Source organism: Cannabis sativa, chromosome 8, assembly GCF_029168945.1.
Source record: "Cannabis sativa cultivar Pink pepper isolate KNU-18-1 chromosome 8, ASM2916894v1, whole genome shotgun sequence".
In the NCBI taxonomy this organism is placed as follows: domain Eukaryota; kingdom Viridiplantae; phylum Streptophyta; class Magnoliopsida; order Rosales; family Cannabaceae; genus Cannabis; species Cannabis sativa.
The window spans coordinates 30,764,076-30,825,023 of record NC_083608.1 but is presented as its reverse complement, the minus strand read 5'-3'; the positions used below and the strand labels follow the sequence as shown (position 1 = coordinate 30,825,023).

The 60,948-nt window shown below is 33.6% G+C and overlaps 5 protein-coding genes across 7 annotated transcripts; 4 read left to right on the top strand and 1 right to left on the bottom strand.

The window, feature by feature from the left end:
* Positions 1–5,354: 5,354 nt before the first annotated feature.
* Positions 5,355–8,652, top strand: LOC115701398 (E3 ubiquitin-protein ligase SPL2). Its single transcript, XM_030629185.2, has 6 exons — positions 5,355–5,861; positions 6,625–6,726; positions 6,895–7,065; positions 7,198–7,319; positions 7,526–7,645; positions 7,949–8,652. Exons 1-6 carry the CDS (start codon positions 5,490–5,492, stop codon positions 8,238–8,240), a joined length of 1,179 nt encoding a protein of 392 aa, XP_030485045.2. The 5' UTR covers positions 5,355–5,489; the 3' UTR covers positions 8,241–8,652.
* A 6,623-nt stretch (positions 8,653–15,275) lies between these two features.
* On the bottom strand, positions 15,276–21,339 carry LOC115699410 (probable protein S-acyltransferase 22). Of its 3 annotated transcripts, none has more exons than XM_061102767.1 (10): positions 20,838–21,339; positions 20,205–20,271; positions 19,952–20,065; positions 18,862–19,266; positions 18,584–18,652; positions 18,423–18,494; positions 17,380–17,508; positions 17,139–17,219; positions 16,848–17,036; positions 15,276–16,638 (listed from the first exon to the last, which is right to left on the bottom strand). In XM_061102767.1, the coding sequence occupies exons 2-10, from the start codon at positions 20,244–20,246 to the stop codon at positions 15,859–15,861; spliced, it is 1,881 nt and encodes a 626-aa protein (XP_060958750.1). In that variant the 5' UTR covers positions 20,247–20,271; positions 20,838–21,339; the 3' UTR covers positions 15,276–15,858. The 3 variants fall into 3 exon arrangements, with proteins under 3 accessions (XP_060958750.1, XP_060958752.1, XP_060958751.1); XM_061102769.1 differs by having other exon boundaries at positions 20,848–21,339; XM_061102768.1 differs by having other exon boundaries at positions 20,890–21,156.
* Positions 21,340–27,349: 6,010 nt separating this feature from the next.
* Positions 27,350–28,114, top strand: LOC133030543 (uncharacterized). The gene is made up of 2 exons (XM_061103321.1): positions 27,350–27,778; positions 28,082–28,114. The coding sequence occupies exons 1-2, from the start codon at positions 27,350–27,352 to the stop codon at positions 28,112–28,114; spliced, it is 462 nt and encodes a 153-aa protein (XP_060959304.1).
* Positions 28,115–34,116: 6,002 nt separating this feature from the next.
* On the top strand, positions 34,117–35,706 carry LOC133030542 (uncharacterized). The gene is made up of 2 exons (XM_061103320.1): positions 34,117–34,846; positions 35,057–35,706. Exons 1-2 carry the CDS (start codon positions 34,117–34,119, stop codon positions 35,704–35,706), a joined length of 1,380 nt encoding a protein of 459 aa, XP_060959303.1.
* Positions 35,707–36,549: 843 nt separating this feature from the next.
* On the top strand, positions 36,550–38,609 carry LOC133030541 (uncharacterized). Its single transcript, XM_061103319.1, has 4 exons — positions 36,550–36,709; positions 36,910–37,043; positions 37,164–37,394; positions 37,539–38,609. Exons 1-4 carry the CDS (start codon positions 36,550–36,552, stop codon positions 38,607–38,609), a joined length of 1,596 nt encoding a protein of 531 aa, XP_060959302.1.
* The last annotated feature ends 22,339 nt before the right edge of the window (positions 38,610–60,948 follow it).

Genomic DNA, 60,948 nt, shown 5'->3' with positions numbered 1-60,948 from the left:
GGTAGATTGAATACGAAAGAAATAGTTAGTAAATATGATCTGAATGTAGATGCAACTTGTCTACTCTGTGAGAAAGAAAAAGAAACTATTGAGCACTTATTCTTTAACTGTGAGTATAGTAGAAAGTGCCTGATGGAAGTGAGAGGAAGCTGAACTGGGGGACAGCAGCAGTCGGCTTGCAGAAGCTGCTGCAAACTGCTAGCAAGATGAAAAATGTTTCAGCAAGTAGAAGAAGCATGATGAAGACAATACTGGCTGCCTTAGTATACCAGGTATGGGAGGCAAGGAATGATGTTCTGTGGAATCAAAAGCAATGGCAAATCATTGTCATTTGTAAATAAAGTAAAACAGGGGAGCAAAAGGAGATTAACAGGGTAATGCCAAGCAAAGCAAAAGAAGCAGATAAGAAATGGTTGAGTAATTTGTAATTTTTTGTAATATTCTGTAAGTAGATGCATATGGTATAGCAGTCGGATTTGTACATAAACTGAGAGTGTAATTGATAGTTTGAGCAATACAATTTCCTTATTCATCAAAAAAATTGTTGCTTAGCATGTGTCATTGAATGCATATAGCGAGACATCAAGTACGTTACGTCTAGGAAGACGAAAGTGATGCATGTCGACTGCGAAAACACTTAGTATATAACGTACAAACTCAGTATAACAGTCGGGTTGGCTCGAGACCCAATAAGTGAGATGCCAATCTCGCTATGGGAAGGCACATTCCTGTAACTTCCCCCAGTTAACTTCAAACATCTTCTCAGTGAGATTTACAATCCTAACGAGTTAAAAGCTAACATTCAAATGAGCTTTTGAGAAACTCTTTGTTAATGAGAACTTCGATTAAATCGATAAGCTTTTAAACAAATAAGCAACAAGGCGTACATTGTCGACCTCGGAAGGATAAGGAAAAAGGCTCCAAGTCGCTATTATGGTCACTGGAACTAAGCTCCTGTCGAGAGATACTCGGACGTAACAATTAAAGACGTGTTAAAACACACGATCATTTTGACCCAGTAAAAGCGAGAAAGTCACAGCTATATGATTTTCCAATAACAACCGCATTTACACTACGTGATATGTAATCAAACCCTATGATTTCAGGGGATAATCGTTGTAAAAAGATTACAGTCAACCTTGTAATTAACTGCCAACTATGTGATTATAAATAGTGGCAAGTAAGATCAAAAAAGGGACGGAAAAATCATACAAGAAAGGCCCTGAGAAAACTATCAGAAATCTAATAAGATTGACTCGTTGACTATGCAGAATTTTAACTGCAAAACCACGTAAAAAATCCCTTGTCTTCATATCTCTTCCTTTTCTGCTTTCATTTTTTTTTTGTGAGATTATCATTGTGAGGCTCAAATTTTGGTTAACGAAAATCTGCGTTAACAGAACTGATTATTATTAAATTTTATTTTGACAAAAAAAAAACAATTTAGGGTCCTATTTGCACCATTTTAGAAAATACAGGGTTCATTTTATCATTTAACAAAACAGAGGGTCCAATTGGTAACTTTTGTAAAACACAGGGTCTAAAATAGTATTTACCCTAAAAGTAAAAATAAGCATGTCATAGTATAAAAGTAAAAAAATATAAAACCATGTAAAAATCCAAAAAAAATTAAGTCATTTTGCTGCATATACCGTACAACCAAATGAATGTAACGGACCCAAAAAGTATATATATATACTTTTACTTCAGACGCACCATTGAAAACAAAAGAAGGACCGTAGGTCCTAGCAGCCATGCACATGCTGACTCGACGTCGCACTGTGGAGGAGGGGCACGGAACCCGAGACCAGCGGTGGTTGGTCATGCATAGCTGGAGAATAATTCTCGAGCTCACATGGATGTGATTTTGACGTGCATGGTCAGCTTCGAAGATTAGAAACTGAGCTTACATGATATGAATATTACATAGGTACAATTTTTACGTAAAATAATTTCATAAATAAATTACATAAAAATTTTATGCCCCAAATTGGCTTACATTATTTTTTAAAAAATAATATTAACAAAACCTACACCCAATTAATTAACGATTCATCACTTCTCATACATTCACAATAATATAACTATCCGTTCACATACATATCACATATATATAAATGCATAAAATCCACACAACATTTAATGTATACACATTCATGGAACTGCTCTTAACACTAATTATTGGTTTTATGGTACTAAATCAGGTACGCAATGAAAGAGTTTCATATTATTTGATTATCATTCTACCATATCCCAATGGATCTCTAGATGTGTGTACATTAAATCAAAACAATAAATAGTTAGTTTAGAATAAATACCTCTTGATAACTATCAGGGTATCCTCGAGACTTCATGCATGTTCTATCCCTTAATCTAGATGATGAGAAAATTGTAATTGGACTCACACAAGTGTCTTCCAAATTATTCCACCACACACAATGAATAGTGTGGGCTATTAGGATAAAATCTGTAGGCTTGTTCTTGTTGAGTTCTCAACACATAAGCAAGAACAAATGAGAGAAAAATTAATTTCCTTTTTCTCTATAAATTTCAAAAATTTAGGTTTAGATTAAGTGTTCAGGTTTCTCAAATCAAGCTACTATTTATAATAGTTAAAAACCTTTTAATTAAATCATATTTAATTAGTTAAATAAATAAATATTTATAGCTTTATTTGGTTACTAATATTTATGACAGATTCTCTCAACTACTTGAGAGAATATCACAATAACCTTAAAATATCTATAATCACTTTTCAAATTAGATATTTACCTAATTGAATTAATTAAATAATTAATTAACCCAAAAAGAAAAAAAAGGACAGGACATTAGCTAGGCGCCTACCGTGCTGTTTTGGATAAGGTTGATGTCTTTTGTCTTAACAATTTTTGTCTCAACAAATCTTGTCTTGACAAATTTTATCTTTTCCCTATTTAATTAATTTGAAAAAAATATTTATTTATTACAAAAATAAATAACTACTATTTTGCTAATTCAAAATAGATTATTTCAAACATCTTTATACAATTCTTTATCCCTACCCTTGACAGTGTTTCAAGGTGGCGATTTGGGGACCATGGACCTATAATTCTAAGCTCCAATAAACTAGATTATGTATTGAGTCTCATCAACCAAATAATCTTTGTTTATTAATTCTAGGATTACTCTACTATATATATAATTGAACTCTTAGTAATTATAAAATTATATTTACTGAGTTTAACTGCAGTGTCTATTAATATAATCGATTCCAGTGATTAGCCCTTCATGTGTTGGTTCGTAAATAGTTTTAGTCAAATTACCATTTTACCCTTCTAATTAATTTTTTATCCTTTAGTTTCGTTAATTCACTAGTGGAAGTATAATTCAAGATCTTATCTGAATTTGCGCGCAACTTTCCAGTAATCGAATTAACATATAGAGGAAACTAACTTTTGATTCGTTGAGAAAGTTAGGATTTCGTAATTGTAAATCATGTTCCCAACCATCTATATTATTAGATTCCCAAAAACAGAAGATGTAAGAATCATCCTCTCTGATAAATTTTAACGAGTGAATCAAAAAAACTAACGACATGAACTCGAACATGAGTTCATGATAACTCAAGATTTAAGATGATCTACTATTGATCATCGTTATGATATGAATTAGGTCTTTATGATAAAGGGTGTGTTAATAAAGAAAGCTTCATTCATATTGATCCTTGTCATATATAATCTCTATTATATACAACACATTTACTTTAATGTCATACTACATTCGTAATCCAAACTAAGATTACTTGCACCGAAGGACGGACATCAGTGAACCGTACTAGCAACCATTGAATAAAGATTCTTAAATTTTAATATGTTGCTGACTGTTTTATTCATAGCTAAGTGGTCTTAGTTCTCTGCACAACTACAAGCCACAATCTTATATATGAATAAGGAATTTTTGATATTTAATATAAATTATTCAATAATAAATATTAATAATTTAACATTCAAGCATATATTAAAATGTTCAACTCTTTATTAATAATCAAAAATGTCTTTAGAAGCTTTTTAGGGAATAAATCCCAACAGATTGATTTATGTCGTTTGACTATGTCAATATCTGTGACCATTAATGGATTTACTTGTGATTGATACAATGAAAACTGATTTGATCCTATGTTGATATAATTAATGGAAGAGATTACACATGCCTACAATTATGATGATAAAGTTATGAGCTCAATAAGATTAATACATTTATATGTATACATATGTGGCCCAGTTGGAGATTGTTAGAAATTTATTTATTTGGGACCACAAATGTGTATATAAATATATGTTGGGTCATCATGTAAATGAGTTTAATTTATGTGGTCTATTTCTGAATAAAATTTATGATTAAGAGCGTGATTGTTATGATTTTAATATGTGGATACCATAAGGATAATTTCTAATTTGATGAGGGGTCAAATAGAAATAGTCAATAAATATTACTAAGTATTTTGGTAGTTGGCAATATAACAGGTAATAGTCCCTAATTTGTATTATCGTATCTTTTTATTCTTTTGAAACCCCATCATCAAGAGATAGGTTACAAAAAAAAAAAAAAATCACTTCAAAATTGGAAGATCAAACTATTCCAAAGTCGATTTTATGGACTCCAGTACGCTTCTGCTAATCTTTGTTCTATTGTTTAGTTTTTTTTGAATAAATTAGGGTTTAGATCTAGATTACAATATTCTACATAGAAAAATTGATGTATCATATAATGTAAAAACTTGATGTAAATAAAGAAAATAGAATTTTAGTGATATAATTGAAAGAATAGAGAAAAAATGTTGATGTGATTGGCCTTAGTTTTGAGATTTAGGCTAAATATAATAATCTTCCGGGGAAATTGATAGAGGTGAGCAAAAATACCCTCTATCTATTATTTATAATTATTTTTTTTCGTTAATTAGGATTTTCATCTCTTAAACTTTAACATGTACTAAATTATGCATCCTAAACTTTTCTGGTCGTTAAAAATTCCCCCTGAACTATTGAGATTGTTAGATTTAAGAACTTTTGTTTAATTTTATTTAATTTTACTATTTCAGTGATTGTTTATGTACTAAATTATGCTCCCCAGACAAATTATGCCCATCGAACTTTAATATATATTAAATCATGTCCCCTAAATTTTCAACCATGTTAGACTTTTTTACTAAAATTAGAAAAAAATTCTTAAATTTAATAATCTCAATAGTTCACAGAGCATTTTTAACAATCTTAAAAGTTTAAGATACATAATTTTTTACGTAAAAATCCTAATTATTATTATTATTATTATTATTATTATTATTATTATTATTTGGAAAAAAAACCCTCCATACGGAAACTATTTCCAAACATCGGCGAGACAGATAGGAATTTTGTTTCTTTCATTTGCGAGTCTTTGCTTCTCTTCCACTTCAGCTAGAAACCGCTGTCTCTCCTCTTTAATGTAAAGAGAGAACGACAACCAACCCAATGTCGTCGCAAGAGCAAGCCCTATTGTCCTTACTCTCCCACCTCGCCTTCTCCGGCGACGGTGCCGTTTTGGGCCTAGCCTTAGCCTACGCCGCCGTCCGTTCTATCCTCAAATACAGAACTACCTCCTCTGCTCTCAAAAAGCTCCGCAAAGCACCTTCGGTCAAAGTATCCGACCTTCGCTCCGTCATGGCCATCGACAATTCCGATACTTCCAACGAATCGCAATCATCTGATGGAAAAATCTTGATCGTCCGCGGTACTGTAGAGGCAAAATCGGTCATAGACGGAAGCTGGAAGAGTCTGAGACCAAGCGTCTTGGTTTCACAAGAATCTGGAGAAAAAGCCGTTATCATTCAGAGAACTCAAACTGTAAGTGGCTGAATTTGTCTTGAATTACACTTTCGCTGAACTTATTTTCCTTTTTCATATCTATGTAATTTCTTTGCTGAGAATGGAACTAGCACATATATTAGGATTTTTCTTTTATACCTTAAGGAAGTAAGAACAGGATAAGAGTAGGAGTGCCAAGTTAACTTTGACTATTCTTTCATGCTTATTGACAAGTCAACTAGGACATTTACTGATTCTTGTTGAATAGAGAAGTATTTGAATAGTTTCTGAAACGTAGCAAGAATGACGAGCAGTTTTCCTGAGTTTCATAATATCATAAAAGAGGAATAACATTCTATTTGAACTGGTGGTTTTAATCGTGTACTGCAAAATGGGTTGCCCTGAATATGTTTGTCAAATTGACAAAGTGAAATTAGCAATATTATTTTTCCGTTTTTACACTAAGCCACCCGCCCATTTTGTTGCGCTGTGAAAGTAACGCTTATGCAAACTGTTCAGCTTTAATGCTAGAATTTACTGGATTTAAATGCATATCAATCACATATACAAAATTAGAAGGACAAAGTTATCCCATAATTGCTGTTATGTACTATTTTCTAGCACTTTTTTTGTTTTAATTATTCCAAAACAAGGCTTAACAAGTTTATTTTGAGTTTACAAAGGAGGAAATGATCATTATCCCCCACTCTCTCGATGTACTTTGGCATTATGATTCGATCAATGAGCTAAAGATTTTCAACTCTATGTTGTATACTAAAATTATGTTTTTTATGCTGTGCAGTGCATATACAATGAATGGAAAGGTTTCTTTGGATGGACTTCAGATTTGCGTTCCATATTTGCGAGATCCTGGAGGGAACAAGAATCCACCTTATTACGAACGGTTTGTCAATATGTTTTACTTCTAGATTTTAGCTAGGTTGTTACCCAAGCCGGGGAAGTTTTATAGTTGTTGATATATTTAATCTAGTTTGTTCATTGAATTTAGCAGCATAAAATCTTGTTTATGAACTGTTAGGAGTTTTATCTGTTTTTAATTTTATCCCTGCAGGTTCCTTTCGTTCTTGTTGAAGGTGGAAAATGGCCAGCTTCAGACTTCATAGTAGTGAACATTGATAAATTAAAGCATCCCTTACCTCTCACAACAGTTTATCATCAATTGCAGCCTGTTAATGCATCTCCGTACACATTCCTACAGGCACTTTTTGGTCATGAATTCCCTGTGAGTTTGTTGCTAAACATAAATTTTGCTTGTAAATTCTCAAGTCTCCCCTTATATTTTTATTTTTTGTTTTGAAATTTCTTGATATATCTTGTTAATTTCTCATTAGAGTTATTTGTATATTTATTGAAGGTCGGGCTACTTGATGAAGAGAAAATTCTTCCATTGGGAAAAGATATCACTGCTGTTGGAGTGTGCAGTATTAAAGATGGAACTCCAGAAATCAATTCGTGCAAGGATCTTCCCTATTTTCTGTAAGAGGATTTGCTTCAAGACATTGGTTTGAAGATCCTTTGTAACATTCACTAACTCACTTATTCTCTTCATTTCTAGCAAACTGCTACTCCTTGCTGTAAAAGGATTGGAATTTGATTTTTCTAATTGGCCTCAATATACGATTTGTTTCGACTTGAGATGCATCCTGTATTTAGTGGAATAAGTGTTGTTGTTTCTTTTCCAGGACTGAAATGACCAAGGATGAGATGGTTGTGGATCTTGCTTTCCGTTCCAAAATTCTGTTGTTAAGTGGTGCTGTCCTTGGTTCTCTATCAGTTGGAATTCTTGGCTATGCTGTTGTGAGGTAATACCTTCCACTTGATAAGCATTGCCTCTTCTTACTCTTTTTAAACTTGGTAGATTTCACAATTTCTTTATTTGTTTCACTTACACACCTTTTTCTAATTTTTCTTCAATTACAAACTAACACGAGGTTTACCTTTCCCTTCTGATTAACTCCTTCCCATTTTTTACTTGCTAATTTGTAAGTTATTTGCTGGCTTGGTCTGTTAAAAAGGTTTGAAATGAAATATCAAGGGTCTTGATGATCTCGGTAACTATATTTGAGCTACAATATGTAATCCTACATGTTGGCCATCACTAACAGGAACTGGAATAAATTGAAAGAGTGGAGACAGCGAAGGCGGCATCAGCAATCAAACCCTCCTGCCAATGATGATAATGAATTTCACATCTCAGAAGAGGACGATACAACAGATGTTCCAGATGGACAGTTGTGTGTCATCTGCCTGACTAGGAGAAGGCGATCAGCATTTGTTCCGTGTGGGCATCTAGTATGTTGCCAAAGTTGTGCCATATCAGTTGAACATGCAGCCACACCAAAATGTCCCCTTTGTCGTCAGGAAATCCGCTCTTCAGTGCGTATCTATGATTCTTAGAAAGAAATCGACATGGCAATGGATGCCTCAGCAGGCTGTAAATAAGAAGAGTGAGCTGCCATGTCATTTGCCCTTCAGCTTTTGTGAATGGTACCTATTTAGTCAATAGAAATACTTGAAGCCAATTGTTGCCATTGATTTCAGTAATTTTTGTAAAAAATAGAAACTACATGTCATTGCTCATACTGTATAGCATCCTTTCTCACATTTCAAACAAAACTTTGCCAACTATTATACTTATGACATCTTAAGTCAGGTAAGGCCATCTCCAACCATATACCCCAAATTTGGTGATGTACTACTACTAACACTAAATATAGTGTTATAATCTCTTTCATTTCTACCACAACAAAAAAAATTACTCTATTATTATATTATTTTTTAAATAATATTATTTTTATTATTATATTAATTTACTAAAGCAACTTTTATTGTTTCAGTATCTATAATAATTTTTTAATCTATTTTTTTTATGGTGGTATATGTTGTAGTTATTTAAGGCATTTTATGAAATTTTAATTATTTTAGAAGAATTTACAATATAGAAATTAGTATTTAAGTGGTAAAATTCGGTTGGTTACAATAACATTTTAGTTCCTTTTAATCATTGAGTAAATTATTGTGAAGCTTAAACAACATTCAATATTATCAAATAATTTCATAAGTTACTAAAAAATACAATATAATAAAAAAAAATTACAATAATTTATGATATTTGGTTGATATGTTGAATATTATTAAGTTTAAAATTTTATTATTTTTTATTAAAAAAAAAAAAAAAAAAAAAAAAACAAAAAAGTTACTTTTAATATTAGTTGTCTTTTTTTCTTAGACAGAAAAATATATGTTCTTCTCATATTAAAATAATTATTTTATTATTTATGTGTGTAAAATTTTGAAATAATTTTTTAATAGAAAAGTAACCAATTGATATCTTATTCATATCAAAAGCAATTAAATGATTGCTTTTTTCAAAGCTCCCAAAAAGCAAAAAAAAAAAAAAATTGAAACGAGACTATTTTAGATTTTTCTATTTTCGATAATTATTTTGACTTTCGGTGCGTATGCTAACATGGCACATCGGTGTTTGTGCAAATAATTTTCTTAAAGCTATTTTTGTAAATAAAATTAATTTTAGGTATAATATTAAAAAAATCCCTTTTTTATGGTAGTTGATTTGAACTTTGAATTCAATCTATATATTTGTCTCTTTATTACAAACTAAAATATAACAATTAAATGTAAAAATAAAAAAAAAAAATAAGAAAAAATATTAGTGGTCGGTTTGGACGGGTTAACTTGACCAAACTGATCAATTTCATTGGACGGGTTACTATTTACTTTTTTTTTTTTAATTGGGCGAGTTGCACTTAGATTTTTATAACCCAATCTTTACATTGGGTTGAATCAAATGTAGCATAAATCGACTGACGTACACCCCTAACTTTTACATTGTATTGAGTCTTGAGTTTGATTCTTAAATACCAACATTTTTAATGTTGTAAATTTTTAAAATATATTAAGGTGTAGCATATGGAATTCGAACTTATGTTCTCTTACATACAAAGGAAGTGTCCCACCATTGAACTAAACAAATATTCTTGATGTATATTTATATAGTAAATATGCTCGGTTACGGTTAACCATTTTCTAAATTGTAAAACCAAAATCGACTGCCTTGATTTAGAAAACCAAAATCGACCACTGAATTTGGTGATGATATGGCACTGAATTTTCAGTTTTTTGATGGTCGATTACGATTTGATGATTTTACCTTTCACGCCTAACACATGCAACCGACAGTTTGAACCATATTTTTGGTGTGTTGAATTAATCTAAATTTATCAAAGTTTTACAGGATGTCTTAAATAACTACAACATACACAATCATAAAAAAATTGACTAAAATATTCTTTTAGATACCGAAAACGATATGGGTGTATTGTTGCATCCCTTTAAGGGATGTACCATACAATTTTCCTAATATATATTTAAAAATTGTTAAATATAATATTAAGTAGATTGGTTGTTTGTTAGAGTTAGTTAGGAATTAGACTATGTACATTTGTTAATTCTTACTGTTTTAGTTATAGGTTAGCAAAACTTACATTATTTTCATCTTGTATTTATAGAGTCGAAGCTCACAAATTTAGTAATGAGAATACACTTCATTCAATCTCTTCTTTCTCTCGTTTCAATATTTAACATGATATCAGAGCTATAAAAACAATTTTGCTCCTGCCATTCTTGTCTTCTCCAATCGCTTTCTCTATTTTTTTAGTTGTTGTTCTTCGACTTCTTTCATAGCTGCTCTGACGGCTCTAACATTCACTCATGTTGTATTTTCTCAAAAAGTTTTTATGAAACATGATGATAACAACTTCCTTCTATGGCGTCTTCAGATCCTCTCTACAATCAGAGGTCATCATTTTTAGGATTTTACCTCTAATTCCTTTTAACCTCCGTGCAAATTTCTCACTTAGAAATATGAAGTTTGTCGCCAAATCAATCCAAGATTCACTAATTGGGAGGTTCAGGATCAACTCCTAAACTCTTGGCTGCTATCCTCCATATCTGATGGCATCCTCACTCGCATTGTTTGTTGATAGGCTTATTTTAGTTGCATTTTATAAAGTGTTTTAGAGGAGTGTTTCAATTGATTATATTCATTTTGTGCAGAATTACGCTTGTTTTGCTATTTGTTTCAAGTTTAAATGGTTAAATTCATAATGTGAATTGAAAATGAGAAGAAGTGTATTAAATGAGATGAATATGACAAATTATCATGCAATTTGAGTTTCTAGGATATAAGTGGTGAAAAATTCTAAATTTTGGATACTCAACACGTTTTGTTTGTGATCGAAAATCAAGTCTGAACCTTCAAGAAATTTTTTTACTATGATGCGTTCACTTTGAGAAAAAATATTATGAATAAAGGTTCTAGATCTCTCTTTTTTCTTTCCAAAACATCTTGAATTATTCAATTTCGAGTAATATTGAAAGAGTTATGGCTAAAACATTGTCATTCATCGTACAAGGAAGCTCGTTGCCAAAAATTAAGCTTCAAGCATCGCGACACTACAAGGTAGTGTCGCAACCCGCCTATTTTAAATGGCAAAAATTAAGGTTTAAACCTTATATAATGGACCCTTTTGATACTTTTTAAATCAACAATCATTAGGGACAAAAATTGAGTAAAAAGTAGCTCTGGAGACTTTCATCAATATTTTTCGATGAGTTCTTTTCTTCTACTCTTTCCTTATGTTCTTAATTAATTATTGTCGACTATTTATGATGAAGATGAGTAGCTAGACTTTTTATTAGGGTGTTAGTGGATATTTTTTGATACTTTATTTTGGTTTTAATATGATTTAGTTCTTCCACAATTTTCTATGTGTAATCATTGCATTCGTACTTAATTTTTTTTGATTTCCTAATTACCAATAAACTTTTTTATAATTTCAATACAAAATCTAAGAAATAAGTATTGATTATGCTCTAGTGAACTAGACAGATTTTGATATAGGACGAGAGTACCTATATGGTTTATGTAGTTGTTATACCCAAATTTCGAGTATAACAATTGCCCCTTAAAAAGAACTTTTTAAAATGATTACAAGGGTGTTTTTGTCTTAACCTATTTTTGAAAAATTGCATGTTTTGGGTTTTTGGCGGTTCAGAACTTCGAGGCACATCATTAGCATTAAATGCTCTGACTGTTCTCTTTTGCAATGTTCCCATCCATTAGATCATATTTCTTTTGATCTAACGGTGGTCTATAACAGAGTGTGAAAATCAAAAGTATCAGTTTATTTTGCCATTTTCGCATTTCAGACCTTCTAATTTCTTCTACAAATAACGATTACTTCCCCTTTCAACTTGCATGCCCTCATTGTCATTGACTTATTTCTTGCGTATTTCATCAGACTTCATCTTCAGCCTCGGAGACTCTCAGGACCCATCGTTTCAGTCATCAAAATCTCAATCGTGAAGTTCTTTGCCCAGAAATCTTCATCAAAACAGTGAGTTGCTCATCCTCTTTTTTCTTATACTTTTCTTTTCGGTATTTGTAGTTTTGTCTTGGTGGTTGATTGTTCCCCTTATCTGTTTTGTTTGGTTATTTTTTAGGTAATTTTTGTTTTGTTTGTCTGGATAATTTCAGGGTTAAGGAAAATTTTTAGGTTATTAGATTCATAGATTCCTGGGTTAGGTTCTATTTAATCCAGTAATTACAATCCTAGAAGTCTTAAAAACTGACTTTCCTAAAAATTTAGCCCTTCCATTCGAGATCAAAACTTAGAGATCATCTAATAAAAACCAACCAAGATGAGATTTCAAGTCGCTATAGGTGATTTTTGCAAGAAGTCTATGAAGAATGTTCAAGGGAAGAATAAGGGTATGGTGATTCTGGTCCGATTTCTATAGCCCATTGAATGTTATTTTTATTTTTATTGTTTGTTGTTATAATGTTAGATGTTAAGACTTAGTGATTGATGTTATGATTCTAAATTATTTTTTCTTTTTGTTTAAGAACAAGATATCAGATTGTTATCTTCGTTTGAGACAATGTATTATTTTGGGTTTTAATGCATATATTTTTGTGCAAGTTTTTTATTTATGATGATATATAAAATATTTGATCCAACTGTAGAATAATTTTTATTCAACATCTCTAATTATTATATCTAGGAAAGTAGTTGGAGAAATCACTTGAATCTTTTTTAATCTATGTGTTATGTGTATCACCTTCTATACAAATATCATTCAACGGTTGGGAAACTATTGAATTATCAACGTGCTACTCAATGTAATAAGAAAAGGTTTTTGAACTTCTAAGTAATGTTTTAAATACGGTGTTGTTAATGCTTTACATTTTTTTATAACAATTTGGATATGGCATTTAACTATAAAACAATTGTTATGCAACTTTTTAAAAACTAATAATGTCTTAAAGTAATATTTCTGCCTATAAAAGTTCACAAAAAAAATTAAAGAATTCAAATTAATGTTCTCTCAATATCTAGTCGCTTTGTTATGGCATGTCTTCCAGTTGTGATCTTTTTGGCCACATTTGCTGCTCCTATTCTATTTTTTTGTTTCCCATGCACCTATAAATTTTCTTTTCCTTGGTCTTCTGTATCACACACAATGGATGCCTTGTAAAATCAGGTCCTTTCAATTTCAGTTTTATGTAAAAGAATTGGCTTGGACCGTCCTTTATCCTCAACAGTTGGTAACCTTGTTTTACTTGGTATTTCAGTTACAGTTGAGTATTTTTTTGGTTGCATTCCAGCACTTGTTTCAATTTATGTACTAGTTCTTCATATTTGCGATCCCTTGAGATAAATTCGCTACTAGATTCGTAATTTACAGAATTCAAGCCTCGATTAAACTACCCATTGTAAAATATAAAAAATAGAATTGGGTCCCCTTCCTGAAATTTTCAAAATGCAATTATGGTAAGTCAACTATACAAAAACTGATGAGAAACTAAAATGCAACAATTCATTAAAAGTAATGCATGTGTTGCTAGACTTCGACTTTAGAACTTTAACACATATATAAATAACCAATATGTAATATAAAAAACTTACCACAATGGAGATTTCTCAATACGAGTCGTGTATTGTCAATTTCGAGCCCTAATTTTTTATACAATAATATTTTCGTAGCACAACTATTATGCGACGAATTTAACACATAGGGGCAACTATATATGAACAATGCGACTGAACATCGTTAAAAAAAAGATTTAACAATTTTTTATATGAATAATTTTTTCTACGTTAAGAATATTCAGTGAAGAAACAACTGTAACAATACTTTAAACCAACGTTAACTAAACCAATATAAAAAGATAAAAATATTGACCATATTATAAATATTTTTTATGAGAATATTTTGATGAATTGTTAATATAAAATACCTGTTAATAAGATTAAAACTATTAATTTGTAATTATTGATACGTTTATTATTAAAGTAATCCTTAAACTGACGACCAACTATAATACAACTATATATATATATAAAAAAAAACAAATAATATTTTCAGATCTGTGGTGCAAAATGAATGATAAAGGTGATCGGAATAAATCTAGTGTTAAAATTTTAGAAAAAAATGTTAATGAAACAATCATAGTATTAACTATTATAGTGATATATATTTTGTCATTATACTTATTTTTGGATTGATTTGGAACTTGAGATTTATTTTTTACAGATCTACATTTTATGAATTTGTAAAATTTTTTTAGGAGTATTAGTTTTACGGAATTTGAATTATAAATCAGGGTTGAATTGATGTTTCATACCAGTTTTTCTGTAGATTTTTTCTCTGTCACTTATGGTTGCTTTTCGATTTGAGTTTGTTCTTCTTCTCAGGTGACATCGCTGGAATTAATGGTGCTTCCTCGTCTGTCGAAGTTTTTTTTATCGTTGTCGATCTCATTGCATCGCATGAAGGTTTCGATCTCAGGAAGTGTAGATCGTGTGGGTTGAAGGTGTATGTAAAAGATATTTGTGTAATTTTTTTCAAAGTAATTTGCGGTATAAATACCTAAATTTAACTCCCAATTGCAAATAAATATCTAAGTTTAATTTTTTGCGATAATAATACATAAGTTATAATTTTAGAACTAAGGTAAGTACCTTGTTAAATAAATTGTTATGTGGCAATTCCTGATTGGTCCAAGTCATTAAATTTTTATTATTTAAAAAAAAATAATTTAAATATACCAATAAAAAAAATGACACGTGGATATATCGACTTAACATTTAATGGGCCAAAAATTAAATTTAAGTATTTATTTGCATTAAACTTAGGTATTTATGCCGCACATTACTTTTTTTTTTATTTTTTTATTGGAATGTATAATTATTTATTTGGCTGGCCCACAATTTTTTTGTAATATTATAACACAATTTTAAAAAAATATTTATTTATTGATTCTGAATGCCAAAATCAACTGCATGCTTAGAGAAACATATTCTTCTTATTACAAGTATATTTATTCCTATTTTGTTTATTATAAGATTTGGGACAAGAAATTTGATTTTATAGAAGAGATTATCATTCCATACAACCTCCAACTCAAATAAATTGACATGTTCACCTTGACTCAAATCATCAACTCAAGTACCACACATCATCAAAGTATTGCCTAAATTGTTCGTTCCTACTTACGATTCAAATACATGTAATTTAGTTCCAACTTGCCATTGATTGGAAAAGTGTAAAACCATGGCCAGCACAAACGAATTGTCTTCCCAGATCTGAAAGAAAGGAAACCACACCAAGTCCTTTCTTCACAAAAGCCTGCAGAGAAGGCAATTTTAGCAATATACTGCAGCAAACTTTGCAGTTGGGTCAATCTGTGAAAACCCATATAATCAGAATGGCTGCAATGAAACTTAAACAAATTACAAAAGTATGTGTCACTTAGTTAAAATCCAACTCTTAAAACACTATACAGACCCCTTCTCCTGTCTTGTCCATCTCAAAACCTGTCTCACAACCAATTTACCTCGGCCCACAAATGAAAGAATACTGGAAGTGGAACAATTCCTCTTCGGATAAGAATCCAAATGACCTAAACCTTCACTAAAATCACAACTGATCATAGCTTTCTATGGTCAGACAGGCCAGAAGATGATGCTTGCAGTTTAAATAATCTTTCATCTGCATCAGAATTAAATAAAACATTACTCCAGTTTGTTGACCTTTGTACAAATCTAGTAGGAACCCGATCACTGTCTTCCCCGCCCGATGCTTCATAACCATCACTTGTGGATCTTGACAAAGGGAATCCATTCTGGGCTGCTATACCAGTAGCAGACAGTCCTGTGAGCTGCCTTGCCTCTTCTGGCCCTGATGAGGATACTCGAAAAGGGTGGATGTCAGGGGAATCTAAACTACTCTCAGGAGAAGAAGCAACAAGTCCTACTGAACTTGTCATAGCATGGCTTGTCTGGAAAGCACTTCGTGCTTCAAGCTGAAGAGGAGCCAAACTAGATGATGTGTCAGCGTAGCCTTTGGTAACAGGTATAGCTGAAATCTTAGTAAGCGGTTCCATAGGCAGCTCTGCTGGAAGTCGCACCCGCTTATTAATGCGCCTTCTGTTATTGTCAGGCCTTGGAACCATTCGACGACCACTGCTGCCAAAGCTACTGCCAGCTTCTAGGCCATAAGAAGCATCACTTCTCATCACAGGTTGCAAGATTTTGGACTTTTTCCTTGCTTCTGCTGCAGCCTTTGAAATCTCTTCTGCATTTAATCTGGCAAGAGTCCATGGACTGATCTTCACCGCTGCAGGATTTTTCTTTTTAATTGTTTCCTCTCCTGCAGCCTTTTTTCCTAACGAACTAACAGAGCCAGTCTCTGGTGGCACAACATCAAACTGATGGAAGGAAAACAAATAACAGATAGTAAACAAACAAAGCAATGTGGTTAAGCTCTTTCTATTATATGCTGAAAGGAACAAATTCAACAAAAGTAGGTAATTTTGAACTTAAAAAATACCAACTCTATCAGAAAAAGCGATGAATCACAAAAAGCTACCTTAACATATATCAGAAATTTGGAAAATCATTATTTTGTCAAGATTACCTGATCTTCAAGAAACAGACGTGGCGGGGTGCACCAGGCACCCCGGTGAAATGTAGTGAAAGAGCTTGCACTGCTTAATCCAGTAAGTGAGCTAGCAGGAGACATTTGGGGACTATGCTGCCCTCCGACTCCATTTTGCTCTTGCTCCTGCTCCCTCAAAGCTATGATGTAATCATACGTGCTTATTCCCTACATCAAATACCAGAACATAAAAAAAATTGAATATAATTGAACCTCTGCAGCAAGAAAATCAGCATATGATCAGGGATACGAAATAACTGTGGAGCTCACCTTCTTAATCAAAAGGATGTGGAAAAAGAAAAGTTGTGCAAGCGGTAGGGTTGCAATCATTGCCAAGAGGGTGCAGAGTGCCTGTACATTCAATTAAATGTATTAAAATTATGATGGAAGCTATGTGAAAAAACATTACATGAAATAGTCTAGAGTCCCACTGCTGAGTCAACAAGGTTGATCTGAACTAAACTAAATACTAACAGCTAAATTAGAATAAATTCATGCCAATAGTACTCACCACAACAATAACAAATGGCGCCATAGAGAAACTGCTTCCCAACTTGGTTGCGATTTCCACAGAGAATTGTTTCCTCTCAAGAAAGCAGCAGATAAGCACAAGGAGTCCAGTTGTCCATTGTAGAATAAGCTGCAATCTCAAGCCCAAGGTGCACAAACCATGTACAGACCTGTCAATAATCAATTAAAATGAAAATGAAAATGAAAATAAAATGCTTACTCTGAGGTGATCTCCAGATACTGGCTGAGAGCCTGAAGGACTTACGGCAGCAAAAAGGGAAAATGGCAAACCATAATAGATAAGGGACAAGTCTATACTTAGGTGTTCCGTGAAAGGCATTGACTAAGAAGTCAAGGAAGCCAAAATCTTAAAGGAAAAAGATTTGATTTCCTCAGAGAATCTTGTGAGAAAATATAGGTACAATTTCAGAATCTTTCACAAAGCCAAATAGGTATAGTGAAGTTCATCTAAGGATTATTTCTTAAGATGATGGGAAGGACGCCCCGTTATCAGAGAGAAAATGGATGGAGAACTTTTAAAAAAAGTTGGAGCACCACAAAATTTGTCCGCAATTCAGAATATCTGTCACAAACTTGTTATAACAATTAAATTGTGTATGGCCATCATTTAGCGAAGTACTCATTAAAAGTCACTTTTCACTTTTCTCCCTAGGCTGAAAATTGGGCTGGGTCAATGGAAAGGTCAAATCCATGTTACTAAAACAAACTAGTTGTGACAAACACTGAGTTGAGCACTGTACGTGAAATAAGCAGTGTAGGGAGTGCAACTGCAAGTCAAACTTTTCCTATTCACAAGGGTAGTGATGTTAAGCTCTACGAACAAGTTACCTAAGGGTAATTAAGCACTGCTATCAAATTGCGAATGACAAGACAAATAACTGAATACTGTATAGGCGGTGAGCAGTGGATTTAGTGCCTATCATTTAGTTTCCATAAGACTGAGATCTATGGGATTGGTAGACGGTCAAGGGTTTGAGTGACAATGTGAAGTTTAGCAAGACAAGAACAAAGGCTCATGCTTACCAATAGAAGAGCGGAAACCATGAGAGTGAAAAATTGCCTGTAGTTTTTCTTCCCTATGCAGTTGTTAAGCCACTACAAGAAGCACAGATGCATTTATGTCAGGAGAATTAGCACAGAAAAAACAATTTGAAGAAACTGAAAACAAAGAAATGGAATTATACCCTGCAGTGATGATCAAAGCGGTCAACACATTTGTCACAAACTCTGCAGTGTTTACTGTATTTGTACACCTACAATGAAGTGAAAATATGAGCTAATGAAATTGGACTCAATCTCTGCAGGTTACTGTCATTTCTTACTTATAAAGAAACAGATTGTTTCCTCGGAGACCCAAACATAGCATTACAAGGTTTATCGACATAACAAACCTTAGCGAGGTATCCAATTGACAATCAAATAAAAACAATAATGTTCATTTATTAATCTATGTCCAACACACCTCAACTTCACACAAGCTGCAATAGAACATGCCTTCTTCACTCATTTGTAGACTAGAAGACTCCTCACTGGAACCCGAGCAACCGCATATATAAGCACATGGAGAGCAAACCAACAAGAGACAAGATGAACGTTGTGGTGATGTATTATTCTTCTCGGTATCAATTGTTGAGACTTTGGAAGTTGCATCTTTGCCCATAGTATCTTCATCTAGAGGTTTGTCCCCAAGTTTTGTAGCATCGGCATCATGTAGTGATGGAGTTGAATCACCACCCAGTTTAGAGTCCTTTTGTCCAGATTGCTTAGCAGTGTCTGGAATCTTGAGATACTTTTTTGACTTAAATACTCCTGAGTCAGCAGGATCAGCTGCCGCGCACCAAATATACAGGCTGAAGACACATATAATCTGAAAACAGGAGTTTGCTAAATATTAAATACGAAATTTGCCATATGTAGTTCAGATTGCAATTAAACACATTAAAGAAAAAAAAAAAAAGATAGAGAACTGCATGCTAATCCAAATGATAAAAGATTGAAGTAATTGTGACTCCATTAAGTGCACTTTAGTAATAATTGAAAGGCCTACTTTAAGAGCTGTCATAATGGGCAAAAAACATAACCACATTCAACTTCTACGAAGATTTCTTCAGTATCAGATAGCATATCCTCTAATTGTCTAAAGCCACGCAACCAATTTGTTGAGCAATAAGCACTCTGAAGTTAATAAAAGTAGTTTATTTGTTCAAAACTTGAACCCAATTGCAACATTCCATTAAATTCCAATGAAACTCAAGCATTAATCCCTACATTACTGTTATCTGATACTAGGATCTGAGAAAGAAAGAAAAACAGAAAAGTAATTTATACGCTCTTATAAGCTAGAGTTAAAGGGTCATAACACGCTTGAATGGATCTACAGAAAAATCAGCGGAAAATAAGAAAACACAATACCCATGAAAAAGATAGAGAAATCTACTTAGCAGACACAAACAATCACCAAGAAAATAAACCGAAAAAAACAGAGAACTATCAGATCTCAGCTCCTCAACCCAACAAAAAGAAAATATACATAAACAAGAGAAATGACTTACAAGAGGAGTGTAAAGCCCCATCACAACATACTGAAACATCTTCTTCCCAACAAAGGGAGCAAAGAAGACATAGAAAGCAAAACCCAATGCTAGGAACACTGCAACAGCAACCACCTTCATAGACAAAAAATAAAATAAAATAACTACAGAAGTGAAATTAAGACAACAAAGGCTGCTTAAGCCACTATACTACTTGAGGAAGAAGAAGAAGAAGAAGAAGAAGAAGAAGAAGAAGAAATGTACTAAACCATACCTGGAGAGGGTGGTACGGGAGCTGCCATCCGTTCTTCCTCATCTTCTTGTTCAATGCTGAAGATTAGCTAGAGCAGATGACAAAGGCGTTATAACCAATTGAATGGGTCAAAAAAGAGAAGTGACGACTTTAGTGAATGTGTGTGCGTGTTTTCAACTATTTGTAAATTTATTTTGTTTCACTTTCCCTCATTTTCCGGGAAACATGAAAATGGTTGATTCACTGTGGAACCAACCCAAATGAAAAGTTGCAGGGGCATTTTGGAAGGAGAGGTCTAATCAAGGTAAGAAATGAAATGGGTTGGAGAGGAAAGAGGTTAAAGAAGGTAGCTTTTCTCTGGTATGAATAGATGATGATGATGATGATGATGATAGTGGTGGTGGTGATGATGGTGGTGGTGTTGATGATGGTGGTGTGAGGAAGCTTTGTCTGGTTCACTCAATGATAACACCCAGGTCAAGGAAGGTGGGAAAGAAAACAGGGTTTGTTGCAAAGTTTTTTTTTTTTTTTACTTGAGCAAAAATGCCAAATACAATGACTGTAATAAGAGAGAGAGAGAGAGAGAGAGAGAGAGAGAGAGAGAGAGAGAGAAAGAAAAAGAGAGAGGGGGCTGGCTTTGTTTGCTTTCCATACCTATAATTACCTCTTAAGTCACCTTTTACTTTTTCCTTGTTTCTAGCGTTACCTTTTTCTCCTGGGCAAATCATGTGTCACAGACCAGAGCAACAGACAGTTGTTTGGTTCTCCTTTATGTAATTGCCCATCAAAGCTTCAACCCACCTCCCATGAATTTTTTTAAAAAAACAAAAAACACAAAAAGAAAAATATCTCTATTTTCTTTTCTATATTTTTATTGATCTTTGTTTTTTTCCTTACAAAATCACAATTTATCCTTTTAGTTTTCTACTTGTCACTTTATTTTTGCAGAATTACAATGGTTTATTTATGCTTTGTTCCAAATGAATAATAAACTTCTTCTTTCAAATAATAATAATAATAATAATAAATTTCTTTCTTCAAAAAGGAATACAATGCATTAAGAACAATTTGTAAAGATTGTGACCCTTCAATTCAGTGGCATTTCTCCTTTTTGAGCTCCTGTATCTTTCATTTCTATATGAGAATGCTTATTTTGCTCTAAAAAACTCTATAAATTTGTAGACATATACCTGTCCCCTTATTAAATGTTGCAGCTGCCCCTTTTTTTAGTTGTGGTGGGTAGTTGCTATGCCTAGAAGAAGACCAATCTTTGGGCCTAGCTTCTTAGCCATGTGTTAAGGAATCTAATGCTTGTTTCAACACAGCAACCATCTTCATTTTTTTGAAAAAAAAAAAACACAAAACCCATCTTGTTATGTCTCTTTTCATTCTTTTAAATACCAATATATTGTTATCTTTGCGAAAAAAAATACCAATATTGTTAAGTTTGATTAATTATGTTTTAATATTTAGCATACGACTAATGATAGATACATTTCTAATTTGTACATCTAAATTATATATTATATGATACATAAATAAACATATCATGATCCCACTTAAAAATATATTTACAGTGAGATTAATTATAACTCATAATATATAATTTATGTAGAAATTAGAGGTACACACATATTATATTAGTAATGCCCTTAATTTGTCTCTTCTCGCTTCTTTTTCTTTTATTTATTTATTTATTTATTTATTTATTTATTTTTGAAAATGTTGTTGGTTGATAATTGCTTAATTTTTACTTTTTGCACACGTTTTTTTTTTCATAACTTTGAGTTTGTTAATTTTAATTTTTATGAGCAAATTTTAGCTATTTGTCATTCTCGTTCAGTTAAAAAGTCACAAGTTTTAAAGCAAACCATACCCTAATTACCCAAAAAGCCGTTAGAACAAACCCAAAACTGCAATGAGAGAACAAAGAAGAAAATAGTAAGCTCTCAATATTATTGTCACAAAGTGTTTGGACTCACTGTCCCAAACATCAACTGATTTCATTTTCAAATAACTTTTTTTTTTCTCTGTTTTGAGGAATGGGTATCATAAACATTTGAATAATTCAAAATTTATATCTTCAGTCAAGAGTATAGAGAAGTCTTCAAGTGGTATTTACTAAATTCCAATAGGAAATGGACAAAAACAGTTGTCGAAATCTGCAATTACAGTACTTGAGATAGGTTCCATGTGCTACATACAAGGCTATACATTAACGTAACAAAGAGCTATATCAGTTTTTAGTATGTGATTTAACAGCTAAATCACTTTAATAATCTTAAAACCCATACAAGATTATCAATTAAGTAACTTCAAGTGTTTTTTTTTTTTTTGAGTTAGTCTTTGTATTTTAGCTGGCAACATTTTTCATAAGAAAAGAGACAATAATTGGATGGAGTATGTTACAAGAAAGCAGATTAAGTGACCCAAATGGAAAGGTAAGGTTAGTGACTAATAAAGTTTTTAGTTAAATAATATTCAGAAAAATTACTACTTTTCAAGAAAACAAGCTAGAAAAATGCTGGGATTTACTTTTACTCATCAGGCTTTCTTTATTTTTCATTTCAAATTTAACTATTTTGCATGTGTATTGAGAGTTGAGTTGAGATGAGAGTGACACAACACGTAGGAAGAGGGCAAAAGAATGTAATGGGCCTCTTTTTGGTGTACATATATAGGCATGGACTGACGGGCAACTAGGGTTCTTAAAAGCTTTGTGAAACTTTACATTTGGCATTTTCTTGTCAGATTTTGAACTTGATGAAACCAAAAATAATATTAAAAGAGAAAAAAACACATTTCAACCAATTACAAAGCTAGAAATTAACACTATGAAGCACTAACCTCCATGAATTAAAGAGAAAGGACCACCAATATTTCTTGCATTTACATATGTCAAACATTTCTTAATTATTAGCAACACTAAATACTATCCCACTAGTTTTCAAAAAGAAAAATAGTAAAATAAAAGGTAAAAAAATAAAAAATGAATAAATGAATTTATTTGATAATATTTAATGCTATAGAGTCTGACAAGGGTAGATGAGCTGCATTAAATGTGTTTGGATCTATATCTGTCTGGTTCTCAAGAAAAGGATCGGTATTTTTGCCCTAATCCCATTCCACGCATTCCAATTTCCTAGCCCCACCATTTCCCTATACTCTCTACTATTATATATTTTTGGTTGACCCGATAGAGATAGATTCGTCCCGGCAATGGATTAATAATACCCTGTTTGTTTCTTATTCTTGTATCACTACCACACCCTTGCCAGACCTTTTTTTTTATGTCGTGGTAGAATTAGAATTCGAAATTTACAAGTTGGAACGTTATGACTGTAATTTGAATTTAGTATCACTATGAAGGGTAATTCTGATGGTAAATATTAAATGTAGTGTTAAATTAAGGGCAAAAATTATTTTGGACTCTATATTTTGTAAAAAATATTAATTAGATTATCTATATAACAAAATAAATTATGTATTTTTTTAAAATTGTACAAATAAGATCCCTGAGTTTAATTTTTAACAATTTTATTTTTTAATATAACTAACTTTAAGACAACTTTTAACACGAACAGATACAGAAAATGTAACCAGTTTTGTCATAACATCTCTAGATCGGATTATTATTAAATTTTATTTTGACTAAAAATCAGTTCAGGGTCTTATTAATACAATTTTAAAAAATACAGGGTCTATTTTATCATTTAACAAAGTAGAGGGTCCAATTAGTAACTTTTACAAACACAAGGTTTAAAATAGTATTTACCCCTATTTTGGACCCTATATTCGTTGTTAATATATTATTTTATTAAATTATAAATAAACAAAAATAATAAATATACAAAAAAAAAAAGTATAAATATAATATTTAAATATTAAAAACTAATACAAAAATATTTTGTGTAGTATAGTGTCACTCTAATAATAGTGGGGCAATATAGACAATATAATTAATAAGATAGGTTTTAAAGTGTGGTTAGAATGAATTTAATGTAAAATGTCATTAAATTTAGGCTAATTAGCAATCCCCCCCCCCCCGCGGGGGAACTTTGACATATACCAAATCATACCCCCTGAACTTTTTTGGCCGTTAAAAATTCCCACTAAACTATTGAGATTGTTAAATTTAAGGATTTTTGTCTAATTTCATTCAATTTTACTGTTTCAATGATTGTTTATGTACTAAAACATGCTCCCTAGACTTTGATATCTACCAAATTATGTCCCTCAAACTTTGATATGTACTAAATCATGCCCCCTGAACTTTCATCCATGTTAGAACTTTTTTACTTAAATTAGACAAAAGTCCTTAAATTTAACAATCTTAATAGTTTAGGGGGAATTTTTAACGACCAAAAAAATTCAGGGACATGATTTAGTACATGTCAAAGTTCGGGGGGAAAATTGCTAATTAGCCTTGAATTTAAGTTAGAATTTAGGATATTTAGGAGATTTGTTAGATTTCTAAATTTTTTCAAATATTCTCTAACAACCTAAATTTTAAATTCTAGTTAAGATATTTTTTTTAAAAAAATTTAATTTTTAAATTTCAAAATAGAGATATCTTAACCTACTTTCCAGATTATCTGTTACTTATTTTGATCTGTACTGTTTGATTATTTAATTATTTATTCAATTTTTTTTACAAACCTATTATTTTTTTTTATCTAATTTGCTATGATTAACTTGTTGACATATCCAACGATCTGATTTTAATCATAGTTCAATTGTCAATAGATCTTATAAATAATTTGTAACAGGTAAATTTTGCAATTTCTTTCATCTGTGTAAACCTAGTAACATGATAGGGCCCATCCAAATCTTTTGACATGTGTGAGCATATATGTTTGCTTTTGGGCTTAGATGCATATTGGAAGCCCATTTAAGTTTTATTAATTAAATGGACTAGGTTGCTAAAATAAAATTTCACTTAAGTAATTTTATTTGGGCCCAATTAGAACTGGGTTTATTCAATGAATAACAATTATTTATTTAAAGGTTAAATTCCTCTCCTTTGGGCCTTGTGTGAGAGTTAGGGGGCCTTTGTAGTGGGTACAACATACTGAACCCAGCCCTCCCTCACATGAACCACCCCAATTGTGAAGGCCCATATGCCTTATTTAAATAATTGTATTAGGTTAATTATATTAGTCTAACCTAATTAAAATTTAATTAGCAACATAATTAACTTTAAAATATATGAAATTTATTTTTCATTGAATATTTTAAAATTAATTTTAGAAAAACACTTCGTTAATGAGATATATTCTAGATAGTTATTTCTAATAGCTAATTATATTTTCTAATATTTAATTAGGAAAATATTTTAAGTTGAAAATTAATTATTTATTAATTAATTTTGGACCAACTTAATTTAGAATATTTTTTCTAGTATAAAATTAGAATTAATAATTAAGTTTTTTTTATACTTGATTATTTAATTCTTGTATTTAATACATTTAATTAAATTAAAAATTAAATATTTAAGTTGATTTCATTCTTGATACTTAAATATTATTATTTTCAAAATATTTAATTAAATAAAAAATTATTTTAAGTTGGAAATTTTAATTTCAGAACAACTTAAATTTGAATAATTTTCAAAATATATTTTACTTTATTTTATTAATCAATTTTTTTTTTTTTCGAAATTGCATTTTATCTAATGCAGAAAATTTTGAATTTTTTTTTGGAAAATAGATTAAAGTTGAAATTTATTTTTTTTTTAATTAATTTTAGACCAACTTAAATCAATAAATTTTTTATTTAATGATTAATTTAAATAAATGGACTAAAATATATTATAATTAGAAAAATAAAGTAATTAGTTTAGTGAAAGTCTAGATAGTTATTTTCTGTTTGCTTGAAGTATTTTTCTAGTTATATTTAATTAAATTATTAATTAATATTTAAGTTGATTTTAATCATGATACTTAAATATTTGATAATTTTCTTAATATTTAATTAAATAGGAAAATTATATTTGTGTTGAACATTAATTTTTAATTAATTTTGGACCAACATAAATTAGAATAATTTTTCAGGATTTATTTTATAGCATTTTCGAAAATTTAATTTATTTTAAATACATTAATTTTCAAATTATGCAATATATATTTATAGAAAATTAAATTTGAGTTAAAAATTAATTTGTTAAATTAATTTTGGATCAACTTAAATTGAATAATTTTTGAAATATTTATTGAAAATTATTACTAAGATGGAAAATAATTTTATTTATTTTCAGATCAATCTAAGTGTAATTTTATAAATATTAGATTAAAATTTATATTTAGAATTTTATTGTAAATTGGAAATTTTAATTAAATAAATATGTATTTAAAATAAATAGATTAAAAATAAATATTAAAAGAAAATACACTTTAAATAATGAGCTTTATTACTAGGATATTCGATCTCCATTGTTGGTTCTACATAGTTCTTGTTTTAGTGAGTAATCCTCCCTAATGGAGGAACGTTCATTAGCAATTTAACGCCGTAGAATCTCGAAAGATAAGTATTATTTGTAAGTGTTTTATTTTTAGTATGGATCACCCTGATTGTGGCGACTAGTAGTAAGACTTACAAAAGTATGAAATAATGGTAGAAGCTCATAAGATAGAATGACCTTGCCTCTCGCTTAAACGAGACAACGCTGGATTCTCATCTTGATCGAATAAAAGGTTACTAGAATGTTTATCATTTTAGATGAGCTGACAACTCTATTCAATGGATGGTATCTTTGACTCTCGCCTAAACGAGACACTGATATCAGTTTGTTGAAAATCTTGGCAATTATTTAGGATTGTATGTTTTAGTATTTTCGCTTGTCATTCCTGGTTCCTAAGTGCTAATAATTTCTGAATGTGATTTTGTGTTGAACCTTACTTGATTTCTATTTATTGTTATTTGTAGTATCCAACATGACAATGACCAACCCCATGGTGTCACTGTTGACTGATAATAAGCTAAATGAATCTAACTTTATCAAATGGAGAGAGAACATTCACATTGCTCTCATTGGTGAAAATGCCCTGTTTGTGTTGACTGAAGTGGATCCTGAGCAGCCTGGTGAGAATGCAACCAAGGCAGTAAAGGAGAAGTTCGAGCGTTGGCAGAATGCCAACAACAAAGCTCGATACTTCATGTTGTCTAGCATGCTTGACACCTTGAAGACAAGGTTCGCTAACACTCTCACGGCTGCAGAAATCATGAACCAGTTAACTGAACTATTCGGGATGGCATCAATTCAAGCTCGCTTTGAGGCGACTAAGAATTTCATCAACGCACGGATGAAACCTCATCAGAGCGTGCATGATCACCTTCTCCAGATGACTAGTTACTTCCAGGAAGCTGAGAATCATGGAGCTGTTATAGATCAAACAACTCAAGTGAGCTTGATCTTAAACATTCTGACTCCAGCCTTTCTGCCCTTCACTTCAAACTATGTCATGAACAAGTTGGAGCTTGACTTTCACGAGCTAATCAACAACCTTCAAACATTTGAAAATTTGATTGAAGGACCACATAAAGGAGGATCTAAAGCTCCTAGTTCTAGCAATGCTAATGGGGCAGCTAAGGCTGAGGCAAACATTGCCTCTACTTCCAAACCCAACAACAAGAAGAATTGGAAGAATAGCAAGAAGGCTGTTCAAGCTGTGAAAACAGTTAAAAAGAAAAAGGTTGTTAATCCCGAAGATAAGCCAAAAAGAAAATACTTCTATTGCAATGAAAAGGGCCACTGGAAACCCTAATGCCTTATAAGTTTCTAGCAAAGAAACAAGGCATTTCTTTCTATGCTATAAACTCATGTGTTTTAGAGAGTTATTATCCCATTGGGTTATTAATTCTGGAACTACTAACCATGTTTGTTTTTCTTCTTATTTCAGCTCCAGCTGCTTGAACTTGGATTGCTATCCTAGCGAGTTCAGTCAGATGGTTGGACAGATGGGTGGAGATAGTCCAAGATTGAAGATGAAGCTCGAAATCTTCTTTATTATAATTTTTGAATAAATTGTTTTAATTTAAGAACAATTTGAATTTCAATTATTGGTTTGGGATTTTATTCCCTATTTTTTATATATTGCAGACAATTCATTTTTTTTGGAGAATATTACAATAAAGTTTCTCTTTTGATAATGAATTGCATTTATGAATTGAGCTTCATACTTCTTTATCTTGTGTATGCCTATACTAATTATATTTATATGTTTATAATGTTTGTATGTGTTTGTGTTTACAAATTCTATGGTATATTAAACTCTACAAAGAGATGATACCACATAAACACTTGAGAATTTCAATTCTATGTTTATGAATAATTTTAATTCTGAAACAATTATTAAGATTTTGTTAAATAAAAAGATCTTTTAATCTGATAGGGGTGGAAAAAGTTAAGAATAATATGCAGTTCAACGATCTTTTATATCTATTGAACTCTGGATTATATTCATAACTCCACATGATCTCTATATCACTTAGAGGTGGATTAAACTATTGACATATGTAGTTCATTTTGTACTCTAGACTATACTCAATACACCACAGTACTATATGGCACACATATTTTTTGATTAAACATGGATGTAACATAATCAACAAAATTAGCAAATTATTTAGATTTTATTCTTGATCTTAATTTTTGTTCCAATTAATATGTTACTGCTGTAAAAGTAATTGATACCAATTAAGTTCTTGGACATAGCATCACAGTACCTTATTTGAGTGGGAGAATTTTAAAATTCTAAGCCCATCCTTCATTTGGATGACACTTGTGATATTACTATGTTATGTTCATGAAAGGAACTTTAGAATATAACTGAGAAAGTAAATCTAACCATTCATATGGATAGAAATAACTTATCAGAATTTTGAGGATAAGATAGGAGAATTTGCAAGTCTATTCGAATGGCTTAGGCTAAATTCCTAATCCTCATGAAATATTTCATGGTATCTCTAATGATTACTTAATCTTAAGGAAGTATTTGACATTAATGTTAATACTAGATTGCTATGTTGATGACTTAGTCTAGAAGGAACTTACAGTTTCAGACTAAGATAATATGTCACAACAAGATATCCCTTAGAAACAATAGTAAGAGGTTAAATGTACTTCTAAGTATGAATTTAACCAGACTCCTACTGTTGAGTGGGAGCCATCTAAGATGTAATCAAACAAGGAACATAAGGAGACAATCAACGAAATTTATGAAATTGACCTATATGATAGATGATAAGGTTATATATTAAAATCCCTATATCTACACCAACTCATAACCAATTTGAGATGGTGATTACTTTAGAGGTGGAGGAATTATTCTAGAAGAGTGTAAAAACCCATCTATAATAATTTAAGCTCCATCAGTGAAGACACATAACTTTGTAATTTTGAAAATACTGGAAAGTTATTCAACTGAAGAAAATTCTACACTGTGTTATCTCTATTTTTAAAAAAGAATGAGAGATATGTCTTCTGTTTATTCAGATGCACTTAATAAGCAGTAATGACTTCAGTATCCCTAGATGAGTAATGCATATAGTAAATAATGTTGCATAATGTTTTATGAACACAAAGGAAGTATTGGTGGAGGAAGCAGTACCTTACCACAGACTTACAGTTCCAGTAATTTGGGTTGAGTCAAATATACTACACTTGATCTGGATATCAAGACAATAGATTGATTGAAATGCACTACTTATTTTATGTTAGTGCAAGTGGGAGTTTGTTGGGATTTTATGCCCTAAATAAAATCCATTTCAATCTAATCTGATTTATTATCAATAAAAGATTAGAAGTCATTTATGTTTACATGTAGTTTTCATGTTTATGGTTTAATATATACAAAATCTGTTAAGTCCAGAACATATAGTTATTCACAATTACAGTGATGTCAACACAGTGGAATGTGATTGTGATTATATGCTTCAAAAGACAATGTCCCTGATTCATCAGTGCACTGCATTTACACTGATGTGATAATCAGCGATGGAGTGTACTTACACCTTGGATAAGTGTTATGTTCTTTCCAGAACATTGGCAAAGTATGCTAGTTTCGGATGTATGGAGTATACATTGGACTGGGACTGATATTGATCTTGGTAAAGATATTATAATCTTACCGTTGTATCTTTCTAAGTCAATATCACTGGTTGTTCTTAGATCAAAAGATCTTAATCCTGACATGCTTAGGTTCAATCTCAGGAGTGTTACTCATGTTCTTTGATTTGTTAGTTAAGCCTACTTTTTGGTCAGGGTGACACGTACACTTTGGGAACATGATAGTGCAATTGAGTGGGAGCGCTAAACATAGATGTTATAGTGAGATTTTTCTCACCTAGAAACTCGAGACCAGACTCCCGTTTGAAGGACACGTGTACTCATTTTTTCCAAGAAAAGCTGAGATGTCAATGAGAGACTCCTCGAGTTTAAACCTCCCATGAGCTAGACTCGGCGAGATGATGCGAATATGACCAAGTCTAATCGCATTCGTGTGGCCAGCGTTATGTAGGACCAAGGAACGGATTCAACTCGCGTGTACCAGGATATGTGCGAGTATCCTCTCGATCCTCCTGCAAAAACATAGAGATCGACTCTCTATGATGCGAGTTGGTCTCGATGACCCAACAGCCTCGATAAACCAATATAGACTCGTGTGTCTAGGTCCTATCAGCTCGTTATACGATGTCCGTAAGTGCGACTATACAAGAACGCAGAGTCGCAGACATCCTAGACTTAACTAAATGTTAGGTATATCCTAAGCCCGCGAGCTCACACCAAAATATGAACAGCCAACTCGAACATTAGAAGTCGCATACGTTGCTGTATTTAGTGAATAGAAACTGTTATTAATTTATTTATGTTTATGTTTTTAGTTTAATTACCGTAAATCAACGTATAAACGGATTGATAATGAATGCAATCCTTGTGTAACTAACTGGACACTTGCTTTGTATATAAAGGAGTGATCCACCATGAAATGACAACTACGAAACTCTTGCAACAGTGGACTAAGCAGACCGTGATCTGACTGAACCACTATATTCCTTTGTCTTCTTGATATTTCCAATTTTTACCAAGTATTTACGTTCCCAGTTCGAGTACTCGCTGTTCTGGGTTGAATACTCGCAATTGTTCATCATACTGTTTCTCCTTATTATTATTATTCATTTTTGGTGTTGCAAAATTCGCTCGACAACATTTGGCGCCGTCTGTGGGAAACGAAGAAGTACACTCTTGCTAATACCAAAAGAAAATCATCATGGCTGGAAACCAAGCAAACGGAGGTTTTAACAACGAATCCATCAACATCGAAATGATGAACGTTCCGTTGTCGGGGGGTAGAGCACCACCTGTGGATGTCATCAATGGTGGAGTAGGTCGAGGTAATGTCAGGCCTCTCAACTTATTCCCTGAAACTACTGGCCCTCAAGCCGGGGAAACGTCTACACCCGCAGCTACAATGGGACACTTTCCACCCTTCACCTAGGAATGTCAATGGGGCGGGTCGGATCTGATCCGACTCTGATCCGACCTGATCCAGATCATATACGGATCTGCCCCGCCCCGCCTCGCTAGATCAGATACTCGGATCGGATCTGATCCGACCCGCCTCATACGGATCGGATCTGATCCGACCCAACTTTTTTTTCTAAATAAAAAAAATATATTTTATATCTAAATTTATATTTTTTTTCCCAAAATTTATTTGTTTAAGAACTAATAATGCATTATTTTTTTTCTTATATATTTTTATTTTATTTGTCAAAATCAATAAAAAAAAATATATCAAATTCTTATTACATAAAAATGTAATATTACTATTGAAAAATTAATTTACCAAATTTTAGAAATTCCACTAATATAATCATCAATAATAATGTAGTATGATGATTTCATGAAATAAATCTCCTCTAAAAAAATACATGAAATTAACTATAAAGTTCTTCTAGTCTTCAAGATTTACTGTGTACGGCTCTTACAAAAAAATAAATATGTTAATAATAAAAGTAAGATTTTTTATACTGAGTCACAACAAATTGTAATTTTTGTAACTAATACTTTTAGTGATGGACCTATTTTAGTCACAACATAAGAATGATGATTTATAATTAGTTACAATTTTTTTACTTTTAGTCAGAAATTTTGTTGTGATTAAAAATAAGATTTTTTGTAGTGATATTTTTCTTATCATTTTTTAAAATTAAAAAAAAAAACAAAAACAAAAATGGTTATAGAACACATATTTTTTAAAAACAAAAAATTACTTTTATTTTTATGATTAAAAAATTAAAAAAAAATAAAAATATTAGCAAATGCCCCTTAAATAATTAAATATTTAAGAGTCAAATAATAGTATTAATTACTCATTATTATAATATTTAATTAATTAGTATTTTTATTTGATAAACAAAAATTAAATATTATTCTTATTAATTAATAATATGTTTATATTAAATTTAAATTATTGTTGCATACATATATAAAAGTGATATAATATGAAAGTGTAAATTATTATACAAATTAATATATTTAATAGTGCCTATATATAAATCAATCTATTGTGTATAATATTTGTTACTTTACTTTCTTATTATAACCTTATATTTAAGATTTTCGAATAAGGTAAGGAATTTTGCAAATAATAATAATTATTATAATCAAATAATTAAAATATAGAATGGCCAGTATGCATATATATTTTTATTTTTATATATATATATGTACGCATATATATAAGAATTAAATTGAGAGAGTAATTAATTAAAATAATAACATATAGTGTGGTCTATGAGCAAATCATATATGTCTAATGGTGGTATTCCACTGGCCTTACACCTTAAAAAAATATATTAAAAAGTAAAAATCTTTTTTTTTTTGAAAAAAAAAATATATATTTAAAACGATCGGGTCAGATCCGATCCGTAAAAAAATTAAGCGGGGCGGGTCGGATCTGATCCAAGATCCAATAACTATCCGAATGTTTCGGATCAGTAATGATCCGTCGGATCGGATCACTGATCCGATCCGAATGAATGGATCTTTTTGCCATGCCTACCTTCACCCCAGCGGCGGTGTCCGAGGGTATCATCCAGCTAACCACCGATCAGTATACCGCAATCTAGGACCAGCTGCGCGCCCTGGAAGCCGAGGTGGATGGACAGAACAGGGCCCGACGTCCTCCTCGAGCACCCACTTCTCGCACAGATAACCCTCAGGTAACTAACTCTAGACGTCGTAATAACCGTACTCGCAGGGAACGAAGGACCAACCCAAAAGGACTCGACTTGAATCAACCAACCTCGAGGGACCAATCTGCGAGATATCCTAACCAGGAGGCACAGACCGAGGAAGACCCCGAACGACGCAATCCTCGCAGCAGACCTTTGCGAGATAATGACGTAGAATCTACCTCCTCATCCTCGCATGGTCGCACACCCTAGCAGGTACACGAGGTTCGGTTCTGTGGAGACATCGCAGGGAGGACAATATCAGGTTCACAGGGGTGATCTATGTGATCACCTTAACGCTATTTTCAGAGCACGCTCACACGCACTTCGTGACGTTGAAGAGCCCCGTGATCCCCAAGTGGGCGATCAGGGTGTAAATACTCGCACCAACCAGCGTAACGCACCAGCTGTGACCACTGGGGTTAATATCCCAACAAATCTTGCTGCAATAGCGATAACACCTGTAGCAGTACCAGTCGCTGCTCCCTTAGCCGGGAACATTGATCAAAGTATGCTTTTGTAGGCTTTGAAAATGCTCGAACAGCAGAGAAAGCCCATATACAAGCTGCATGGGACCTCTCCTTTCACTGCGGAAGTGCGACAAGCTCGGCCCCCTAAGGGATTTCGGTTATCCGAATCCCTAAAATATAAAGGTACCTCTAATCCCATTGACTATTTAGAAAAATTCAATACTATCATGGAAGTGGATCAGGCACCTCAGCTTGTAAAATGTCGCATTCTTGCGGCAACATTGGAAGAGAACGCCCACGATTGGTTCAGCCAATTGCCCGAGGCTTCTATCTCGACATGGGAGACCTTTGTCGACCTGTTCCTCACGCATTTCCAAGCCACAATGACCTATAAGCCGCCCTATACTACTCTGGCTAACATCAAACAGGAACCTGGTGAGTCTTTACAGGACTATTTTAAGCGTTTTAATGCTGAAGTAACAAAAGTTGAGAAGGCTCCTGAGTCTTCGCTAGTATGTATGTTAATAACAGGTGTCCTGCCAAGAACCGATTTTTGGAAGGAACTGCAAGCTCGAAGACCAGAATCGCTGGTCGAGTTCTGTGCCATGGCAGAACTGCATAACAGGATTGAGAATTTCCTGGAAGAGTTGGAGAAAGGCAAAGATAAGCGTAAATCACTAGTGTCGCGATCACGATCCTGCAGTCCTCGAGGGAAGAATTCCATAGGACGAAGCCCAAGAAGACGCAGTCCACAGAGACAGCGAAGTCCGAAACTGGCCAAGTCCCCTCCAAAGAAGGAATCCTTCCCGAAAAGGAAAGGTGGACCACGCTTCGTGAACTATACCGAGCTAGCAGTACCTCGAGACCATATCTACGCCATGGAAGAGAAGAATGGGGTCTTCAAGAAGCCTCCCACGATCAGGGGAAACCGCGACAAGAGAGATCCCAAAAAATTCTGTAAGTACCATAAAGATATTGGTCACACTACTTTGGAGTGTTGGTTTTTGTAGGACGAGATTGACGAGCTGATCAAGAGAGAAAAGTTCAGCAAATATAAAAAGAATGAGGAAAGTCATCCCCGGGCGGATGACAAAGAATAAAATCAGAATGCGAGTGGTTCGAGAACTCCTCACAACATCCTGACCATAGGCGGACCCCATATCGCAGGTGACTCCAGAAAGTCGCAGGAGCGATATGCCAAAGAAGCCAAAGAGAAGCCACTCACCAACGTGAACAACCTAAGCGAGCGACTGGAGAAGTTGTTCAAGAGAGAGTGTGACGACATCACGTTCATGGAAAGTGATGCGAGATGGGTCCACCACCCACATTTTGATGCATTAGTCATTGTTGCCAATATTGGCGAAGATAACGTCCACCGTATACTCGTGGACAACACAAGTTCTGTGAATCTCTTGAACATCCAAGCCTTCAAACAGATGGGGTTGCATGAGAAGGATCTGCGACCTGTAACGTCGAGTATATATGGTTTTACTGGCGACGTCATTGCATTGAAAGGGATGATCAAGCTCCCTATCACCTTGGGAACTGCTCCTGTAGTAGCCAAGTCGATGGCTGACTTTGCAGTAATCGACCAATACTCAGCATACAATGTTGTGATCGGTCGACCAATTCTAAAAGAGATGAAGATCGTGACGTCAATCTATCATCTCACAAGGAAGTTCCCTACTCCTACTGGAGTAGGTTCTGTGCGAGGAATCCAGTCAGACTCGCGAGAATGCTACAACACAGCAATTAAGCTCTCAGAAAAGAAGTTAGTCAATGTCATCTATCTGCTAGAGGCACCACCTCCTCGCTAGGAGGTCTTCAGAATAGAAGAAGTGCCGCATAAAGACGAACCAGATTTGGATCCTAGGATCCTCGATTATGCCGCAACCGCCCAAGCCGCGGAAGACACCATTTAGGTACCTATCGATCCATTAGATAATAATAAAGTTTTGAGAATTGGTTCTAAACTAACTTTTTAGCAGCGAGAAAAACTAATGACATTTCTCAAGCAAAACCTTGATGTTTTCGCCTGGAAACATTCAGATATGGTCGGAATATCTCTGCAGGTCATGTGTCATCGATTGAACATTGACCCTGAAGTGCGAGGTGTCCGACAGAAGCGCCGAAAAATGGACCCCGCGAGGTACCAAGCGCTGAAGGAAGAAGTCGACTGCCTCTTGTCATGCAGCTTTATACGGGAGTCGTTCTACCCAGATTGGTTAGCAAATCCCGTACTCGTGCCCAAGCCTAACAGCTCATGGCGCACATGCGTTGATTTCACTGATTTAAATAAAGCTTGTCCCAAAGACAGCTTCCCACTTCCTAGCATTGACCAACTTGTTGATGCCACTGCAGGTCATGAGCTTCTCAGCTTTATGGACGCATACTCGGGATATAATCAAATCCCGATGTATGAACCAGATCAGGAACATACCTCGTTCATTACAGATCGAGGTATGTATTGTTATAAAGTAATGCCCTTTGGTTTGATAAACGCAGGTACGACATATCAGAGGGTAGTAAATATGATGTTCGCAGATTTAATCGGAGACACCATGGAAGTATATGTTGACGATATGCTCGTAAAATCTCAACATGCAGGAGACCATGTCAACCATTTACAAGCAATTTTTGATATACTGCGACGATAGAAAATGCGGCTAAATCCTCTTAAGTGTGTCTTTGGAGTCGGTTCAAGGAAATTCCTCAGGTTTATGGTTAATCAGCGAGGAATAGAGGCAAACCCTGTGAAGATCAAAGCATTAGTAGAAATGCGATCACTGACTAAGCCAAAAGAAGTCCAAAGTCTCACAGGTAAAGTCGCCGCTCTAAACCGTTTATATCACGATCATCTGATAAATGCAAAGAGTTTTTTTAGATCTTAAAGGGCAACAAGAAGTTCCAATGGGCCGAGAAATGCGAAGAAGCTTTTCAGTCATTAAAAACGCATTTGGGGCAGCCCCCAATCCTGTCAAAAGCCATATCCGACGAAGTCTTATCCGTTTACTTGGCAGTGTCAGAATATGCGATTAGCTCGGTGCTAATCCGCAAAGACCAAGGTCAACAATACCCAGTGTACTATGTCTGTAAACGCTTGTTAGATGCTGAGACTCACTATCCTCAAATGGAAAAACTAGTGTTTGCAATGGTAATATCGTCAAGAAAACTGCGACCTTATTTTTAGGCCCATAACATTGAAGTTTTAACAAACTACCCTTTGAGGCAAGTCTTAGCAAAGCCAGAGGCATCGGGAAGATTGTTGAAATAGTTAGTAGAGTTAAGCCAGTTCGACATCAGGTACAAACCGAGATCTGCGATCAAGTGGCAGGCCTTGGCATATTTCATTCTTGAGTTTCCAAGTACTGAAGTGGCACTCATAGAAGACAAAATTGACACTGCTGTACCGAATGGAGAAGGATGGACGTTGTACGTCGATGGGGCTTCTAATAGCAAAGGTTCCGGTGGTGGAATCATACTTATCAGTCCTAACAATTTTAAGGTACACGCTGCTTTACGTTTTGAATTTTCTGCATCTAACAATGAAGCCGAGTATGAGGCTTTGATCGCAGGATTGAAGCTCGCCCTCGAGATGAAAATAGAATACTTACAGGCTTTTAGCGACTCCCAAATCGTCGTATGCCAGGTAAACGGAGAATATCTGGCCAGAGGCGGACGTCTGGCTAAGTACCTTGCCATAGTATGCGAGTTGTTGCAGAAATTCAAGAAAGTAGTCATATCCCAAGTAGCGTGTGCTCATAACTCACACGCAGACGCTTTGGCCCGCTTGGCCTCAACTAGAGAAGCTGAGTTGCTCGATGTGATTCCTGTTGATGTGTTAACACACCCGACAGTGAGTCGAGATGAAGTGATGGAGATAGATGTTGCCAAAAAAGTTACTTGGATGACTCCAATAGTCACTTACCTGGAAAAGGACATCTTACCCGATGACAAAATAGAAGCAAGAAAACTGCGACATCGGGCTGCCCGATATGTCATCTATGATGGTAAATTATATCGCAGAAGCTTCAGCCAGCCGCTACTTAAATGCATTGATGGAGAGGAATGCGACTATATACTCCGCGAGGTTCATGGGGGTATCAGCGGGAATCACACTGGTGGTAACTCTCTTGCCTTGAAAATCATGCGGCAAGGATATTACTGGCCTACCCTGCGGCAAGATGCTTCCAACTTCGCGAAGAAATGCGACAAGTGTCAGCGAATAGCCACGTATGTAAACCAACCTCCGAGTCATTTGCATTCTATCACGAGGCGTTGGCCCTTTGCGGTTTGGGGCATCGACCTGATAGGAGAATTACCAAAAGGAAAAGGCAGAGTCAAATACGCTGTAGTCGAGGTCGACTACTTCACAAAATGGGCCGAGGCAAAAGCACTAGCAACCATCACAGCAGCTAAACTGCGCGAGTTTGTCTATAACTCCATAATCTGGCGATTTGGCATCCCTTACAAGCTCATTTCAAATAACGAAAAGCAATTTGACTGTAAGGAAATGCGACAGCTATGCGATGAGTTAGGGATGCAGAGTAACGGGAAAACTGAAGCAGTCAACAAGATAATCAAGCACACCATCAAAGGAAAACTCGAAGAGCGTAAGGGGTATGGCCAGACGAGCTTTCACAAGTTTTATGGTCATACAACACGACCCCCCACTCCACGACTGGCGAGACTCCTCGCTCTCTTATGGATGCGAGGCTAATGATACCAGTCGAGATTGGGGCAGGCTCCCTACGAAGAGATGTTTTCAACATTGAACAGAACGAAGAAAAACAGTCGCTTTACCTCGACCTTCTAGAAGAAAAGCACGATCAGGCTCACCTGAAAAATGCGGCCTATTAGCAGCGAACCGCAAGGTATTTCAACTCTAAGGTCAAGGAAAGAGTTCTGCGAGTAGGAGATTTGGTTCTTCGAAAAGTAATGCCAAACACGAAAAACCCAGCACATGGGGTCTTCGGAGACAATTGGGAAGGACCTTATCTCATCGCAGAAAACATTGGTAACGCAACATACCGACTCGCAGAACTCGATGGTACTGTAATTCAAAGAGCGTGGAATGGCGAAAGCTTAAAATTTTATTATCAATAGTACTCGCATTGTATCGTTTGTACTCGTTGTGTATTTATACTTAGTCAATTTATTTACATAAATATTCTAAGTATAGGGGGTATATAACCCACTCACTTTGTACTATTGATCAATAAAGAGTCATGAAATTTTTCGAGATTTTGAATCTATAGCTTCTATCTGGACGAAGAAGCGAAATGATGATTTCCTTCGAGCTTGGCTTAATAGAGATAAATAGAAGAGCTCTTGTTTCAGTGATTATATTAGCTCACTGAAATATCATTTATAGGAAGCTAAGTGTTGAAAGGTTAAAATACATTGAGGGGTGTAACGGTAAATTTATCCGTACTCGGTGTAAATCATCTATAGAGGATCTTTGATTATTGAGATTAGAACGATGGTTAAATTTTTATAGTGTATCTATATCGTGGAACATATAGAGCGTTCTATATGACTGAGAGTGCAATTCCAAGTTCTATGGTGGATGCAATAAAGAATTAATATGTCAGGGAATTTACTTGGTAAATTCTAGTTCTGCTTATTGGAAGCTCGGTTCTATAGGCCCATGGTCCCCATACTAGTTGAGACCATACTGCTTGTAAGACTCAGATAATTAATTTTAATTGATCAATTATAATTCTAACGTTAGATTTTGTCTAATTTATAGCAAGGGCTTAAATGTGAAGAAAAGAGATTCTAGGGTTTATTTATTAATTAAGAGACTTTATTAAGTCTAACTGATAAATATTTTAAATGGCAATTTTTATTTGATAATTAATTTTAATTAGTAAATAAAGAGTTTTGGCATTTAAGTGGTTAGAATTGGAAAAATGGTATTTTTGAGAAAATAAGGAAAGATTGTTGCAAAATGGCAAAAATTCCAATGTGGGGGCACACATCCTATGGCCAGCCACTAGGGAAGGATTTTTTATTTAATTTCTTCAATATTTTAATGCCTAATTAATTCTAACCTAAACCTAGGTGGTTGCCTATAAATAGATAGTGATGGTTCACTCTTAAAGATGATGGAAATTCACTTTCATTCAAAATTTTCCTGAGCCTTCTCTTCTATTATTTTCGAACCAAACCTTCTCTTCCTCTCTTCATATTTTCATACCTTGAGTGATAGAGTAAGTGCCCACACACATCAAGTGGTAACTCAATCATAGTGAGTAAGGCTGTGAAGAATCCAGAATCAAGAGAAGGACATTCAGGCTCAGATCTTGGTGATACCCTGCAACAGACAAGATACAAGGGTTAGAGATCTTAGTAGAAGTAGCCATTAATATTCCGCTGCACCCACTGTAAGGTTTCTTAAACTTTATATGTGTTTAATTTATATTGTTTTAGAAATTCATATTTAGGATGGTAAAACATATTCCTACAGTTCTTCATTTATTACATTTACGTTTTTATTAATTTAAATGTTATGTTCAATGTACAAACGAATTGATAATGAATTCAATCTCTGTGTAATCAAAGGACACTTGCTTTGTACATAAAGAAGTGATCCAACATGAAATGGACAAGACAGAAAACCCTTGCAATAGTGGACTAAGCAAACTGTGATCTAATTGAACCACAATATTTCCTTGTGTTCTTTATATTTCAAATACGTTTGTATATCCATAGCTCGAATACTTGCCATTCTAGGTTGAGTACTCACATATTTTCTATTTATATTTTTGATATATTATTTAGTTTAGTGTTGTCTAAATTCCTCCAACAACAAACAAAAAGCTTTAAAACAAACAAAAGCCCAGAAAAATCAATGTATAAACCTAAAATTAAATCACAAGTTCTACTCTAAAAATCTAACAAAAATTCTAGATGCATATCTCACAAACCTACAAGCTTAATCAACATAAAAACCACCCATTTACGCTTCAATTCTAATTAACATGCTTCCAAAACCAACTCAAGAACATCAAGCATAAAACACAAGCTCAAAACTTCAAATATAATTCAAAATAACATAATTAAAAGAGATTAAAGGGGGTTACCAAAGTTCACAAGCTTCAACAAGCAAATTCCCCACAAATCCTCACCAAAATAATCTTTAACTTCCAAAAATGATCATGAAAGAAAATAAAAATGGAGAGAGAGAGAGAGAGAGAGAGAGAGAGAGAGAGAGAGAGAGAGAGAGAGAGAGGGGTCGGCTAGGGTAGAGGAAATCAAGAAAAATTAGCTCTCTAATTTCTCAGAAATTCATTTTGTTGAGAATATGGTTAAGTGGTCAAATGAGCAAAATGCCCTTAGGAACAATAAAACTACATACATACACACAAGGGCAAAATTGTCCAATCCCACACACAATATTTTTATGATTATTCATTTATCAAATCAATGCCAAAATAAAATCCCAAAAATATATTTCTGGCCCCAAACCTCACTCGGCCCAAAATACCACATTGTGACTATATCGCGCCGACTTGTCAAAAATACCTGCATATAGACAGAATAAATATACTATATAATATATAGTTCATAAGCATGATATATCATATAAATTACGATTTTACCCCTCTCGGGTCAAAATTACAAAAATACCCCTAGTACACCAACGAGATCTTAAAATGCAATTTATTGGTAAAGACCGCTTAATTTTAATTTGGAAATTAGCAGATAATTAGGGTTTAATTATGAAAATTATTTATTAATTCTAAATTGTTAATTTATAGTGATTTATTTGAATTCAGAATGCATTTTATATGTCATCTATAGAAATTTCATAATTTTACATGTTCAGTGCCCGGCAACATTGGAACGCGGTGTTTGGCTATTAGAATCACATCTTAGTATTTTTAGTATAGCGGGGCGATATAGTTAGACATTGGGAATGTCGAGAATATTCGGGATTTTAGAGTTTCCCAAAATACCCCCCTTAGTGCCATTTTATGACTCTTAGTGTGGAAGGGTAAAATGGTCTTTTGGCCCATTTGTATTTTTTGTCCTTTAGTGGACTTTATGTTGTTGAGTAATCTGATTTTTTTTTTAAGTTTATTTAGCTGAAATGATTTAATAAAACCATTCCTTTATTTCATTTTATCCATTTTCCAAAAATTAGAAAATTCTTAAGGAAGGAAGCTTTTTCTCTCAAAGCTCTCTCTCTCTCTCTCTCTCTCTCTCTCTCTCTCTCTCTCTCTCTCTCAAAATTCCTAGGGCTGCTAGGGTTGGAATTTCTCTTTGTAATTCTAGCAATTCTCAGCTATTTGAAGTGAATCCAAGCTAAGGTATAGTTCTTGCGACCTTCTCTTGGTTTTCTTGAAGTGTAAGAAAAGAAATTTATGCATGCTTTGTGGTTTGTGTTGCTGTAGTTGTTGTTAGTGTTTGGTTTTGTTTTCAGAAGCTTGTTTATGTTTATATATGTGGATTCAAGCAGGTTTTTATGGTTGTTAGTTAGTTTAACCAAGCTTCGAGTTTTAGAACTCAAACTTGGAGCTTTAATGGCATTTCTAGTTTCTGAGTTTGGGTACTGGTTTTGTTGCTTGGAAAATGTTCTCTAGGTTGTATAGAACATGTCTGGAAAGTTTGGTTTGAATTGAGGTTGATTTGGTTGAGTTATGGAATTTTTGGTCAATCCTGCACTGAACCGGAATTCCGATTCAGAGGGGCCTGTAGGAACCGAAATTTCGATTGGTCCCTAGGAAGCCCCACAGATTCGGAAGTCCGGTTGGGGAACCGGTCTACCGGTTGGGGCAATTTTGGGAACCCTAGTTTTTCCCATTTTTGAGATATTTAGGGTGTTTCCATGTTATTTATCGATAAGGAAACTTTTTGTTTCAAGTTTAAGTCCCCGAAAAGTGATTTAGCGTGTCACTTACCTATGCTACAATTGATGTGATTTAGGAGCCTATAATTCGCCGAGCAGTTGCTCCACTCAGGTTGGCCGACACACCTGAATTCGGAATCAAGGTAAGATTAGTATAATGTTATGCATATATTTATACATGTTTAGCGTACATGTTAGTTTCCGTCAGAATTACATATCAGATATATATTAGGCAAATCTATAGTCATTAGATTAGCATATCAGGGCAACAGTGAGGTGTACATAGAGTTGCACCGAGATGCCATCAGATATATGCTAGGCTATCAGATAGTATGAGTTAACTGCTACCACATCAGTACGATTAGAGTACTGAGTATAGGCTGGGTTTGCAGTTAGTCATACTTTGTCAAGAACGTTCCCGGTTTAGTTAGGGTTATAGTTAGGTGTATGGGCGCCTGATTATAACCCGGTGATATTAGTATGTTTATTGTGTTATGCTTTTCTTACTGAGTTTCGACTCACAGTGCTATTGCTATGTGTAGGTAAGGGCAAAGCTAAAGTTGAGGAGCCGTGAGAGCGCGCAGTTGAAGATTGTACATGTCGGGGCGGTTAGGCCTGGAGCGTACGATCCTCGGGACACGAGAGCTTTTGTTGTTTCATCGCTAGGCGACAAGTATTTTGTAAATATGTAGTAAACTTTTGTAACTGTAATTTTGTAAATGGGATCTCGAAAGTTTATAAAAGTTATATGTTATATTTTAATTAAATAAGCAAAATTTTAATTATTCACGTTTTCCAATAACCTCGTTGATTTGCAACGAGCTGCATAGTACGTTAAAAATCACGCTAACACGCCTATGCTAGTTAGGGTGTTACATTATTAGCATAATTCCATATATTAAATTATATAATAATGTAATTCTACATTAATACATAATCAAACTAGATAGGGTTGCTAATTTAGTTTCTTAATCTTAGGGTATTACATTTATAGTCCTACAGAATTACTGCTTCACCTCTAGAGTAATCACCATCTCATATGTAGACTTTCTAGTAGTAGTGAAAGTCTAGAAATCTAAGTTGATGTAGGCTAAAGAGGGGTTGAATCACCACCCCTATCAACTAGGGCTGGGAAAACGGGTCAGACACGATGACACGACTCGAAACCCGCACGAGAGTTAGCGGGTTTAGGTTTGCCTTAAATGGGTTTGGGTCGTGTTCGGGTTGACTCGTCTAACTCGTTTAATAAACGGGTCGTGTTTGGGTTGACACGGCTAACACAAGATTGACCTGTCAATGACCTATTTAAAGTTATTTTAGTACTTTAACGTGTCATAAATGGGTTAAAAACGTGTTGAATACTTAATAAACCTGTTATTGATTGACATGTTTAAACAAAACATACTTATAAACAGGTTACGTAGGTCGTGTCGTGTCAACCCGTTTATAAACGGGTCGTGTTCGGGTTTCATTTTTTTGACACAATTATTAAACGGGTCATGTTCGGGTCGAGTATGTACCTGTTAGTCTAAAGATTTATTTGATTATCTTCCAATGTTTCCTTCCTAGAGTATACTTATAATTATTTATAACTTTCACTCAACAACAGGTGTTTAATCTAATGTGTGTGGAAGTATGCATGAGACCTCTCACTGTTCATACTTGGGGATATACTTTCTTGACATTTACCTTTTCCTGAAATTATCAAAACTATTCCTTAGATGAATTAATTTTAATTCTAGAAATAAGTCTAATGATTTCCTTTAGAATAAGTCATTGAGATAGTGTTCTAGAATATTACTAATGTAAGATACTTGCTAAGAAGTAAGTAAATTACCACATATACCATAAGCCATTGTCTTTGTTGGTCTCAACAAACCCATGATACTAGGAATTAAAATTGTGCTTAAGTCTTTTGAATAGATCGAGCAAGTTTTCCTATTTCATCCTTGTATTTTGAAGACTTTGGACTGTCCATGTGAACGATTAGACCAAGTTATCATAACTTTGTTTTAGAGTTCCTTTCTCGAACATTCCATTGCTTGTTAAAATTAACAATGACTTATCGTCACTAGTGTCACCCTAGTCATAATGAGGTAGATTCCTAAAAACCCTCCTACTAATACTAGGTACCGTGATTATCTGTCTAGGAACTTCAATGGTATTGATCTCTTCAGCTGTCATTAATTGAGCTGATACAATGGATGTAGTAGGATTATCTGATATAGTTGTAAAAAACAATAGAACATTTTTAGGAACAAAATCAAATAGACAAATTTCACTAATTTGCTACTTTAGTATTGAAGTGTTTGTAAAATGATTTCGATAACCATAATAAGGTCAATCCTTAATCATTTTTGAAAAGCCAACTAAGCTTGAAAATAGTTGCAATCTTAGTATTCCTAATGATTTTGGTAGATTTAATTAGTTAAGCATATGTCTAATTATTTTCATCTATATGTGGTTTTGATATTTTGAGATAGTAAGTTTGAATACAAAGTGGAATTCATTTTAAATAATCTTTAAATTGCACATATCTAATATGTCTCAATCCCTATCAGATGAAAAGAGCTTTTAAAGTAGACATCATAAATAATATCATAGTAATTGTGTAAGGACTTGACAAAATATCCATAAGCACTTTTGGATTTAACAATAACACTTTGCATTGACCAAGTATTTATGTGGTATATGTTCTCTTTGTAGGGATTGATCTTGTCAAAACTACATGAACAAATTCTATACCATAGATAGCATATTATTAATATAGAACACATAAAACTGATAAATAGATAATAGGTAATACAAAATAAATGAATAAGTCACAAAATATAAATCTTAATTCCATAAAAGCAATTCATAATGAAATACTTTAAGAGAAAATTAAAATTAAATTAAAACTCCAAAATTTCAATATGATGTTGCAATTCATAACTAGAATTTGTAATTGAAGTTCCAAAATTAAAAAATATTTAAAATTTAAAATTGTGAACTTTGTTTTCTATCTTGGACTGACTCTACTTCACCGTCCTAACTATCAACCACAACTCTTTAGGGTACATATCTTAAGTTTCAAGTAGCTAAAGCTAAAACACGAATATACACATGGTTAGTAGATCCAGAATCAATAACCTAAAAGGATTAATAATTCTCTTGAACACATGAATCCTAAACAAAAGACTTAGAAATACCTTGATACTTTACCAAAAACATAAGACACTATAGTTTCCAGTGCCCCTTTTCACTACAATAGAAGCATTTTCCTTTTCCCTTTGCTTTAGTACTAGTAGCCTTCTTACCCTTATTATCTATGTTAACAGATTTAAGTAGTTTGGTCTTGGTATTATTCCACTTCTTTTTCTTGTTCGCCTTGGACGCAGTGGCAATGTTTGCATCAGCCTTGGCCGCACCATTGGTAGCAGGAGCAACAGTAGGAGCTTTGTTACCCCCTTTCTATGGACCTCCAATCAAACTCTCAAACATTTGAAAGTTGTTGATAAACTTGTGAAAGTCAAATTTTAACTTGTTCATGGCATACTTTGAAGTAAAGGGCAGAAAAGCTAGAGATAAACTGTTAAGGATCACACTAACTTGTGTTTCCTGATCGATAACAGCTCTATGGATTTCAGCATCCTAGAAGTAACCATCCATCTGGAGTAGGTGATCACAAACATGTTGATTTGGTTTCATCTGTGCATTTGTGAAATTCTTAGTTACATCAAACCAAGCTTGATTTGACCATTCTAAAATAATTTAGTTAACTTATTCATAGTCTTAGCCTTTGTGAGAGTTCCAACAAACCTTATTTTCAAGGTATCAATTGTTGGGTTTTATGCCCTAAATAAAACTCATTTCATATAATCAGATTTACTTATTAATAAAGATCAGAAATAACATTTTATGTTGCATGGTTCACATGATTTATTTCATGATTATATGTATATAATGTATGAATTCTTTTTAAGTCCAGAACATATGAGTTGATTAAAGATTATAGCGTTGTCAGCACAGTGGAATATAATCTTAATCATATGTTCAAAAATTTATTCCCTGATTTGTCAGAACACTGGATTTAGACTGACATGGTATAATCAGCGATAGGTATTCTTACACCTTGGAAAAGTGTTATGTCCTTTCCAGGACATTGGCAAAGTTTACCAGTATCGAATGTATGGAGTATACATCGGAAGGGACCGATATTGAACTTTGATTAGATATGTTAAAACTTACCGTAATATCTATTCAATTCAATATCACCTGTTGATCCTAGATCAAATGATCTCAATCCTGATATGGTTAGGTTCAATCTCAAGAGTGTTATTCGTGTTCTTTGATTTGTTAGTTAAGCCTAGTTTTGTGTCAGGGTGATACGTACATTTTGGGAACACGGTAATGCAATTGAGTGGGAGCGCTAACATAAATATGGAATCTATAGCTTCTATTTGGAAAATAGAAGTAAAGGATGATTTCCTTCGAGCTTAACCAAACGAAGATAAATGGTGGAGATCTCATTTCACTTAGGTGAAATATCATTTATACAGGGTTAAGTGTTTTAAGGATAAAATACATTGTAGGGTGTTACGGTAATTTAATCCCTTTACAGTGTAAATCATCTATATAGAGGATCATTGATCACATTAGGGTTATAATAATGGATAACTAATGACGTGTCTATATCGTGGAACATATAGAGCGTTTCTATATGACTGAGAGTGCAATTCCAAGTTCTAAGTGTGGATTCAATGAGGAATTAATAAGTTAGGGAATTTACTTGGTAAATTCGGTTCGACTTATTGGAAGCTCGGTTATATAAACCCATGGTCCCCATACTAGTTGAGACCATACTGCTTGTAAGACTCAGTTAATTGATTTTGATTAATCAATTATAATTCTAAAAGTTAGACTATGTCTACTTTATGAATTTTCACTAAGCAAGGGCGAAATTGTAAAGAAAAGAGATTTTAGGTTTATTTATTGATTAAGAGACTTTATATGTCTAAATTAATAAATACATTAAATGGCAATATTATTTAATAATTATTTTCAAGTTATTAAATAATTAGCATTGGCATTTAAATGGTTAAATTGGAGAATTGACATTTTTGAGAAAATGGGAATGGAAAATAACAAAATGGGAAAGTTGCAAAGTGAGGCCCAATACCCTTTGTATGACCGGCCCTATGCATAGGAAATTCCATTTGTAGTTTCCATTATTTTAATGCCATACAATTCTAACCTAAACCTAGAGGGTTTTCTATAAATAGACAGTGTTGGCTTGAGGAAACATACACATATCTTTGATCATTTTGTTTATCTCAGAAAAAGCCTCACACGCCACCTTCTCTCTCTCTCTTTTCTTCTTTGTATTTTCGAAAATCCTTGAGTGATGAGTAGTGCCCACACACATCAAGTGGTATCTCAATCATAGTATGTAAGACTATGGAATTTCTGCATCAAAGAAGGAGAAAAGACGATCCAGGTTCAGATCTTGGTGATGCTCTGCTACAGAAAGGAATCAAGGGCTAGAGATCTGAACGGAAGGAGTCATATTATTCCGCTGCACCCAATGTAAGGTTTTCTAACTTTATATGTGTTTATTTTCATTGTTTTAAAATTCATATTAGGTTGTTAATCCAACATACTTGTTAGTAAATCTAGATCCTGGTAAAATAATTTTCAACAACTGGCACCAGAGCCATGGTAATGATTTACTTTCATGTAATATGAATTAAAACGATGATTTGCATGCTTTTGTGTTGATTTGGATGGTTTCATGTTGGTTTATGTGCTTATGTGATGAATGTATGTGTTGTACGAAATTTTTCCATGAAATATATTTTTTCAATTTTTGAAAATATTTTATTTGTATTCCTTGTGAAAAATTGAGCAATTTTTGTTTTTACGGAACTCGATTCCGATAAAAATTGAGAAAGATATGAATTTTTGAAGATTGGAAATCATGGTTGTTGCATGCGGCCTATCCTGGCAGTTTCCCACAAATTGCGAATTTTTGAGGTTTTTTCCCCAAAAATCCAATTTTTTCATGGGATTGTTTCCCAAAATTTATTTTTCCAATTTTAAATATTTCTAAATTGAAATGTTTCCAATTTTAAATATTTTCAATTTGGAATTTTTCCAATTTTTAAATATTTCTATTTTGGAATGTTTCTAATTTTAAATATTTCCTATTATGGTCAGATTTAAAAATTTGTTAACTTCTTTAATATTTATTTGTAATTTAATTATAAGATTAGATATTTTGATATTTAAGATATTTTAAATTAAAAGATAACTTTGTCTTTTTTATTTAAAATATTATATTAAAATTATCTTATATGACAAATTGAATAATAAATAAATTTGAAATTAACATAGATATTTTTATAGATATACTTACCATAATGTTTTTCAAATTCAAAAATTTGTTATTTTGTTAAATATTTAATTATTTATAAATTATAAGTTTAAAAATGATATTTTTTCTATATATATCATTTTTTCCTTATTAGAAATTTATAAATCATATCTTAAATATTTAAATAATATAGATATTTTTGTAGAGATTTGAATATTGCTTAATTTGAGATATTTTGACATATAATTATGGTAATTATTATTCATTTATTATTTTATTCCTAAAATGATAATTATCTAACCAAATCTATTTTAAAATTGGTTTATTTTATTAAATTATAAGATCTGAAAGTGATATTGAAGATTCTTTCCTTTCAAATCATTGATCTTATTAGATATTTAATTTAATTTGATTCAAATAAACTTAGATATTTTAAAATTAGTTTCCTTTATTTGGTTAGTTTAAGAATAATAATTTAATTATATTAATATCTTGATTCACATCTGTTACATGGACAATGTTTGTTTATTTATATTGTTTATTCAAAATTTTTTAACAAACTTATTATTTATCTGATCTAAATTGCTATGATTAACTTGTTGACAGATCATGATCCAATGATCTGATTTTAATCATAGTCCAATTGACGATAGATCTTATAAATAATTTGTAACAGGTAAATTTTGTACTTCTTTCATCTGTGTAAACCTAGTGACATGATAGGGCCCATCCAAATCATTTGACCTGTGTGAGCCTATATGTTTGCTTTTGGGCTTAGATGCATATAGGAAGCCCATTTAAGTTTTTACTAATGGACTAGGTTGCTAAAATAAATTTTGACATAAGGAAATTTATTTAGGTCCAATTAGATTTGGGCTTATTCAATGAATAACAATTGTTTATTTTAAGGTTAAATTCCTCTCTTTTGGGCCTTGTGTGAGAGTTGGGGGCCAATAGAAGTGGGTACGACATACTGAACCCAGCTCCCCCTCACATGAACTACCCCAATTGTGAAGGCCCATTCGCCTTATTTAAATAATTGTATTAGGTTAATTATATTAGTCTAACCTAATTAAAATTGAATTAGCAACATAATTAACTTTTAAAATATATGAAGTTTATTTTTCATGTAATATTTTAAAGTTAATTTTAGAAAAACACTTAGTTAATGATATATTCTAGAGAGTTATTTCTAGTACTAGTTATTATTTCTAATATTAAATAGGAAAATATCATAGATTGTGAAATTAATTGTTTCCTAATTAATTTTGGTACAATCTAAGTTTAGTATATTTTTCTAGTATTAAACTAGAATTAATAATTAAGTTTCCTCTTTACTTAATTATTTATTTCTTGAATTTAATACATTTAATTCAATTAAAAATTCAATATCTAAGTTGATTTTCATCATGATACTTTAATATTGTTATTTTCATGTTATTTAATTAAAGTTGAAAATTATTTTAAGTTTGGAATTTTATTTCAGAATAACTTAAGTTTGAATAATTTTCAAAATATATTTTATTTTATTAATCATTTCCCAAAATTTCGAAATTGCATCACCTTGATGCAGAAATTTCGAATTTTATTTGAAAAATAGATTAAAGTTGAAAATTATTTATTTAATTTTGGACCAACTTAAATCAATGACTTTTTCATTTAATGGTTAATTAAAATAAATGAACTAAAATATATTATAATTAGAAATTGGATTATATCACTAGAGTAATAACTCTAGATTATTAACCGCTCATATTAGGGTAATAACCCTAATCCCGATTACAATTACTCACATATATCATTTTCAACATAAGCGCCACCACACATACTCTACGTGCTAACTATTGTCTTACTTGTTGTCGCGCAATAGCAGAGATTCCAAATCACTGGGTGCTCCAGACCAGGTGTCGGTAATCCTAGTCACACAATCCAAGATTTTCACAAATAGGATTAACCCCTGATTTCCCATTTATAAAATATTCACATGGCATTTAGAATTTAGATCATCACATAGAGCTCGGAACGAGCTATCCAACAGTATATAGAACTTCCATAATTAGAGTTCGAAATAAAAAGATATGCATTTTCAAAGTTGGAACCCCAAACTGCCCAAAAATTTGAGGGCGGGCCGCGGCATGCAAAAGCCATGCCGCGGCACCTAGGAAAAATCCCAGGTTCCACCAAAAGGGGCAGGCCGCGACATGCTCAGACCATGTTGCTGCACTTGAGTTTCAAATCAGAAATCAACCAGCTTCAAACAGATAAAAAGATATGCATTTTCAAAGTTGGAACCCCAAACTGCCCACAAATTCGAGGGCGGGCCGCGGCATGCAAAAGCCATGCCGCGGCACCTGGTACAAATCCCAGGTTCCACCAAAAGGGGCAGGCCGCGGCATGCTCAGACCATGTTGCTGCACTTGAGTTTCAAACCCAGAAATCAACCAGCTTCAAACACGATTTTCAGCAACAAAACACATGCAAATCCTCCCAAATCACATCCCAACTCTCAAAACATGTACACAAATTATCAAGCTCAAAGATAGGGCATTAAAGTACATAAAACATGCATCAAAAACCACTATATACCCTGAAAATTCAGATTGCAAATCCATGAAAGTTCAAAGCTTCAAACTAGTAAAATTCAAATTCATAACTAGAGCTTAAACACCATTCAATCCCAACAACTTTCAGCAGCAAAAATCAATACGTAAAATTAGATTCAAACATGTAAAACACTCTAGAATTACACTTAAAGCTCATCCAAACAAAAATTCTTACTCAAACAAGCATGAACTACCAACATTAAATCAATATCCAACTCATGTAACCTAAGCCCAACAACAACCCTTTTTCATGCTCTTTCAACCGAAAATTCAGCAAGAATTTCCAAATTAAATTAGTAGAAACACTACCTCAAATAAAGCAAGAACCTCCTTCAATTCCAAGTTCCAAAATCACCAAAACTCCAAGCTAAAACCAAACACTTTTCTTCTATTTTCAAGATTGAAAATCAAGAGGGTTTAGAGAGAGAGAGAGAGAGGGGTCGGGTGAGCGAAAGGAATAAACCAGAATTTTCATTTCATTTTCTCAAAATTTCATCTTTAATCAATTAACAAAATAAAGGTCAAAAGACCATTTTTCCCCTAGGGCCATTAACATGCCTTTGCGCTCACAAAGGCATAATTGTCATTCCATGCATAATTAAACCCAATTAAATGTCAGATTATCACCATTGAATAAAAATGCCAATTATTTCAATTCAAATTACATTTCGGGCCCGAACCCAGTTTGGCCCGAAATACCCGGTTGTGACTGTACCGCGCTAACCTGTCAAAACACACATGAAAAAGACAACACAGACATACTATATAATAATCTAGTTCCATAAGCACATTAGTAAATTAATTTTATTATTTTACCCTTCTCGGGTCAAAATTACTAAAATGTCCCTGGCTCACCAACGGGGTTTTATCATAGCATAAATCATATTAATTCACATATATTGAACTATATAATAATATAATTCCTCAATTATTCATAATTATCTAATTAAGGTTCTGCTAATCCATTTCTTAACTTAGGGTATTACAGTAAAGAAGAGTCAAAGACACCATTAGTTAAATGGAATTGTCAACTCATCTAAAATAAAAATATTTTAGCAACCTTATATTCAATCAAAATAAAAATCCAATGTTATCTTGGTAAGTGAGAGTCAAGGTTTTCTTATTTTATGAGCTTCCACCATTATTTTATCGATGTAACCTAAATCTAAGTAGTCATTTATGGAATGTAGCTCTTAAAAATTGAAACTACAAAATATTTATCCTTCAAGATCTAACAGTGTTAAATTTCCTAAAGGATAACCACTCTAGGTTTACGAGACTATTTGAGATACTATAAAGGATTAGGCAGGTAGCATACTCATTAGCTTTACCTCCAGCGTTGTTCAGAGTTCACAATGTAGTTCATATGTCAGTGTTAGAGCAATATGTTTCAGATCAACCCCATGTCCTAAGTTACAATAACAAAGAGCGACATTCAAATTTATCCTATGAGGAACAAGCATTCAGATCCTCGACAGAATGGATAATTTTTTAAGAGAAAACCATACCTTTGGTTAAAGTACTCTGAAAAACATCAAGGTGGAGGAGACCATCTGAGAATTAAAGTCTGGCATGAGGACACACTATCCAAAGTTATTCATGTTAGATTTTGAGGAAAAAATCCTTTCGTTAACGCAAGTTTTCGTTAACTAAATTTGAGCCTCACAGTTTGGATTTCACACAGAAAAAATAAAAGCTATAGGAATAAAAAAATATGAACACAGGGCTTTTTACGTGGTTTTGTAGTTAAAATTCTGCATAGTCCACGGGTCAATCTTATTTAGATTTCTGATTATTTTTTTTAGGGCCTCTCTTGTATGAGTTTTTTCATCCCTTTTTTGATCTTGTTTGCCACTATTTATAATTACATAGTGGACAATTATTTACAGAGTTGACCGAAATATGTTCACAACAATTATCCCTAAAATCATGGGATTTGATTACATATCATATAGTGTAAAAGCAGTTTATGATTTGAAAATCATATAGCTGTGATTTTCCCGCTTTCACTGGGTCAAAACAATCGTGTATTAAACACGTCTTTAGTTGTTGTATCTAGAGATGTCTCGATAGAAACTTGGTTTGAATGATCCCAATAGCGACTTGGGACAATTCTTCCTTCCGAGATCGACGATGTATGTCTGTTGTCGATCGCTGTTCTTATTTACAAAGACTTCTTCGAGGCTTACCTCACTTACTTGGTTTTGAGCCGAAATGACCGTTGCACTTAGTTTGTACCCTAAGGACTTTTGCGATTGATATATGTCGCTTTCGTCTTCCAATGTGTACTGTCCTTGATGTCTCGCAATTCGCATTCAGCGACATATGGTTTCTCGCTAATATGCTAAGTACCAGTTTGTATCTTAGTTCCTCGCTTGAGACTTTTGAGTCTACAAGTTACAAATATACTCTGATACTCACGTAATTAATGAGTTATTCCATAAAAGGCAATTGCATCGATTCATATTCCCCTTATCGTGACACGTGTCCTCCACTGAGATCGCAACCAAATTTTGGGTATAACAATTTCCCCTTAAAAAGTTCTTTTTTAGTAAAAAGAGCTTTTTAATAATTATAGAGGGCATTTTTGCCAAAAATCTTTCTTGGAAAAAATGCATCCTTTGATTCTGGCGGTTGTACAGTTTTAAGGGTCATCATGAATCGTCTTTTCATTTTCTGCCCAACTCCTAACCGTCAGATTTCCCAATCTTTAGCTTTCTTGTCATTGGACTTTATGTATAAAAGGGCAGCTCAAGCTTGTCATTTTTCACAAACCTCTGTCTTTTTAGTGAGATCCATTTTCAAAATGGATCATCTTTTTCTTGCTAGAATGTCCCTTCTGAGTTCGGAAGTTCGTCCTCTCAAACTCATAACACCAAGATGCACCAACCTTTTTCCATTTGTTCCCAAGGACTTCAAGCCTCAATTGGAGCCGGAAATGATGGATTCCAAGGCTGAGGAGCTTCCGACCAATCCAAACTAGGGGAACCCCATAACCCGTCATGGGCGATCCTCACAAGTGATCCTTGAAGGCATAGATCTTGTGAGCGATCTCAAAGGTCCTCCTCAGGCTGATAAAGAATTCTAGAGGAAAGTTGGTGTGTTTTCAGATGAATCTGGGAAGGAAGTTGGCGTGGTACCTATTAGAGAATCCAGCCAACCCAAGACCCAAACTTGCGCTAGAAAACCTTTGTGCCAACCTCTTTCTGGTATCGAGGAATTTTTTGAGGCTGGGAAATAGATCTCAGCTTCAAGAAATAGGATCTTCTGATGATGAGGGGAATGAGGTCTGTGCAGAGATCAAGGCTCTCTACATGTAGCCAGCCTTTCTCAAGCTATGTGTAGTCGGTCTTTCTCCGAGCTACGTGTAAACAGTCTTTCTCAGGCTATATGAAGATGGTCTCTCATCCTTTGTTTAGGAAGATGACTTAATGGTTTGCCCCTAGTGGCATTTTTGTAAAGACAAGTTTGTAACCAGTTTTAGGTTTTTTCTTATCTTAAATGCCTTGTACTATTGTCATTTGAACTTAATACAATTATGTTTGCTTGCATTTTTATTCACAATGTAAACAACTATATTTTGATCAAATGTACAGTACTTTTGGATTTTTCTATTGCTCATAATCTTCCTGTTTAAGTAGTTAGTGATTTTTAAAACTTTCTAATTTTTCGAGCAGTTGTTAATTTTGCCTCGCTATAGTAGTTATAATCTGCCTTAAGCAAACTTAAATATACTTTAATGATTTTATCACTTTGTATATTGTTAATTTGCTTGCACGAATAGTTATACTATCTATCCATTTTCTAGGTTCAAGTACTTTTATCAAGGTTTTTGTGATGCCTCGTTTAGTACTTTCCTAGCTCATGAGAACCGTTAGTATTCAGTTTTATACGCGACTTATAACTTTTAATTTTCCTTTCCCGTCGAATAGGTTTTAAATCAAAAATTCTAGTTGTTTGATCCCTTCTTCGTCAAAGTTTGATCACGATGTTATAACGATTCAACCCCTCTCTCGTCAAAAAGGTTTGGTTAGGGAGTTATAATTGTTTGACTCCACTTTCGTCAAAGAGGTTTAGTCGAGAACCTTTGAATTTCTAAAAAAAAATTGAAATGACGGGTTTGCATTATACAATGTATTTCCAGATGAATTCCTGTTAATCATATATAAATGCCCCTTAAGTTATTTTTAAAGAACAAAACTTTGTAATTACTTAATATAAATGATTCTTTTTATTCATAACTGAAGTTTAAAGTTTACATCAGTAATAAGAGTTACATCATTTATTTACTAGTTGTAGGGTCGCAAATGTTCTACATTCCAGTAGTTTTTTATTAGCGAGCCATTGAGTCGAGCCAATTTATAAACTCCAACTCCAACTACTGCTTCGATGACATATGAGCCCTCCCAATTTGGGTTGAACACTCATACAGATACATCTCCCATATTTGCAAAGACTCGTCTTAGCACCAAGTCTCCAACATTGAATAGTCTTTTCTTGACTTTTTTGTTGAAATATCTTGTAACTCGGTGTTGGTATGTTGCGTTGGTGATTTGTGACTCAGTTCGTTTTTCCTCAAGTAGATCCAAGGACAATTTTAAAAGTTCCTGGTTTTCTTCTTGATTATAAAACTCTCTTCTGTGAGTCGATATGCTCACTTCAACAGGCAGCATTGCTTCTGAGCCAAATGCTAACGAGAAAAGAGTGTGTCCCGTAGCTCTCTTCTCGGTAGTTTTTTGGGCCCAGAGTACCTGAGGTAGCTCGTCAACCCATCTGCCTTTGGCAGCATCTAGCTTCTTCGTAATAGTATCCTTTAGGGTTTTATTAACGGCTTCCACTTGTCCATTTGCCTGAGGCCTGGATATTGACGAGAAGCTTTTGATAATTTTATTCCTCTCGCAAAATTCAGTGAACAAGTCGCCATCAAATTGGGTTCCGTTATCGGATACTATCTTCATGGGGATTCCAAACCTATAGATGATGTTCTTGAACACAAAGGCAAGGACTTTCTTGCAGGTTATGGAAACAAAGGGCTCAGCCTCCGTCCATTTAGTGAAGCAATCGAGTGCTACTACCGCATACTTAGCTCCTCCTCGCCCAGTGGGTAATGCCCCAATTAGGTCAATACCCCACATAGAAAATGGGTAGAGTGAGGTCATCATTCTAAGCTATGTTGGCGGTATGCGAGGTATATGTGAAAACCTCTGACACTTATCACATTTCTCTGACAAACCTGTGTGTGTCCTTATTTATCGTTGGCCAGTATTATCCTTGTCTAATGATCTTTTTAGATGGACTTTGCTAGCCCGCATGATCCCCACAGAAGCCTTCATGAATTTCTCTAATGATTTCCTTTGCTTCTGCGGGGAGAACACACCGAAGTAGGGGCATTGAGTACCTTCTTCTATATAGTTTGTCTTCGATCATTGTGTAGCGAGGCACTGAATACAACAATTTTTGTGCCTCGTTTTTGTCATTTGGGAGTTGTTCGTCGAGTAAATAATTGATAATAAGAGTCATCGATGCAGGATAGCTATCTATCATCTCGACGTCTTTAGTTTCACATATACTTGGCTCGCTCAGCATCTCTACCGGACTTAAGTTCAATTCATCCAAGTCATTATGCGAGGCTAGTTTTGCTAAGGCGTCGACGTTGGAGTTTTGTTCTCTCGAAATTTGTTTGATTTTAAAGTATTCGAATTTTTCAAAGTTCTTTTGAACTTTCTCTAAATACTTCGCCATTTTTAAGCCTTTAGCCTGGTATTCCCTGAGGATCTGGTTCACGATCAACTGCGAATCACTATGACATATGAGATTTTTGACTTTCAACGCCTCTGCTATCTTTAAGACGGCAATCAAGGCTTTATACTCAGCCTCGTTATTGGATGCGTCAAATTGGAACCTCAGAGCATAGTGAAACTTAAAGCCTTCTGCCGATATTAATATTACCCCTACACACGAACCCTGTTCGTTGGATGCATCATCCATGTATAACTTCCAGGTTTCCGCGTCTCGCTGATTAGGTGGAATTTCTTCTGGAGTTATACCTTCTATCAAAAATTCAGCTAAAGCTTGGCCCTTGATGGATGTTCGAGTGTGGTATTTTATGTCGAACTACCCCAGTTGAATTGACCATTTTATTAATCTTCTAGAAGCATCTTGTTTCGATAAAACTTGTCTCAAGGGTTGATCGGTTAACATTTTTATGGGGTGAGCCTGGAAGTATGGCCGTAGTTTACGAGACGCATGGACTAGGCACAACTCGAGTTTTTCAAGAGGGGGATATTTGGATTCTGCCCCTAGTAACCTTTTACTTACATAGTAAATAGGTTGTTGGTGCTTGCTCTCTTCTCGCACTATGGCTGCACTAATCGCATCTTTTGAGAAGGCTAAATACAGAAACGTCTCTCCAGTTATTGGTTTTTCCAAAACTAGAGGCGTTGCTAGATGCATTTTTATGTTTTGAAAGGCCTCTTCGCGCTCTTTTGTCCACTCAAACTTTCTGTTGCCTCGTAATATGTTGAAGAACGGCACACACTTATCAGTTGCCTTCGAAATGAATCTGTTAAGTGCAACCATTCTTCCTGTCGGGGCTTGTACTTCCTTAGGCTTTGTTGGTGAGGGTGTTGGATATATTTTACTAGGATCTAGATTTACTAACAAGTATGTTTCATTAACATCCTAATATGAATTCTAAAACAATGAAATAAACGCATATAAAGTTTAGTAAACCTTACATTGGGTGCAGCAGAATATAATGACTCCTTCCGTTCAGATCTCTAGCCCTTGATTCCTTTATGTAGTAGAGCATCACCAAGATCTGAACCTGGATCTCTTTCTCTCCTTCCTTTGATGCTGATTCTCCTTCTTGTTGTTTGGAATCTCCTACAGTCTTACACACTATGATTGAGATACCACTTGATGTGTGTGGGCACTCACTCATTTACTCAAGGATTTCGAAATAGAAGAAGAAAAGAAGAGAGAAGGTGGCGGCTAGAAGATTTTCCGTGAAGGAATGAGATGTAGCATCTTTTTCCTGAAGCCATCACTACCTATTTATAGGTAACCACCTAGGTTTAGGTTAGAATTATTTGGCATTAAAGTAATAGAAAAATAAATAGTAAAATCACACTAAGTGTGCCGCCCATGGATAGTGGATTGGGCCCACTTTGCAATTTTGTCATTTTGTCATTTTTCTATCTCATATTCTCAAAAACGCCAATTTTCCAATTTAACTATTTAAATGCCAATTCTAATTATTTAATAACTAAAAATTAATTATTAAATAGTATTGTCATTTAATATATTTATTAATTAGACATATAAAGTCTCTTAATTAATAAATAAATTTAGAATCTCTTTTCTTTACAATTTTGCCCTTGCTTAGTGAAAATTCATAAACTAGACATAGTCTAACTTTAGAATTATAATTGATTAATCACAACCAATTAACTGAGTCTTACAAGCAGTATGGTCTCAACTAGTATGGGGACCATGGGTCTATATATCCGAGCTTCCAATAAGCAGATCAAGAATTTATATCTTAAATTCACTGACTTATTAATTCTTCGTTGAATCCACGCATAGAGCTCAGAATTGCACTCTCAGTATATAGAACGCTCTATATGTTCCACCATATAGACACGTCATTAGTTATCCATTGTTATAATCCTAATTTGATCAATGATCCTCTATATAGATGATCTACATTGTAAAGGGATTAGATTACCGTAACACCCTACAATGTATGTTATCCTTAAAACACTTAACCCTGTATAAATGATATTTCAGCTAAGTGAAATGAGTACTCCATCATTTATTTTCGTTTGGTCAAGCTCGAAGGAAATCATCCTTTACTTTCTATTTGTCAGATAGAAGCTATAGATTCCATATTTATGTTAGCGCTCCCACTCAATTTCACTATCATGTTCCCAAATTGTACGTATCACCCTGACCCAAAAGTAGGCTTAACTAACAAATCAAAGAACATGTATAATACTCTTGAGATCGAACCTAAACATATCAGGATTAAGATCATATGATCTAGGATCAACAGGTGACATTGAATTGAATAGATATTACGGTAAATTTAATATATCTAATCAAAGTTCAATATCGGCCCCTTCCGATGTATACTCCATACATCCGATGCTGGTAAACTTTGCCAATGTCCTGGAAAGGACATAGCACTTATCCAAGGTGTAAGAACACCTATCGCTGATTATCATGTCAGTCAAAATCCAGCGAACTGACAAATCAGAGAATAAACTTTCGAACATATAATTAAGATTATATTCCACTGTGTTGACAACACTATAATCATTAACAAATTCATATGTTCTAGACTTAAATAGAATTCATACATTATGTACATATAATCATGAAATAAATCATGTGAACCATGCAACATTAAATGTTATTTCTGATCTTTATTAATAAGTAAATCTGATTATATTGAAATGAGTTTTATTTAGGGCATAAAACCCAACAGAGGGCATGTCTATTAACGCCTTGATTTTTTTAGGATTTGCTTCAATACCCCTCGCATTAACTATGAATCCCAAAAAATTTCCTGAGGAAACTCCAAAGGAAATTTTTTTTGGGTTTAGCTTCATGTTATACTTCTTTTACTTTTTAAAGCATTCTGCAAGGTCTAAAGTATGATCCTTACTTTTTATTGATTTTACCAACATATCATCGACCTAAATCTCCATGTTTCGCCCTATTTGGTTTGTGAACATTTTGTTACTAATCGTTGATACGTTGCTCCTGTTAGAATTTATTTTACTAGGATCTTAGATTCACTAACAAGTATGTTGTTTAACATCCTAAATATGAACTTCTAAAACCATAATAAACACATATAAAGTTTAGGAAACCTTACATTGGTTGCAGCAGAATAATATGTATCCTTCCACTCAGATCTCTAACCCTTGTATCCTTTCTGTCGCAGAGTATCACCAAGATCTAAGTCCGAATGTCCTTTTCAATTTGGATTTTTCACGATCTTCCAGACTATGATTGAGGTACAACTTGATGTGTGTGGGCACTACTCTATCACTCAAGGTTTTCGAAATAAGAAGAAGAAAAGAGAGAGAGAGAGAGAGTTCGGCTATAGAAGGATAGTGAGTGGCTCAATTTTTCTGAAGGCAATCTCTTGAATCACTTGAATCTCTTATTTTGGTGTGAGCCATCACTATCTATTTATAGGTAACCACTAGGTTTAAGTTAGTAATTATTTGGC

Bases quoted from the DNA above. Each gene is read 5' to 3' on its own strand.
- LOC133030542 (XM_061103320.1), top strand. From the start codon at position 34,117: ATGGAAGTGGATCAGGCACCTCAGCTTGTAAAATGTCGCATTCTTGCG. The intron at 34,847-35,056 runs GTAAGTACCATA...CCCATATCGCAG, and splicing joins GAGAGATCCCAAAAAATTCT to GTGACTCCAGAAAGTCGCAG.
- LOC133030541 (XM_061103319.1), top strand. From the start codon at position 36,550: ATGCGGCTAAATCCTCTTAAGTGTGTCTTTGGAGTCGGTTCAAGGAAA. The intron at 36,710-36,909 runs GTAAAGTCGCCG...TTTACTTGGCAG, and splicing joins AGAAGTCCAAAGTCTCACAG to TGTCAGAATATGCGATTAGC. The intron at 37,395-37,538 runs GTACACGCTGCT...GTCGTATGCCAG, and splicing joins TCAGTCCTAACAATTTTAAG to GTAAACGGAGAATATCTGGC.
- LOC115701398 (XM_030629185.2), top strand. From the start codon at position 5,490: ATGTCGTCGCAAGAGCAAGCCCTATTGTCCTTACTCTCCCACCTCGCC. The intron at 7,066-7,197 runs GTGAGTTTGTTG...TATTTATTGAAG, and splicing joins TTTTTGGTCATGAATTCCCT to GTCGGGCTACTTGATGAAGA. The intron at 7,320-7,525 runs GTAAGAGGATTT...TTTCTTTTCCAG, and splicing joins AAGGATCTTCCCTATTTTCT to GACTGAAATGACCAAGGATG.
- LOC115699410 (XM_061102767.1), bottom strand. From the start codon at position 20,246: ATGAGGAAGAACGGATGGCAGCTCCCGTACCACCCTCTCCAG. The intron at 18,495-18,583 runs GTATAATTCCAT...TGCTTCTTGTAG, and splicing joins GCTTTGATCATCACTGCAGG to TGGCTTAACAACTGCATAGG. The intron at 17,220-17,379 runs GTGAGTACTATT...TTGAATGTACAG, and splicing joins CGCCATTTGTTATTGTTGTG to GCACTCTGCACCCTCTTGGC.
- LOC133030543 (XM_061103321.1), top strand. From the start codon at position 27,350: ATGCTTGACACCTTGAAGACAAGGTTCGCTAACACTCTCACGGCTGCA. The intron at 27,779-28,081 runs GCAAACATTGCC...TTCTTATTTCAG, and splicing joins ATGGGGCAGCTAAGGCTGAG to CTCCAGCTGCTTGAACTTGG.